Source organism: Capra hircus, chromosome 3, assembly GCF_001704415.2.
Source record: "Capra hircus breed San Clemente chromosome 3, ASM170441v1, whole genome shotgun sequence".
In the NCBI taxonomy this organism is placed as follows: Eukaryota; Metazoa; Chordata; class Mammalia; order Artiodactyla; family Bovidae; genus Capra; species Capra hircus.
In genome coordinates this window covers 103,086,995-103,157,646 of record NC_030810.1, presented here as the reverse complement: position 1 = coordinate 103,157,646, position 70,652 = coordinate 103,086,995, and the positions used below count along the sequence as shown (strand labels likewise).

General features: G+C 47.1%; 3 protein-coding genes across 5 annotated transcripts; 2 read left to right on the top strand and 1 right to left on the bottom strand.

The window, feature by feature from the left end:
• Positions 22,267-25,180, bottom strand: S100A7A (S100 calcium binding protein A7A). 2 transcript variants are annotated; one of them, XM_018046586.1, is made up of 3 exons: positions 25,125-25,180; positions 23,516-23,672; positions 22,267-22,483 (listed from the first exon to the last, which is right to left on the bottom strand). In XM_018046586.1, exons 2-3 carry the CDS (start codon positions 23,654-23,656, stop codon positions 22,319-22,321), a joined length of 306 nt encoding a protein of 101 aa, XP_017902075.1. In that variant the 5' UTR covers positions 23,657-23,672; positions 25,125-25,180; the 3' UTR covers positions 22,267-22,318. The 2 variants fall into 2 exon arrangements, with proteins under 2 accessions (XP_017902075.1, XP_017902076.1); XM_018046587.1 differs by having other exon boundaries at positions 22,268-22,483; positions 23,516-23,675; positions 25,125-25,176.
• Positions 52,046-56,845, top strand: LOC102168404 (protein S100-A15A). 2 transcript variants are annotated; one of them, XM_005677511.3, is made up of 3 exons: positions 52,046-52,199; positions 53,512-53,672; positions 55,869-56,845. In XM_005677511.3, exons 2-3 carry the CDS (start codon positions 53,523-53,525, stop codon positions 56,043-56,045), a joined length of 327 nt encoding a protein of 108 aa, XP_005677568.1. In that variant the 5' UTR covers positions 52,046-52,199; positions 53,512-53,522; the 3' UTR covers positions 56,046-56,845. The 2 variants fall into 2 exon arrangements, with proteins under 2 accessions (XP_005677568.1, XP_005677569.1); XM_005677512.3 differs by having other exon boundaries at positions 53,467-53,672.
• Positions 62,538-63,779, top strand: S100A8 (S100 calcium binding protein A8). Its single transcript, XM_005677513.3, has 3 exons — positions 62,538-62,833; positions 63,269-63,431; positions 63,582-63,779. The coding sequence occupies exons 2-3, from the start codon at positions 63,291-63,293 to the stop codon at positions 63,708-63,710; spliced, it is 270 nt and encodes an 89-aa protein (XP_005677570.1). The 5' UTR covers positions 62,538-62,833; positions 63,269-63,290; the 3' UTR covers positions 63,711-63,779.

Here is a 70,652-nt window from a genome sequence, read left to right as displayed (position 1 = left end):
TCAGAACATCCACAATTGGACCACCTGGGTTTTCATTTTGGCTTTTCCACTTAGAAGATCAAGTGCTAAAAAAAAAAAGAAGAAGAAGAAGAAGATCAAGTGCTGAGAACATAGATCCCTGCACCCTCTCAGTTGACTACAGGAACTAAACCTGGGGAAGAGCTATGTTGAATGCATAAGAGGGAATACACAGATTGCTCCAAAAAGGGCCCTGAGACTGAGCTGGGTCTTCTGGTCTGTGGGAGCTGGAGATTCACCCATGCTCTTTGCGTCTGGGACCAAGTATGGTAGCCATCTAGGTGACTGTGTGCAAGGACAGACCAGAACCTGCATTTGAGACCTTTCAGGGGCCAGGTGGGCACTTGCTCCCTAGTCTGCTTTCGTGAGGGCAAGGAGCAGACTTGTTACCTTTCTCTCAAGTTTGGTTTCCTAAAGCCACATACCCCACTGGGCAAAGTGGGGACAAAGGTAAATGAGTCAGTCCCTGGTGTAGTGTGAGGAGTCCTTTCAATACAAATGAAATTGCTAAGAAGTCCAGCTGGTTCCAGTCAATGTTTTGGATGGTCATTTTGGAACAATGCTAACCATGCACCAGATGCAAGTGTTGGTGGGGAGCAGAGAGTTCCCTATGTTCATTTCTGAGCCAGATACTGTGCTAAGAAATGGAGAGACAGAAATAAAAATGTTGTAATGGCTGCCCCCTGTCCCACAAAATGCCCATTTTCTATGTCCTTTTCACTGGGGTTGCTAATTCTTTCCAGTTGGAAGCCCTTCAAACCCTTCAGACCAAGAGTCAGAGTTAGCATTTGTGCCCATCTCCAGCGCCTTTTTCAGAGCACTTCTCCACTGTTCCTCACACTTTGACAACCTTCCGCACCACTGAGGCTTTCATCATGCTGCCATGAGATTTATCCTCCTTTCTTGTTCATTTTGCACACATTTCTGATGCATAGAGGGGTTAGACATGGGCCTTACATTCACCCTTTCTGTCTTACCAGGACAGTATATCTGGAGTAAGTCCACTGTCTTAGGCCAGATTTCCCAGAAGGAGAGATAAGAAGGGGATTCTTGTGTAAGTGGTTTACTGGGGGAGTACTCTCAGGGGAAGCATGACAGGAAATGAGGGAACTGCACAGAACAGGGGAATAGGCAAGACAAAGATGAGAGCTCAGCTTCTGCTTAGATTCAGTCTGATTCTATGAGGGACTCCAGAGGATGAATGAAATCAGAGACTGTCTGATTCTGAGGAAGCGAGGCCCACCTTTTGTTCCCCTTTTTCAGGTCATCCCTAACAGTCAGCAAACTGTCCCCAGAGGAGGCAATCCTGGCTTTCCTGGGCCTGGAAGATCCTTTGCAGCACATCGTTCAGTCTACTTTCTTGAATACAAACAGAATAGTAATAGCAAAGATATACAGCAGATACTTGGGCTTCCCAGGTGGTGCAGTGGTAAAGAATCCACCTGCCAGTGCAGGAAATGGGGGTTTGATCCCTGAGCCAGGAAGGTCCCCTGGAGAAGGAAATGGCAACCGGTTCCAGTATTCTTGCTTGGGAAATCCCACGGACAGAGAAGCCTAGTGAGGTACAGCCCATGTGGTCACAAAGAGTCGGACCCAACTGAGCATGCATGCACAGCAGATACCACCTGTCCCTCTCTCTCTAAAGTGCTTTATCTAAGTTAACTCCTTTGACCTTCAGAACAATCGAGGAGGCACATACGATTACTGCCACCCCCCTTTACTGGTGAGACACTGAGGCATAGAGAAGGTAAGTCCTGCCAACTTGGGGCCAGAATTTATGCTATTAGCCAGAATCCATTGGAAGTGCTTTGAAGGCAGCTGCTGGCCCCATTTCCAATCCTCCCCAAACACCTCTGCTTTTTTATAATTTTCTTTTTTTCTGGTTATTGTGCTTTTTATTTCTCCCTGATGTTCCAAGATTCATTATTTTATTATTCTCTATTTTAAGAACTTCTTTCAGCTGCTCTTTTTAGGTAGTTCTGCTGGGGAGGAATTCTTAGTTTTTTCCTCAACTGAGAATGTGTTGATTTCCTTCTCATTCTTTTTTTTTAACTTACTTATTTTTAATTGCAAGATATTTGCTTTACAATGCTGTGTTGGTTGCTGCCATACATCAACATGAATCAGTCATAGGTACACATATGTCTCCTCCCTCTTGAGCCTCTTTCCTACCCCCTAACCCATTCCACCCCTCTAGGTTGTCAAAGAGCTCCAGGTTGAGCTCCCTGAGTCATAGAGCAAATTCCCACTGGCTATCTATTTTACAAGTCTGGGTCAGTTTCTTGTGGGGTTATTGCTCCTTTCTCCTGGGTCCTGATGCACAGAAGGTTTTGTATGTGCCCTCCAAGAGTCTGTTTCCCCAGTCCCGTGTAAGTTCTGGTAGCTCTATGGTGGGGTTAATGGCGACCTCCTCCAAAAGGGCTTATGTCACACCCAGGTTGGCTGTACTGTTGAGGCCTGATAGAGGCCATGACTAAAATAGGCTGGAGCAAGCATCCTGGAAACAGCTGAGACACTGCCTAGGCAGGATCAAAATTACCCCCGCTGGTGACGGGAGGACTCAGCCTGTCAGCATGTTCCCCATAGCCTGGTCTGTGCCAATCGGGACAAGGATAGAAATCTCCTAAGAAAGCCCCTGTGCGTGAAAATCTAGCCAATTAGTAGATGCAAAGAAACCCTTGTAACCAATCCAACCTTGCCAATTCCCTGTCTTTGTCCTAAACCTATAAATACTACTGTAATCCAGGGCTCGGGGCTCTGGCTCTATTCCACTGTGTTGGATGTGGCCGGGGCCCTGGCTCGAGCTAGCAATAAATTCCCGTTTTGCGTTTGCATTGCCGTGGATGTCTTGTTCTCTCAGTTCTGGGGGATTTGGACCTTGGGCAAAACATTTGGGGGCTTGTCCAGGATCCCCTGACTGAGAAGAACAACACTTTCCAGGCATAAGAGAAGCCTCACTAGGAGGAAGTATATCTGGACGCTGGCATCAGGTCAGGGAGTGAAAGAGTCGCCCGGCCAGCGTAAGTCCGAGGCCCAGCATTAGAGCTGGAAGGCAGTTGGTTCTGTGAGCCGTTCTGTAAAGGAACGGGGAAAAACGTTTCTCCTGATCCTGAATCTGGTAGGCAGCGGACGCCCTTCAGTAAGGTAACTTTGGGAAACAGGACAACAGCAACCCAGGATAAACCTAGTTCAGTGTTTTCGGCCAGTATTTGTTCGTCTACTGTCTGTCGCTTATCTCTGTGTGCCAGCGCCGTGCTTGCTTTTTGTGTGCTTATTGTGGGTGTTGCCATCATGGGTCAGAGTTATTCTACACCACTATCTGTAATGACTGACCATTTTTCCAATTTTAAGTCCAAGGCTCAGAATCTATCAATGCTAGTAAAGAAGAACAAGCTAAGAACCCTATGCTCATCCGAGTGGCCGACATTTCAGGTTGGTTGGCCACCGGAGGGAACTTTCGGCCTGCCGGTCATCTGGGCTGTTAAAAAAAAAGTAATGTCTCCTGATCCTAGGGGCCATCCGGACCAAGCTCCTTACATCCTGGTCTGAGAAAATTTAGTAGAAGACCCTCCAGTTTGGCTGAAACCCTTTGTTCACAAGCCTCCCAGTGCTTCTGTTCCACAGGTCCTGGTCGTGGAGGCCCCCCAGGAAGAAGACCGTGAGGCAAGGGAGAGCCGGAAGAAACCGATACTCCAGGAGTCTTCTCTATACCCTAGTCTGATTGATTTAGACACTGAAATCTTGCCTCCCCCATATATCCCGCCACCGTTGCTCCCGCAGGTACCTCAGGTGTTGTCCAGAGAACAAAGGAGGAACCCAAAACCCTCGGCTCTGCAGCAGGAGGGGGGCCAGCCCAGGAAACTCGCGGAAGGACCTGAGGGGGCGGAGACTCATCTGACTACGGGAGCGGAGAGGCACCTTTGTCCACCATTCCGGCGCTTCCTGTCAGTGTTGGGCCGGCAAATCCTGACGGGGAATGGGCCTACCAATACTGGCCCTTCTCTACGAGCGACTTATAAAACTGAAAAGCTCAAAACCCCTCTTTTTCTGAAAAACCCCCAAGGCCTTATTGATCTTTTAGATTCTCTCCTGTTTACTCATAACCCTACTTGGGATGACTGTCAGCAGCTGTTGCAGGTGCTTTTTACTATGGAGGAGCGGGAACAAATTTTGTTGGAGGCACAGAAACATGTCTTAAGAGTGGATAAAAGGCCCACAATGCAGCCCCACCTGGTTGAAGAAGGGTTCCCCTTATTGCGACCGAACTGAGATTTTAAACCCGCTGAAGGTAAGGAGTGTCTCCTAGTGTACCGCCGGACTCTGATGGCTGGCCTCTGGGCAGCCGCCAGGAGACCAACTAATTTGGCTAAAGTAAATCAAGTAAGGCAAGAGCCAAATGAGAGCCTGGCAGCCTTTTTAGAGAGGTTAATGGAGGCTTTCAGGCAGTATACGCCCATGGACCCTCAGGCTGACGAGTCACACACAGCAGTTTTGCTAGCCTTTGTTAATCAGGCAGCTCCGGATATCAGGAGGAAGTTGCAGAGGATAGAGAGGCTGGGAGAACAGACAATACAGGATCTGGTAAGGGCAGCTGAAAAGGTGTTCAATAACAGAGAGACCCCTGAGGAAAGGGAGGAACAAATTAGACGGGAGGAAAGGGAATATGAAAAAAAGATCAGACGGGAAGAAAGGGAATATAGAGCTGAGGAAAACCAGAAAAAAAAAAAAAAAAAAAAAACTGGCTCAAATCCTTTTTGCGGGGACGAAAACGGGGCCCGATTCCCAGAGAACTAGAGACACCCAGTCAGGAGGAGGGGAAAAACTAGCTAGACAGGCCCTAAAGAGAGACCAATGCGCCTACTGCAAAGAGCAAGGACATTGGAAAAATGAGTGCCCCAAAAGAGACCTGAGGAGAAAGACTACCAGAAAAGAAGAATCTCCATCAGGGACTCGCGTCTTATATGCAGGAATAAATAGCGACTAGGGGGGTCAGGGCCCGGCACCTCTCCCCGAGTCCTGGGTAACTATTAATGTAGAAGAAAAACCGGTTGGCTTCATGGTGGATACGGGAGGCCAGTACTCAGTTCTCAATCAAAAATTTGGGCCGATGTCCAAAAAGACTAGCTTGGTCCAGGGAGCCACTGGGACAAAGAGATATTACTGGACTACTAAACGAAAAGTGGACTTGGGAGCCCAACGGGTGTCCCACTCATTTCTGGTGATCCCGGAATGTCCGGCCCCTTTATTAAGAATTATATTATTATTGGCCAAAGTCAATGCGCAAATTCACTTTGACTCTGGGGGGATATCAGTCACAGACGGGCTTAGACAATCAGTTCATGTTTTATCCCTGGCACTGAGAGATGAATACAGACTATATTCACCAAAGCCCCCTCTGCAGCTGTGGATCCTGCTATGCAACAGTGGATTCAGAAATACCCTCTGGCCTGGGCAGAGATAGCGGGAGTAGGACTGGCTAAACAAAGACCTCCCATTGTCGTTAAATTAAAAGCAAATGCTACTCCTGTGAGGGTGAAACAGTATCCCATGAGCCAGGAGGCCCGGCAAGAAATTATGCCGCACATACAGCACCTCCTAAAGGCAGAAATTCTCAAAAAGTGCCGGTCCCCATGAAATACTCCCCTATTACCTGTGAAAAAGCCCGGGGAAACAGACTTTAGACCAGTCCAAGATCTTTGTGAAGTCAACAAATGGGTGAGTGACATTCATCCCACTGTCCCTAACCCATATACCCTCCTGAGCAGCTTGTCACCAGACTATGTTTGGTATACAATCTTGGACTTGAAAGATGCCTTTTTCAGTTTGCCTCTGGCTCCCCAGAGTCAGGAGATCTTCGCATTTGAATGGGCTGATGAGGATGGCCAAACTGTGGGCAGCTGACCTGGACTCGCCTCCCACAGGGATTCAAAAACTCGCCGACATTGTTCAATGAGGCTCTGGGCGAAGATCTCTGTGAGTACCGAACCAGCCACCCCGATGTTGTTCTGTTACAGTATGTAGATGACCTAATGCTGGCTGCTACGACTAAGGAGGTATGCCTAAAAGCTACAGGCGATCTCCTCCAGACTCTGGGGACATTGGGGTACCGGGCAAGTGCGAAGAAGGCCCAAATTGCTAGACAGGAAGTCATTTATTTGGGATATAAAATAAAACAGGGGCAGAGATGGTTGATTCAGGCTATGAAAGAGACTATTCTACAGATCCCCGAGCCAACGACTCCCCGGCAGGTGAGGGAGTTTTTAGGGACGGTTGGGTACTGCAGGCTATGGATTATGGGGTTTGCTGAAAAGGCCCGGCCTCTATATGAAGGAAGCAGAGAAAATAGAGACTGGACTTGGACTGAGCCAATGAGGCGGGCATTTCAGGAACTTCGACAGACGTTACTGGAAGCCCCAGCCCTTGCTCTTCCGGACCCGGCTAAGCCGTTTCAACTGTTTGTGGATGAAAAGCAGGGAGTAGGGAAGGGAGCCCTGACGCAGCAATGGGGACCGTGGAGACGGCCTGTGGCTTATCTCTCTAAACGACTGGGCCCAGTGGCTGCGGGATGGCCGCCCTGTCTCCGTATCATTGAGGCCACTGCTCTCCTTGTCCATGATGCTGACAAGCTGACTTATGGACAGCGTCTCCTGGTCTACACTCCTCATGCCATAGAGGGGATCCTCAAACAGCCACCGGGTAAGTGGATTTCTAATGCTCGCTTAACCCATTACCAGGCCCTGCTGCTGGATGCTCCCCGGATACACTTTCAAACACCTTGTTTTCTGAACCCTGCCACTCTGCTGCCCATCCCGGAGGAGGACGGGCCCCTCCATGACTGTGTTGAAGTGTTAGCTGAGGTAACCGCCATACGAAAAGACCTCAGCGACTTGCCATTAAAAAACAGTGAGCTGATATGGTTCATGGACGGGAGCAGTTAAATAAAGGATGGACAGAGAAAAGCAGGGGCAGCCATAGTAGACGACACTGGGAGGGTCATCTGGGCTGAGGCCTTGCCCCCTGGAACATCCGCCCAAAAAGCAGAACTGATAGCTGTGATACAAGCGCTAGAGAGGGCAAAAAGAAGAAGAGTCACTATTTACACTGACAGCCGATATGCATTCGGCACTGTGCACATTCAAGGCCCTATATATAAAGAACGGGGGCTTCTGACGGCAGAGGGGAAAGAGATTAAAAATTTGCCTGAGATTCGCAGACTCCTGGCAGTGGTCCACTTGCCCCAGGCTGTATCCATAGTACATGTCCCAGGACACCAGAAAGGAGAAGATGCCCGGGCCCAAGGGAACCGTGCTGCCGATGCAGCAGCCCGTGAGGCAGCTGCTGGAGATTACAGGACCCCTGTACTGACTGTGGGATTGCCACCGCCAGGGATGGGAACACTTCCCCCAAGCCCCATATTTACGCTGGGTGCAAGATAATACCACCCGTTCTGTTGGCGAAAACGGATGGTATCGGGACCAAGATGACAACCTGTTGCTCCCTGCCGACCTGGGCAAACATCTCTGTACCCATTTACATCAAACCACCCATTTGGGAGAAAAAAAGACTTTGACACTCCTACAAACGGCACAGCTGCGGTTTCCCCAACAGAAAAAAACCATCCCAGGATATAGTCCACACCTGCATGGCCTGTCAGATGATGAGACCAGGAAAAGGACAGCACGCAGGTGTAAGATGTTGGGGGGAAAGGCCAGGACATCATTGGGAGATAGATTTCACTGAGGTAAGACCAGGCAAGTATGGGTATCGTTACCTGCTAGTTTTGGTTGATACGCTTTCCGGGTGGGTAGAAGCTTACCCCACTAAAAAGGAAACAGCGGTAATGGTGGCTAAGAAGCTCCTAGAAGAGATTATACCTAGGTTTGGGCTGCCGGCATCTATTGGCTCTGACAATGGACCTGTATTTGTGAGTAAAATTGTGCTGGGACTAGCCTTAGCCCTGGGGACCAAATGGAAGTTACATTGCGAGTACAGTCCCTAGAGCTCAGGACAAGTAGAAGGAATGAATCGGACCCTAAAAGAAACTTTAACAAAACTGGCAATTGAGACTGGCGGGGACTGGGTGACCCTCCTTCCCTTTGCGCTTTTTCGGGCGCGCAATACCCCCTATAAACTAGGTCTGACTCCCTTTGAAATTGTATATGAAAGTCCACCCCTCATTTGTCCAGCGTTTGAAAGAAAGAGTAAACAACCTCTTTCGTTACGTGCCTTCCAACAGGAGATGCTAGCTTTGAGTAAGGTGCATAAACATATCTGGTCACTGATATGGAAAATTTATGAGAGCCAGAATGAAGAGACGATCCCATCCCATGATATAGGACCAGGGGATTGGGTTTGGGTTAAGAGACATCAGTCAAAGACCTTGGAACCAAGATGGAAGGGCCCTTATGTTGTTCTCCTTACCACCCCTACTGCCCTCAAGGTGGATGAAATTAGACCCTGGATACACTGAAGCCACGCACGGCGGGCCACCCCCGAAGAACAAGAGAGGGCCCAAAGAGAATGGAAGCCGATACCACATCCCTCCAATCCCTTAAAATTGAAACTCGCCTGGCAGCAGGTCTCGGATGGATCAACCTGACTCTTCTGATAATAGCCACCTTCCTGGACCCCGGGACCGTCAGCACTAACCCTCATCAACCAATGAACCTGACTTGGATGTAATTAACTCCACCTCGGCCATTCATCCCCAAAACACCTGGTGGCCGGACTTGGAGTTCGACCTCTGTCTTTTGGGTGCGGGATCATGGGACATCGGCAAGTGGGAGGTAAAGACACCCGGCAAGCCTGAAGGTGGGGCTGGCATTAATAGGTGTAATACTCGACCCCCCACTAACTCAGGGCCTGGGTGCAGCCACTTCATCCAACGGGCAAGCTTGCGGAAAACACCCTTCTATGTGCGCCCCGGAGGAAGACGGGACCGGGCGACTGTCAATAACTGCGAGGGGGCTAATGAGTTTTATTGCGCCAATTGGGGATGCGAGTCAATGGGGACAGTCCATTGGGAGCCCCCTATTCATGGGGACTTGATTACCTTGGGTCGCATTCTGGGGCCCGCTGGGTTAACTGGGGGACATAGAAGGGGGTTCCTCATAACTGAGCCTTGTATGAATTTTCTTTGCAACCTGGTAAGGCTCAAATTCTCAAATGAAGGGAAAAGTTTTCCCGGTTGGGAAGCTGGACAATCCTGGGGCCTTTGGTTATATCAGTCAGGATATAACAGTGGGTTGCTGTTCACCGTCAGGTTAAAAGTAGGACCCATACAGATCGGTCCAACTCGGGGCATAGGGCCCAATTCAGTCCTAGTGCCACGAGAGCCTACCCGTGCTCCCATTCGGCCTGCACACACCCCCGCCCGAGCACCCACCCAAAAGCCTCCCAGGCCCTACATTACTAATACAAGCAACTCCCCTCCAGTTAGTTGTACGGGACCTAGCATTAAAGACGAGCAGGACCCATTATTTAATATGATAATCAACTCCTATCGGGTTCTAAATTCCACACGCCCAGATCTGACTAGCAGTTGCTGGTTATGTTATGACATCAAACCCCCTTATTACAAAGGTATAGCTGTCCCAGAAGTTACAGTCCAACCCAAAACCACGCAGCTTGCCGATGGCAGCAAAAAGGAAACGCCAGATTAACACTCCAAGAAGTAACCGGGCGGGGCCTTTGCATAGGAAATGTCCCCCAAACCTATCAACACCTCTGCAAGTCTATAAATTCTACAGTGACAAACAGGTACCTGGTGCCTCCCCAGGACAATTGGTGGGCCTGCTCCATAGGTTTAGCCCCTTGTGTTCACGGGCGGGTGTTAAATAATTCCAAAGATTTCTGTGTATTGGTACTATTAGTCCCCTGACTGTTCTATCACTCCAATAATGAAATCCTCCCGAAACTAGAGGCTTCACACCAGTCTAAGAGAGAGCCAGTCTCAGCCTTAACCCTCACAGTCCTACTGGGGTTAGGGGCAGCTGGGGCAGGAACTGGGATATCCTCTTTAATAATGCAGAATCAACACTATTCTAGCCTAAGAGCAGCCATTGATCTTGATATCGAAAGATTAGAAAGCTCAATCAGCCACCTTGAAAAGTCCCTTACTTCACTATCAGAAGTGGTTTTGCAGAACAGGAGGGGCCTAGATTTGATCTTCCTGCAACAAGGCGGATAACGTGCGGCCTTAGGAGAGGAATGTTGCTTCTATGCAGACCACACTGGGGTGGTAAGAGAGTCTATGGCAAAAGTGAGAGAAGGATTAGCACTGCGCAAGAGAGAGTGAGAAGCCCCACAGGGATGGTTCGAGTCCTGGTTCCATCAATCTCCTTGGCTGACAACACTAATTTCTACCTTGCTTGGACCGCTCATTATACTCTTACTCATTCTTACCTTCAGGTTATGTATTTTAAACAGATTAATAACCTTTGTAAGAGAACGTATCAGTACAGTTCACGTAATGGTATTAAGACAACAATACCAGGCAGTGAATGGAGAGGAGGATTCCTCTCCATGATCAAAGGACAAGGGGGGAATGTTGAGGCCTGATAGAGGCCATGACTAAAATAGGCCAGAGCAAGAATCCCGGAAACAGCTGAGGCACTGCCCAGGCGGGATCAAAATTACCCCTGCCGGTGACGGGAGGACTCAGCCTGTCAGCATGCTCCCTGTAGCCTGGTCTGTGCCAATCGGGACAACGATAGAAATCTCCTAAGAAAGCCCACGTGCACGAAAATCTAGCCAATTAGTAGATGCAAAGAAACCCTTGTAACCAATCCAACCTTGCCAGTTCCCTGTCTTTGTCCTAGACCTATGAACACTACTGTAATCCAGGGCTCGGGGCTCTGGCTCTACTCCACTGTGTTGGATGTGGCCAAGGCCCTAGTTCGAGCTAGCAATAAATTTCCTTTTTGCATTTGCATTGCCGTGGATGTCTTGTTCTCTCAGTTCTGGGGATTTGGACCTTGGGCAAAACAGTACCCAGAGCCCCTGCCTCTGCAGCAGGCCACTGCTGACCCGTACCTCCACAGGAGGCACTCAAACACTCAAAGGCAGGTCTGGCTCAGTCTCTGTGGGGTCTCCTGGTGTGCACAAGGTTTTGTTTGAGCCCTCTGAGCATATCTGGTGGGTATGGGGTTTGATTCTAAATGCGATTTTGCACTTCCTGCCATCTTGCTGGGGCTTCTCCTTTGCCCTTGGACGTGGGGTATCTTTTTCTGGTGGGATCAAACATTCTCCTGTCAATGGTTGTTCATCAGCAAGTTGTAATTTTGGAATTCTCCCAGGAGAAGATAAGTGCACATCCTTCTACTCCGCCATCTGAGACAGGGCAATCACTGCCTGAGATATAGTCAGATTGATTAAATTCTTTGCAGCCAAAGATGGAGAATCTCTATACAGTCAGCAAAAACAAGACCGGGAGCTGACTGTGGCTCAGATCATGAACTCCTTATTGCCAAATTCAGGCTTAAATTGAAGAAAGTAGGGAAAACCACTAGACCATTCAAGTATTACCTAAATCAAATCTCTTGAGATTATACAGTGGAAGTGAGAAATAGAATCAAGAGATTAGATCTGATAGATAGAGTGCCTGATGAACTATGGAATGAGGTTCGTGACATTGCACAGGAGACATGAATCAAGACCATCCCCATGGAAAAGAGATGCAAAAAGCCAAAATGGTTGTCTGAGGAGGCCTTACAAATAGATCAGAAAAGAAGAGAAGGAAAAGGCAAAGGAGAAAAGGAAAGCTACACCCATCTGAATGCAGAGTTCCAAAGAAGAGCAAGGAGAGATAAGAAAGCCTTCCTCAGTGATCAGTGCAAAGAAATAGAGGAAAGCAATAGAATGGGAAAGAATAGAGATCTCTTCAAGAAAATTAGAGATACCAAGGGAACATTTCATGCAAAGATGGGCACAATAAAGGACAGAAATGGTATGGACCTAAGAGAAGCAGAAGCTATTAAGAAGAGGTGGCAAGAATACACAGAAGAACTGTACAAAAAAGATCTTCACGACCTGGAAAATCACAATGGTGTGATCACTCATCTGGACCAGACATCTTGGAATGTGAAGTCAAATGGCCTTAGGAAGCATCACTATGAACAAAGCTAGTGGAGGTGATGGAATTCCAGTTGAGCTGTTTCAAATCCTGAAAGATGATGCTGTGAAAGTGCTGCACTCTATATGCCAGCAAATTTGGAAAACTCAGCAGTGGCCACAGGACTGGAAAAGTCAGTTTTCATTCCAATCCCAAAGGAAGGCAATGCCAAAGAATGTTCAGACTACCCCAGAATTGCAGTCATCTCACAAGATAGCAAAGTTATGCTCAAAATTCTCCAAGCCAGGCTTCAACAGTACGTGAATTGTGAACTTCCAGATACTCACACTGGATATAGAAAAGGCAGAGGAACAAGAGATCAAATTGCTAACATCTGTTGGATCATTGAAAAAGCAAAAGAATTTCAGAAAAACATCTACTTTTGCTTTATTGACTACAATAAAGCCTTTGACTGTGTGGATCACAACAAATTGTGGAAAATTCTTCAAGTGATGGGAATACCAGACCACCTTACCTGCCTCCTGAGAAATCTGGGGCAGGTCAAGAAGCAACAGTTAGAACTGGACATGGAACAACAGATTGGTTCCAAATCAGGAAAGGAGTGCATCAAGGCTGTAAATTGTCACCCTGCTTATTTAACTTACATGCAGAGTACATCATGTGAAATGCCAGGCTGGATGAAGCACAAGCTGGAATCAAGACTGCCAGACTGCCATATCAATAACCTCAGATATGCAGATGACACCACCCTTATGGCAGAAAGTGAAGAGGAACTTAATGAAAGTGACAGAAGAGAGTGAAAAAGCTGGGTTAAAACTCAACATTCAGAAACTAAGATCATGGTATCTGGTCCCATCACTTCATGGCAAATAGATGGGGAAACAATGGAAACAGTGACAGACTTTATGTTTTGGAGTTCCAAAATCACTGCAGACAGTGACTGCAGCCATGAAATTAAAAGATGCTCATTGGAAGAAAAGCTATGACCAACCTAGACAGCATGTTAAAAAACAGAGACATTACTTTGCCAACAAAGGTCTGTCTAGTCAAAGCTATGGTTTTTCCAGTAGTTGTGTATGGAAGTGAGAGTTGAACTATGAAGAAGGCTGTGCTTTATAAGCATCAGTTCAAAAGAATTGAAAAAATTGAAAGCATCAATTCTTCTGTGGTGTTGAAGAAGAGTCCCTTGAGAGTCCCTTGGACTGCAGAGAAATATAACCAGTCCCTCCTAAAGGAAATCAGTCCTGAATATTCACTGGAAAGACTGATGCTGAAGCTGAAACTCCAATACTTTGGCCAACTGATGGGAAGAACTGGCTCATTGGAAAAGACCCTGATGCTAAGAAAGATTGAAGGTAGGAGTAGAAGGGGACAATAGAGGATGAGATGGCTGGATGGCATCACTGACTTGATGGACATGAGTTTGAATAAACTCCAGGAGTTGGTGATGGACAGGGAGGCCTGGTGTGCTGCAGTCCCCGGGGTCGCAAAGAGTTGGACACGCCTGAGTGACAGAACTGACTGACTGATCTGTTTTACCTATGGTAATGTATATGTTTCAGTGCTACTCTCTCAATTCGTCCATCCTCTTGCTCCCCTGCTGTGTCCACAAGTCTGTTCTACCATTTTCTATCTCCGGTTACTGGAAGCAATTTGGTTTGCAGAAGGTATCTGGTGGTAAAATCATTTGAAAACCTGGTACAGGAGGGCCTGCCTGGAGGAGGCTGGCGGGCAGGCCATGTAGAGGATACAGAGATGCTTCCAAGGAGTGACGTGCAGGTTTAGTCAGTGGACACACATATATGGGCCCATGCTCTGTGTGCACGCACATGCGCGCGCGTGTGTTGAGGGAAAGCTGGGGGAAAAGCCGAACCAGAATGCCAGGCCTCTGGGGCAGAGGGGCTTCCCTGGTGCCTCAGTGGTAAAGAACCTGCCTGCCAATGCAAGGAGACTCAGGAGATGCAGGTTCAATCCCTGGGTCAGGAAGATCCCCTGGAAGAGGGCATGGCAACTCACTCCAATATTCTTGAAATGGGATTCCAGAATCCCACAGACAGAAGAGCCTGGTGGATTATAGTCCATGGGGTTGCAAAAAGTAGGACGTGACTTAGTGACTGAGCATGCATGTGTGCTGGTGCTCCTGGTGGACCCTGAGAGCTGGGAGGAGCAGCTTCAGGGGAATAGGGTGGACTTCAGGAATGGGCCTTACTACAGAGAGGTGTGAGAAGCAGCCCCAGGGAGCATGAGGGTGCCTGGGTGGGTGCTCACTGAATATTCCAGGCTCCCCTCACTCCACAGATTCGTAGTGCAGAGCAGGCAAAGTGAACCCAGTGAGTCAGCAGGCTGCTGTTCTGGCCCCACAGATCCCGTTGGTGACTGGAGGTAACAACATTCTCCCTGCAGGATTCAGACCCCCAGGGCTCTGAGCCTGAGCAGTAGGGATGTTCAGCAGGAGTTGGGACCACTGGGTATGACCCCGAGTCTGCCCCTTCCCAGCTCTGTGACTTTGGCCAAGCCTACCTGCCTCCTGGACCACGGTCCCTTCAGCTGTAAATACCCTAGTTGCCTTTCTGGGCCGTTGGCTAGGCAAAACGTTTCCAGTAAAAGTGGTTTTCCTCAGAAGGCACAAGTGCTTCCTCTCTAGCAGACCCTTTGGGAGTGGCCAGTGATCAGCAGGAGCAGGAGAACCAGGGCTCCGGAGATCACAGAAGCCCCCTCCCCACTGCCTGGGCCGTGCAATCGGCAGAGCAGCGGGATGGAGGTCCCCAGGGCCTTGATGAGTCAGGGCCCTGCTTGTGTAGCTGTCTCTCTCCTGGCCACCTGTCTGGGCACACAGTACCTGCCCTGGATGGTGGGCCCCGGTGGAGCAGAGCCAGGGCAGAGACCCTCCTCGCTCAGCCCAGAGACAGACAGAGACTCTGATTTCTGCTGTCCTAGGAGCTGGCCTTCAGAGTCAGCAAGTCTTGGGTTTCAACCCTGGCTTTGGCATTTACCAGGAAGCACTCCTGGGAGGTTTACTAAGCCCTCAGCCTCACATCTGTAAACTGGGGTACTGAGACCCTTGGCACAGGGTTTTTCTGAGGATTAAATGAGGCAATGCATTTAAAGCTCTTAGCACGCTGTCTGGCACGTAGTAAACTGTCACTGAGGGCAGCAGCTCTTACGTGATTGACAGTTAATGAACGTTGGTCTAGTGACTCACTGGATACATAATCAGACACTCTGGTTCCACCTGCAAATCCCCAAATGTCCTATTTCCTGAGGCACAGCATCCCTCTCATCTTCCTTTTGTCACCACCTGCCAGGCCAGCCCCACAGGGCTCTGAGCAGGGTCTGGGTTGGGCCGAGTTCTGAGTGTGTGTCCCCACCCAGAGCAGCGTCATCTGGGCAACTGATGGAACAAGCTCAAATCTGAGGACTGTGAAAGGATCACCCTTCACCTCGGAGCAGAGCTCTCACTCCCCCTGCTGCTTTGCTTCTTACAGGTTGAAGGCACGAGGTCCCAGCTTTGTTCCCTGCTCAGCCCAGGGGACTAGCTCTGGGCCAAGAGTCTTGGGGCAGTCAGAAAGAGTCATTCCTCTTCTCCCTCTAGGCCTCAGTGTGCTCTTCTGGGCACTGAGGGTCTGGACTAGATAGATAACCTCCTACGTCCTTTTGGTGGCTCTGTGACATCCAGACAGATTCACAAAACTTCTAGGGAGAATGTCTTTGTAGGTAATCAAGTGCTTAGTGCTGAGTCACTCAGTCGTGTCTGACTCTTTGTGACCCCATGGACTGTAGCCCCCCAGGCTCCTCCGTCCATGGGGATTCTCCAGGCAAAAATACTGGAGTGGGTTGCCATTCCCTCCTCCAGGGGATCTTCTCAACCCAGGTCTCCAGTACTGTAGGCAAATTCTTCGTCATCTGAGCCACCAGGGAAGCCCATGAATACTGGAGTGGGTAGCCTATCCCTGCTCTAAGGGATCTTCCTGACCTAGTAATCAAACCAGGGTCTCCTGCATTGCAGGCAGATTCTTTATCAGCTGAGCTACCAAGCAAGCCCAGGTAACAGGATAGACCCAAATCTAGGATTTCCAGAGCCTTCTCTACCCCCTGCTGCCTTTTTTTCTGCTTACTCTGCAGTTTGTGGCATCCCCTAGCTTTTTGGACTCAGATCTCTTCAAGGTGCTCAGAGAGGAACTGGAGGGCTCACAGCCCATACCTCCATGTTTGTAACATCCTCCTTGTCCCAGTCCTGGGACCGCTATTCACCATTATTTTGGCCTCAGCCTGTCTTCATCTGGAGTTAGGATGGACAAACAATACCCAGCTGTGGATGTGACTGGTGATAGAGGCAAGGTCCAATACTGTAAAGAGCAATATTGCGTAGGAACCTGGAATGTCAGGTCCATGAATCAAGGCAAATTGGAAGTGTTCAAACAAGAGATGGCAAGAGTGAACATCGACATTCTAGGAATCAGCGAACTAAAATGGACTGGAACAGGTGAATTTAACTCAGATAACCATTATATCTACTACTGTGGGCAGGAATCCCTCAGAAGAAATGGAGTAGCCATCATGGTCAACAAAAGAGTCCAAAACGCAGTACTTGGATGCAATCTCAAAAACAACAGAATGATCTCTGTTCATTTCCAAGGCAAACCATTCAATATCACAGTAATCCAAGTCTATGCCCCAACCAGTAACGCTGAAGAAGCTGAAGTTGAATGGTTCTATGAACACCTACAAGACCTTGTAGAACTAACACCCAAAAAAGATGTCCTTTTATTATGGGGGACTGGAATGCAAAAGTAGGAACTCAAGAAACACCTGGAGTAACAGGCAAATTTGGCCTTGGAATACGGAATGAAGCAGGGCAAAGACTAAATAGAGTTTTGCCAAGAAAATGCACTGGTCATAGGAAACACCCTCTTCCAACAACACAAGAGAAGACTCTACACATGGACGTCACCAGATGGTCGACACTGAAATCAGATTGATTATATTCTTTGCAGCCAAAGATGGAGAAGCTCTATACAGTCAACAAAAACAAGACCGGGAGCTGACTGTGGCTCAGATCATGAACTCCTTATTACCAAATTCAGACTGAAATTGAAGAAAGTAGGGAAAACCGCTAGACCATTCAGGTAAGACCTAAATCAAATCCTTTATGATTATATAGTGGAAGTGAGAAATAGAATCAAGAGATTAAGTCTGATAGATAGAGTGCCTGATGAACTATGGAATGAGGTTCCTGACATTGTACAGGAGTCACGAATCAAGACCATCCCCATGGAAAAGAAATGCAAAAAGCAAAATGGCTGTCTGGGGAGGCCTTACAAATAGCTGTGAAAAGAAGAGAGGCAAAAAGCAAAGGAGAAAAGGATGGATATATGCATCTGAATGCAGAGTTCCAGAGAATAGCAAGAAGAGATAAGAAAGCCTTCTTCAGCTATCAATGCAAAGAAATAAAGGAAAAGAACAGAATGGGAAAGACTAGAGATCTCTTTAAGAAAATTAGCGATACCAAGGGAACATTTCATGCAAAGATGGGCACAATAAAGGACAGAAATGGTATGGACCTAACAGAAGCACAAGATATGGCAAGAATACACAGAAGAACTGTACAAAAAAGATCTTCATGACCCAGATAATTACGATGGTGTCATCACTCACCTGGAGCCAGACATCCTGAAATGTGAAGTCAAGTGGGCCTTAGAAAGCATCACTATGAACAAAGCTAGTGGAGGTGATGGAATTCCAGTTGAGCTATTTCAAATCCTAAAAGATGATGCTGTGAAAGTGTTGCACTCAGTATGCCAGCAAATTTGGAAAACTCAGCAGTGGCCACAGGACTGGAAAAGTCAGTTTTCATTCTAATTCCAAAGAAAGGCAATGCCAAAGAATGCTCAAACTACCACACAATTGCACTCATCTCACATGCTAGTAAAGTAATGCTCAAACTTCTCCAAGCCAGGCTTCAGCAATACGTGAACTGTGAACTTCCTGATGTTCAAGTTGGTTTTAGAAGAGGCAGAAAACCAGAGATCAAATTGCCAACATCCGCTGGATCATGGGAAAAGCAAGAGAGTTCCAGAAAAACATCTATTTCTTTAATGACTCTGCCAAAGCCTTTGACTGTGTGGATCACAAGAAACTGTGGAAAATTCTGAGAGAGATGGGAATAGCAGACCACCTGACCTGCTTCTTGAGAAATCTGTATGCAGATCAAGAAGCAACAGTTAGAACTGGACATGGAACAACAGACTGGTTCCAAATAGGAAAAGGAGTACGTCAAGGCTGTATATTGTCACCCTGCTTATTTAACTTATATGCAGAGTACATCATGAGAAATGCTGGGCTGGAAGAAACACAAGCTGGAATCTAGATTGCCGGGAGAAATATCAATAACCTCAGATATGCAGACGGCACCAGCCTTATGGCAGAAAGTGAAGAGGAAGTAAAAAGCCTCTTGATGAAAGTGAAAGAGGAGAGTGAAAAGTTGACTTAAAGCTCAACATTCAGAAAATGAAGATCATGGCATCTGGTCCCATCACTCCATGGGAAATAGATAGGGAAACAGTGGAAACAGTGTCAGACTTTATCTTTTTGCCAAAATCACTGCGGATGGTGACTGCAGCCATGAAATTAAAAGACACTCCTTGGAAGGAAAGTTATCATCAACCTAGATAGTATATTCAAAAGCAGAGACATTACTTTGGCGGCTAAGGTCCATCTAGTCAAGGCTATGGTTTTTCCTGTGGTCATGTATGGATGTGAGAGTTGGACTGTGAAGAAGGCTGAGCACTGAAGAATTGATGCTTTTGAACCGCGGTGTTGGAGAAGACTCGTGAGAGTCCCTTGGACTGCAAGGAGATCCAACCAGTCCATTCTGAAGGCGATCAGCCCTGGGATTTCTTTGGAAGGAATGATGCTAAAGCTGAAACTCCAGTACTTTGGCCACCTCATGCGAAGAGTTGACTCATTGGAAAAGACTCTGATGCTGGGAGGGATTGGGGGCAGGAGGAGAAGGGGACAACAGAGGATGAGATGGCTGGATGGCATCACTGACTCAATGGACATGAGTCTGAGTGAACTCTGGGAGATGGTGATGGATAGGGAGGCCTGGCGTGCTGCAATTCATGGGGTCGCAGAGTCGGACACGACTGAGCGACTGAACTGAACTGATCTGAGCCTACAAATCCCAAGAGCAAATGCCCCAGTACCCTCTGGGCTCCACTTGCATCCCATGACCTTGGTGAAAATTAGCCTCAACTCCAGCAGGGCGCTGGGGGGCTCCTCTGGTTGGGCCATGGAACCTGGCTTTCCAGGTGGCAAGCGGCAAAGAATCTGCCAGTGCAGGAGATGCAAGAGATGTGGGTTCATTCCCTGGGTTGGGAAGAACCCCTGGAGGAGGAAACGTCAACCCACTCCAGTATTCTTGCCTGGAAAACGCCATGGACAGAGGAGCCTGGTGGGACCACAGTCCATAGGGTTGCAAAGGAGTTGGACACAACTGAGGACTGAGAATGCACCCACACACATGGGGGAATAATGGTGAGTGAGGGTAGTTGTGAGACTGCGATCCCAGGGGTGTCAGAGTAGGGAGAATGAGTGTTGAGCATCCCGGAGCACAGGCAGGCCCTACCTAGAACTTCCTGGTGTCCAGTGTGTGCTCTCATTACAGCCGAAGAGCCACCAGCTGGAAAGCCCAGGGCCAGGGCTCCCGCCCCATCCCTGCAGCCCACACTCACCCCGCTCATTCTCTGCCTCTGCCATCCTCCTTCCTCGCTCCAGGCCAGGGCTGTAATCGAGTTTTCCTTTGTTTGGTATCTTCTCCCCACAGTAAAGAAAGAGCCAGATTTCTTTCTTTCTTTTTTTTTTCCTTTTTGGTTTTTGTCTTAAAAATTTTGTTCATGGGTGTACATGAGTTCCCAATCCTGAAAAACATCTCTTTTTTAAATTAAACTTTTTATTTTGTATTGGGATATACCCTGTTAACAGGGTTTCCCAGGTGGCACTAGTGGTAAAGAACCCACCTATCAATGCAGGAGCTGTAAGAGACACAGGTTGGATCCTTGGGACGGGAAGATCCCCTGGAGGAGGGTATGGCAACCCGCTCCAGTACTCTTGCTGCAGAATCCCAAGGACAGAGGAGCCTAGTGGGCTACAGTCCATGGCCTCGCACAGAGTCGGACGTGACTAAAGCGACTTAGCATGCATGCGTAGCCTAATAACAATGTTGTCTAGTTTCAGATGCATAGAAGGGACTTAGCCACACATGTATATGGATCCATTCTCTGCCAAACTTCTCTCCTATCCAGGCTGCCCCTTAACATTGAGCGGTGTTCCCTCTGCTATATAGTAGGTGGTCCCTGTTCGTTATCCTTTCTAAATATGCAAGTGCGTCTCTATTCATCTCAAGCTCTCTAACTATCCCTTTGTTCCCTCCCTCTCAACTGGCAATCATAAGTTGGTTCTCTAAGTCTCTGAGTTGGTTAGAGCCAGATTTCTTAGAAGAGTTCTTTAAGAAAGAAGATGAGAAGATGAGAAGATCAGCTTTCCCGAGTTTCTCTCTACTGATGCTGCAGTTGCTGTAGATTTACACAGCCAGTCCCATGGGCTCCCTGTATTGAGGGTCAAAGATTAGCCAGGCCCAGCTCAGCCCAGAGGTCTCAATGAAGACCTCTCAGGAGTCAATAAACTGTTGCCTGCCTTGTTCTGATTACTAGTGTTATTTTTTAAAATCACTTTTATTAGTGCTATTTTCTTATTTTTTAAAAAATTTATTTATTTTAATCGGAGGCTAATTACAATATTGTAGTGGTTTTTGCCATATATTGACATGAATCAGCCTATTTTCTTATTTTTCATTGGTTATGAATGTTGGCAAAATAGTCTTGCCAACGATGTTCCTGAAGCAGAGAGGAGGTGATGGTGTGGAAACTGAAGTGCTTGAGGAATGGTGTCAAGGAAGCTGAGCAGCCACCCACCTGGACAATAACTTATCCTACATGTCGCCTGCTGGCAGGAGAGCAAAAGGGTGTGGAGACAGTTGCCCGATTCATCGAGGAAGAAGGTTTGCCTGATTAAGAGGTTGGTGGGAGGCTGAGTGGGCAGGGGGTGGGGAGTGATTGGGCCAGAAGAGGTGCCCTCAAGGAGGGGAGCTGGCTGAACCTGCAGGGACACGACCTGTAAGTGGCACTGGGGAGGGGATAAGTGCTGACTCTGCCTCGTGGCGCCCTGGAGATGCTCTGAGGAGTGCCAGTGACCTGTTGGGAAGTCCCTGTGTTGTGCTCGTTTCCAAATCCTCAGCCCCTAGCACCTCGCCTGGCTTCAAAGGGCCAATGGGTAATGACATGCCCCTACCGGCGGCAGATAGAGGAGACGGGAACGCACACACGCTCGGCACAGCGCTCCTTCTCCCTGAGCGGCTTCTCCACCGTGCTCCTTCTGCAGTCCTGTCTCCTCGCTTGACTCCGATAGGATGTCTGGTCCCCTGGACTAGCTAGACCTCCTCTGCCTGGAGCGTCCCTCACCATGGGCTATCCCCAAACACCCAGCTCCTGGCTTGTAGCGAACAGCTACTGAGAAGCAGCTCAGCAAACAGGGTGACTCTCGCTTCCACAGGGACACTCACACAGGCCAAAACACACCAGCGCATGCATGGGGACCGGGACACAGCCCAGGGACCCCAGGCCCCAGGACAGGAGATCCAGCCGTCGGGTACTGCTGAGCCTCCTGTTCACAGCGGCAAATGGCCGTGTTCTCAAACTCCCCCGCGCACCCGCCCAGCAAGAAAACCCTGTAAAGCGGCGCCAGTCTCCACAGCCCCTCGGGAAGACGGTGGGGCATGAGGCCCAGGGTGGAGACACTGGCTTTTGCTTACTGCAGTTTCTTGGTCACCGGATGCTGAGCCCTGCCTTCACAAGGAAAAGCATGTCTGGGGCCTGCTGGAATGCTTTGTCCCGGCCTCCATATCTGGGACCCCATCTGTACATTTATTATGGAGCGCGGAGAGGAGGACAAGAGGCCCTGCCGAGAAAAATGCGCATTGATGCTGGAGGCCAAGAGAGGGCGCACTGCTAGCGCCTTCTTGGCCCATCCACCTGGGTGGAAATTCAAGATAACGTTCACCAAGGGGTAGCAGTTTTGACAACATAGGCGTCCCCGTAAAGAAAGGAAATAAGCCAGAATCTGGGGAGACAACACTTTATTGTTTCTTGGGTTGTCTGGAGGCCTCTGGGCTCACTGATTTCCCCCAGAACAGAGCTCCGCTCCGTGGCTGTGGTTGTGATAGTCTGAGGCTATGTCCGCCAGCAAGGACAGGAACTCAGAAAAGTCAATCTTCTGGTCCTTATTCTTGTCCTTTTTCTCAAAGATATTGGACAAGTAATGTCGGCCCTTTTTCTCCTGTGGGAAAAAGACACCAAAACAGGCAAATTCAGTGCCACAAAAGGGATGAGCTGGGAGAAGAGGAAGAAGTAGAGACAGAGAAATGAGGACCCAGTGCAGCACAGAGGTGTCTGGTGTGGTATTGAGGAGGGGAGGTGTGGGATGAGGTGGGGACACTGATGTTGCCCAGCAGTTCAATGGAGAGTCCTTCCCCAAATGTGAACTTGGATGAAAGCCTCACATGGTGAGCAGGCTCTGCCCAGAGCTGTCCTGATCAGTGTGCTGGTGTGGGGAGTCTCCAGCCCCAGACTACCCCCCACCACCCAACTCCCTGCAGGTGACCACCTACCTAAGTTCTGCTCAGGGACTCAAAATAAGCCCTACCCTTGTCTGCCTCATGCCAACCCCTTCTTCTTTTGACCTATGAGACCTTACTTGCTCTGAGTTCCCTCTTCTTGCTTTCGCTAGTAACCTCTTCTTTTCGTAATCAGTTCATCGAATTGTCCGGTTAAATCAGGTAGGTGGATGAGCTCTTTGTTGTATAAAATGGTCTTAAGTTCTGTCAGTGATGGAATTTCTGTCACCTTCCCTCTGATCTCAAGAACCCTAAGGGGTGCTGCTAGAGCCTCTCAGGGTGTGAGCAGAAGAGTTTGAGTCTCATACAGAAGGTGGGACAGGTGAGAGGGGACCCATCCACTGCCCTCCAGTTGTAGTGCTTTTTGATAACTTATCATCAACTACTTGTATCCACACATTTTCCTACTTTGCCACATACGTCATCTCTTTACCCCCTGATAGAGGACGGGATAGGAAGTTCTATGAGGCCCTTTTGCAGATGAGAAAGCGAGGATCAGGGAATGAGAGTGACTTGTCCAAAGTCACCCAGGAAGGGCCCTCAGTCATGCCAGGACCGCCCATCGGACCCCGCCACCACAGGGGACTGGGACCCCGCCACCACGTGGGACCGGGACCCCGTCACCATGGGGGACCAGGACCCGTCACCAGGACTGGACCGCCACGGGGGGGGATCGCATGGGACCAGCCACTCACACAGGCACTGAGGAAGTTGGGGAAGTTCTCCTTCAGCAGCTGCAGCAGGGCCTCCTTCTCGATGGTGTCATCGGGTCCCGAGTGTTTGTGAAACAGGTCGATCAAGGCTGAAATGGCCTGCTCCAGCTGAGAGCCGCTCATCTTGGCTTCCAGAGAGCTGCTGGAAGAGGGGTCAGTGACCTTTTGTGTCCTTCCCCAGGGGAGGGTCCCCAAGATCAGACACCTGGATGGGGGCTGAGCAGCCAGCGCAGCGCGGCTCAGATGGGACAGAAGAAACTGCTTCTGCTGCTGCTGGGAGGAGAGGCTGAGGAGCAGGAGGGCGTGCCCAGGCGTGGGCCTGGGTCCCCACAGCTCAGGGCGTGAGGAGGTGAAGGAGACCGGCAGACTCCTCTGTGGGGAGGCCCACAGCGTGTGGAAGCAGAGACGGGGCCAGCCCCAGTGAGAAGACTGGGCCTGAGGCGGGACGCAGCAACCAGAGCCGTGGAGGAGCCCACCCCCCAAAACAGCAGCAAATCCATCTCCTCCAGGTTCAGCGTCAGGGTCAGAGTCGCGGGGGCAGGACAGTGTCCCCTCTGATCTGGTCTGAGCCTCCTGGGCTGCTTCTGGAAGACCCCCTAGAAGCCCACCTGGACCATGAAGCAAGCCTACAATAAGTGGGCAGAAATGCAGTCCTGTCCTGAGCCCTGGTGGGGGGCTTCCTGTCCCACCCCTGAGAGAGGAAGAGGGACTGGGGATCAGAATCAGCTGGGATTTTGAAGTGAAAGGACATACACAACTCAGTTCTAGGCTGTTGGGTGGAATGTGGGAGATGGGGGTCCGTCCGCTTTTCTGTTACTGGGCACTATCTGCACCTCCGAGGCCTGACCTCATTAAAATGAAGAGAACGTCTGACTTCCCTAAGCAGGTTCTTCCCCCAGCAGTCAGAGGTCTGGGCTGCCCTGGACCCCAGCAGAGAAACGGGACAGAGCAGCCCTCCCATGCCAGACTTCCCTCAGCAGCCAGGACATGACCCTGCGTCACGCGTGTCAATATCTAAGACAAACCCCACTGCCTTCTGATGGAGGAGAAAGAGCCCACTGTTCTGTCAGTAAGAGGACCCACCCAAGGCCTCTGTCAATGTGGCCAAGACCAGAGCCGAGCCCCGTGTGCAGACGGTCCCTGAGCATTTTCCTGCTGGGAGGAGGTGGGGAGCTCTGGTTGATCAGTCTTTTCTCCAGGTCAGGGCAGGATGTCTCACCAGAGTAATGGTGAGTGGGGGGGTCCCAGGCCTGGGGTTAAGGCTTTGGCTGGGGCTCCCACTCTCCTCAAGGGTGGGGTCAGTGGGTTTTTTGACCTGATAAACAGATGAATCCAGAGAAGGAAAAAAGCAAGAGGAGGGGGAGGGTCCTCAGCTCCCACTGGGCACGTGTCCACAAGAGCATCACCGAGGAGCCAGTGGAGGGGCAGGGAGCATTGGTCATCTTGCCACACAGATGGGACCTCAGCAGGGGTGAAGGCACACAGCCCAGTTGGCGGCAGAGTCGGGACTGGACCACAGGCTCCTGCATCCCCTTCCAGAGCTGCTTCCCGGCTCCTCCTAGAAAAGAGAGATAGGCCGGAGCAGACTTACCTGATCAGAGCAGACGTCACCAAGGAGAAGGATGAGTGAGATGCGCCCTGGATGGAGACTGGCCCCTTTATAAGGCTTAGCCGAGCGCTTCCCAGGGCTGGGAGCCCTGCGGCTCTGTTCGCTCTCTGCTTCCTGGAGCATTGCCCCACTCAGGTGGGTGGGCCACACCCAGGAGGGTGTGCTCAGCCTCTCCCAGCAGAACCCCAGGACACACTGCACCTCCCAAGATCTTCCCCTAGAGGCTTCTCTGTCCCCTGCTTGATCTGGGGCCCATGGAGTGTGTGGCAACAGGACAGGGATCAGAGTAGAGAAAACTGGGTTTCTGGACCTAAAGTGGATGGAATTTTGGACTCTGAAGGCTGCATTGTCTCCATTTTTATTTATTCAGTCCTTCTACAAACTCGGTCTCAGAACAATAACCCCCCGCCACTTACTGAGAACTGAAGGTGCTCCAGGGCTCAGTCAACATACCTACCTGCTCTTGCTCTCTCTTTAGTCCTTCACCAACTAGGCGCTAGATCTGTTGTCTCCATGTAAGAGTGGAAAATATGTGCATCAGGATTTCAAGTAAACTAAGACTGCACAGCTAGTGGACAGCAGTCAGCATCAGATCCCAGCACAGCTAGTGGACAGCAGTCAGCATCAGATCCCAGCACAGCTAGCTGACAGCAGTCAGCATCAGATCCCAGCACAGCTAGCTGACAGCAGTCAGCATCAGATCCCAGAGAAGTCTGGTTCGAATTCTTAGTCTTAATCCTTTAACTAGACTTCCTGCGTCACATCAGGCCCTGCCTTCTGGGACTCCCAGTCCAGGGGAGTGAAGCAAATCACCTCATTGCCATCTTCATGCCCGGTCCTCAGTGAATCCTGGGAGGAAAAGGTGTCAGGACCCACAGTGACAGACAGGGAACACAGAGAGGGCAGTGGGCTCAGCCTGGTCACCTGCTGTCGAGGGGACACTCAGGGCCAGAACCCTGAGTCCTGAGGTCACCTCCTCACTCTTGAGTTCCCCTTGCAGCTCCTGGGGCGCCTGGACCACTCAGACCTCCCTGCCTGGGTCCAGTGGTGGTGACAGCCGTGGAATGATCCCGGGGGCTACGACTCGGGCAAAGTTTCCTCCCAAAGTCTCTGATGCTGAATTCCTACACGTCTTCCATGACCTTTCACCTTCCTCCATGCAAAACAATATCTTCAGAGTTGGCAGGCAAGCCCTGGGCTCTGCTGTATCCAAACCTGCTGCTGAAATGCTAGGTGTGGGAACAAGATGGGGTAGTCAGCGGAGCCCCTCTAGGCTTGGTGAGGAAAGGGGGTGATGAATCACTGATACTGATCATTTTCTTGCTCCCTATTTTTGAATTTCCTCATATGACACGAGAGTATCCTGGTTCATCTGGTGAGTAGTCCTCAGGCTCCCTGGGCCTCTGCGGAGCTGGTTTGATGTCACGCTAGGATGGGGCCTATTTCTTTGGACCCATCTCATTCACCCAAGTAGCTTTCCACCAACTAGGATATGTCATAGCAGGGAATGGAGACCCCAAACTGGTGGTCAATGTCTGGAACCTCTTGAGGGTTTCTCCACGGAGGCAGCACAGTCCGGGCTTCCCAAAAGGTTCCACTTTGGTGGCAGAAGAAAACAAAAACAGCTTGTTATTTTTCTTGTGTGTCTATCTGTTTATTTATACTTATGGGTTACTTATATTTTGAGTGCAGACTCTGTTCTGGATGTGCGTGCAGGGGGAGCAGAGATAGAAAGATATTGCAGGTGTGGATGGTCCTCGAGGGTTGCTCCATCTCCTGGCGGCACGCGAGTAACGCGGTCTACCCTGTGTTGGGGATATACAGTGTGGTGGTGGTGGGAGCAGGGAGAGGAGGGCCCTGGCCCCAGACCTCAGAGACCCCACGCCTCCTGCAGTTCAGCGGTACTTCCCACGGGAGGCCTCCAGGCAGAGTCACGGTCCCCACGTCCTTGTGCACGTCGGGTGGTTTCTCACACTGTCCCCTGGCCGCACTCGCTGAGTTCTGGCCCACGTCTCACTCTCACTGGCCCCAGTGCCCAGAGCTAGGTGAGAACTCCACAGACACTGGTTGAACCAGCAAGTGAGATATCGTCAGAAAGGTTCAGGGGAAGACTGTTGGGATTCTGAGGTGGGAGAAATCACTTGCCAGGTGGGGGAGTCAGGGACAGCTTGGTTGGGGGCATCCTTTGAATAGCCTTGGAGCATTGCCAGCAGCCGACACACTGTGGGGAGGTGGCAGTGAGACGGTGATCACAGATAGGCACTTGCCCTGTCTGTGGTCATTAGGGCTGTGCTGAGCTTTGACCTGGGCTTCCGGGAGAAGTTAGGGGAGGGGCCAGAAGGGAGGGAGTGAGCGTGGGGCACTCACTGGAGGGTATCAGGACACAATGTCCTCAGTTGTCACCCTGGAGGGTGGTAACTCTAATGCAGCCCGGAGCCTGTGCTCGCCTCCTAAAAAGCTTTCCAGATCTTGACTGGAATGGGTGTGTAGGGGGGATTTACTGTTATTAATTCTGTGACCCTGAGAACCAAAGGAATTTGCTTTCTCTTAGGTCATCTATGCAGACAGTGTTGAGAGGTGACCCTAGGGTTACTTCTGCTCAAATTTCAGACATGGTGGAGAATCCACTCAAATTTGCAAAAAGCATTCCTGATCTCCCTCCCAGTCTCATAAAGGTAAGGCTGGCGCATCTAGGCTGAAGTGGTGGGGTCTATTCCCAGAAGGCTCCCTGAAATTCTCATCTACAGACAGCACTGTTCCTGTTCTGGTGGTGCCAATCATAGACCCAGTGGGAGATTCCTGTCCTGAGCGGGGATATTTGACTTTCTATTTCTTTAGCTTCTGCTTGGTGGTACTACTGAAGACTTGTCACACACAGTTGTCACATGAGGTTTCTCCAGGGTTGCTGAGATGTCTTTGCTGGTTTCCATGTGAGCACCAATCAGCAAATTTTAATTTTTGCAGCTGTGTCTTCTGGTAGTGAAAGCTTCTGAATTTATCTATACTCTAATTTATATTCTTCTATTTATTTCTACTCTAATCTCTTCATGGATTTAACAGAAGCAGAAGATATTAAGAAGAGGTGGCAAGAATACACAGAAGAACTGTACAAAAAAGATCTTCACCACCTAGATAATCACAATGGTGTGATCATTCACTTACAGCCAGACACCCCGGAATGTGAAGTCAAGTGGGCCTTAGGAAGTATCACTACGAACAAAGCTAGTGGATGTGATAGAATTCCAGTTGAGCTATTTCAAATCCTGAAAGATGATGCGTGAAAGGGCTGCACTCAATATGTCAGCAAATTTGGAAAACTCAGCAGTGGCCACAGGACTGGAAAAGGTCAGTTTTCATTCTAATCCCAAAGAAAGGCAATGCCAAAGTATGCTCAAACTACCACACAATTGCACTTATTTCACACACTAGTAAAGTAATGCTCAAAATTCTCCAAGCCAGGCTTCAACAATACGTGAACAGTGAACTTCCAGATGTTCAAGCTGGTTTTAGAGAAAGCAGAGGAACCAGAGATCAAATTGCCAACATCCGCTGGATCATGGAAAAAGCAAGAGAGTTCCAGAAAAATATCTATTTCTGCTTTATTGACTATGCCAAAGCCTTTGACTGTGTGGATCACAATAAAGTGTGGAAAATTCTTCAAGAGGTGGGAATACCAGACCACCTGACCTGCCTCTTGAGAAATCTGTATGCAGGTCAGGAAACAACAGTTAGAACTGGACATGGAACAACAGACTGGTTCCAAATAGGAAAAGGAGGGCATCAAGGCTGTATATTATCACTCTGCTTATTTAACTTATGCAGAGTACATCATGAGAAATGCTGGGCTGGATGAAGCACAAGCTGGAATCAAGATTGCCGAGAGAAATATCAATAACCTCAGATATACAGATGATACCACCCTTATGGCAGAAAGTGAAGAAGAACTAAAGAGCCTCTTGATGAAAGTGAAAGAGGAGAGTGAAAAAGTTGGCTTAAAGCTCAACATTCAGAAAACGAAGATCATGGCATCTGGTCCCATCACTTCATGGGAAATAGATGGGGAAACAGTGGAAGCAGTGTCAGACTTTATTTTGGGGGCTCCAAAATCACTGCAGATGGTGACTGCAGCCATGAAATTAAAAGATAGATGCTTACTCCTTGGAAGAAAAGTTATGACCAACCTAGACAGCATATTAAAAAGCAGAGACATTATTACTTTGCCAACAAAGTTTCATCTAGTCAAGGCTATGGTTTTTCCAGTAGTCATGTATGGATGTGAGACTTGGACTATAAAGAAAGCTGAGCGCAGAAGAATTGATGCTTTTGAAGTGTGGTGTTGAAGAAGACTCTTGAGAGTCCCTTGGACTGCAAGGAGATCCAACCAGTCCATCCTAAAGGAGACCAGTCCTGGGTGTTCATTGGAAGGACTGATGTTGAGGCTGAAACTCCAATACTTTGGCCACCTGATGCGAAGTGCTGACTCATTGGAAAAGACCCTGATGTTGGGAAAGATTGAGGGCAGGAGGAGTAGGGGATGACAGAGGATGGGATGGCTGGATGGCATCACTGACTCAATGGACATGGGTTTGTGTGGACTCTGGGAGTTGTTGATGGACAGGGAGGCCTGGCGTGCTGCGGTTCATGGGGTCACAAAGAGTTGGACACGACTGAGTGACTAAACTGAGCTGAATCTTTTCCCAATGCTTACCACCAAGCTTTGCATAAAATCATGTTTTGGGCATAGAAGCAGAACAGTGGAGCTTCCATGCCCTCTCTGACTGTGCCCCTCTCCTATACCTCCTGGAAGCCCTCTGAATCCTTTACTTTGGGGATTTTATGGAGTCTTCACCACTTGGGATGATGGATCATTAACTCCATTTTCAGTACTTCTCTCTTCTTGAGAGAATGAGGGAAGAACTGAAAATTTCAGGCTTCTAATTATGGCTTGGTCATTTCGGTGACCAACTCTCAATTAGCAGCCCACCCAGAGTCACTTCTTTAAAGTAATACCTATCACCCAGGAGAGTACCAGGATTTCAAGAGCCCTGTGTCAGGAGTCAGGGTCAAAGACCAAGTATTAGAACAAAAGATGTTTCTAATGTAAGGGTTTCAGGAGCTCTGTGCCAGAAACAGGGGGCAGAGACCAATGTATACTTTCTATTATCTCTCAGCTCTAAGGAACACAGACTTCTGAATCATTCACTCTGGGGGACAGGGCTGGGCTGGCATGGCATAGAGTAAAAGCTGATTGGCTCTGTCTAATTGGTTGCATTTCTTAACACCAATAATGAAATGTCAGAAAACAAATGTAAAAAAAAAATACCTTAAAAAATTGCAACACCCGAAATAAAATACTTAAGACTAAACCTCACCAAGGAAGTGAAAGACTTAAATGCTGAGAACTATAAAACATTAATAAAGGAAACTGAAATCAACTCAAAGAAATGGAATTATATCCCATGCTCATGGATTGGAAGAATTAATATTGTTAAAATGGCCTTAAAAGCTTTTGCACAGCAAGGGAAACCATAAGCAAATGAAAGACAACCCTCAGGATGGGAGAAAATATTTACAAATGAAGCAGCTGATGAGGGATTAATCTCCAAAATATACAAACAGCTCATGTATCTCAATATCAAAAAAACAAACAACCCAATGAAAAAAAATGGGTGGAAGATCTAAATAGACATTTCTCCGAAGAAGACATAAAGATAGCCAACAAACACGTGAAAAGATGCTCAACATTACTAATTCAGTTCAGTTCAGTCGCGCAGTTGTGTCCGACTCTTTGTGACACCATGAACTGCAGCACACCAGGCCTCCCTGTCCATCACCAACTCCCGGAGTTCACCCAAACCCATGTCCATTGAGTTGGTGATGCCATTCAACCATCTCATCCTCTGTCAACCCCTTCTCCTGCCCTCAATCTTTCCCAACGAGTCAGCTCTTCGCATCAGGTGGCCAAAGTATTGGAGTTTCAGCTTCAACATCAGTCCTACCAATGAACACCCAGGACTGGTCTCCTTTAGGATGGACTGGTTGGATCTCCTTGCAGTCCAAGGGACGCTCAAGAGTCTTCTCCAACACCACAGTTCAAAAGCATCAATTCTTCCGTGCTCAGCAACATTACTAATAGTGAGGTGCAAATCAAAACTACAAAGAGGTATTACCTTACACTGGTGAGAATGGCTTCTGTAAAAAAAATCTACAAACAACAAATCCTGGAGAGGATGTTGAGAAAAGGGAACCCTTCTGTACTATTGGTGGGAATGTAAATTTGTACAGCCACTATGGAGAACAGCATGGAGGTGCCTCAAAAAACTAAAACTAGAATTATCATATGACTCAGCAATTCCACTCCTGGGCATATACCTGGAGAAAGTAATTCAAAAGGATATATGCACCACAACGTTCATTGCAGCACAATTTACAACAGCTAGGACCGGAAGCAACCTACATGTCCATCAACAGAAGAGTGGGTAAAGATTTGGTATATATAATATAATATTACTCATCCATTTAAAGGAATGAAATAGTGCCATTTGCAGAGACATGGATAGACCTAGAGCCTGTTATACAGAGTGAAGTAAGTCAGAAACAGAAAAACAAATATCGTATAATAATATCACTTATATATGGAATCTAGAAAAATGGCACAGATGAACTATTCACAATGTAGAAATAGAGAGACAGATGTAAAGAAAACTTATGGAGGTGAAATATATTGGGAAGTTGAGATTGACATATATACACTACTATGTATAAAACATTGAGTTTCAAGCCAGCTTTTCACTCTTCTCTTTCACCCTCATCAAGAGGTTCTTTAGTTCCTCTTCACTTTCTGCCATTAGAGTAGTATCATCTACATTTCTTAGGTTGTTGGTACTTTTCTTGGTAATCTGGATTCCAGCCTGTGATTCATCCAGCTTGGCATTTTGCATAATGTACTCTGGTGCTATGCTTAGTCGTTCAGTCATGTCTGACTCTTTGTGACCCCATGGACTGTAGCCTGCCAGGCTCCTCTGTCCATGGGGATTCTCCAGGCAAGAATACTGGAGTCGTTTGCCATGCCTTCCTTCAGAGGATCTTCCAGCCCCGAGATCGAACCTAGGTTTCCCACATTGCAGGCATATTCTTTACCCTCTGAGCCACCAGGGAAGCCCAAGAATACTGGAGTGGGTAGCCTCTCTCTTCTCCAGGGGATCTTCCGGACCCAGGAATTGAATTGGGGTTTCCTGCATTGCAGGTGAATTCTTTACCAGCTGAGCTACCAGGGAAGCCCATGATGTATTCTGCATGGAAGTTAATTAACCAAGTGACAATAAACAGCTTTGACTTACTCCTTTGCCAATTTTGAACCTGTCAGTTGTTCCATGTCTGATTCTAACTGTTGCTTCTTTATCCACATACAGGTTTCTCAGGAGATAGGTAAGGTGGTCTGGTATTCCCATCTCTTGAAGAATTTTCCACAGTTTGTTGTGATCCACACAGTCATAGACTTCAGCATAGTCAGTGAAGCAGATGTTTTTCTGGAATTCCCTTGCTTTCATTATGATTCAATGAATGCTGGCCATTTGATGTTTGGTTCCTCTACCTTATCTAAACCCAGCTTGTACATCTGGAAGTTCTCAGTTTATGTACTACTGAAACCTAGCTTGAAGGATTTTCAGCATAACCTTGCTATCATGTGAAATAGGTGAAACTGTACAGTAATTTGACCATTTTTTGGCATTGCCTTTCTTTGGGCTGGAGTGAAAACTGATCTTTTCCAGTCCTGTGGCCACTGCTGAGTTTTCTAAATTTCCTGACAGATCGAGTGCAACAGTTTCACAGCATCATCTTTTAGGATTTGAAACAGCTCAGCTGGAATTGCATCACTTCCACTAACTTTGTTAGTAATAATGCTTCCTAAGACTCGCTTGACTTCACATTCCAGGATATCTGGCTCTAGGTGAGTGACCACACCACTGTGGTTATCAGGGTCATTAAGACCTTTTTTTTTTTGTATAGTTATTCTGTGTATTTTTGCTACCTCTTCTTAATCTCTTCTGCTTCTGTTAGGTCCTTACCATTTGTTCTTTATTATGCCCATCTTTGCATGAAATGTTCCCTTTATATTTTCCCTCCGATTTTCTAGAAGAGATCTCTAGTCTTTCTCATCCTTTTGTTTTCCTCTATTTCTTTGCATTGTTCGTTAAAGAAGACCTTTTTACCTCTCCTTGCTGTTCTCTAGAATTCTGCATTCAGTTGGGTACACCTTTCCCTTTTTCCTTTGCCTTTCACTTCTCTTCTTTCCTCAGCTATTTGTAAAGGCTCCTCAGACAGCCACTTTGCCTTCTTGCATTTCTTTTTCTTTAGGATGGTTTTGGTCACTGCCTCCTGTACAATGTTACTAACTTCTGTCCACAGTTCTTCAGGCACTCTGTCTACCTGATCTAATTCCTTGAATCTATTCGTTACCTTCACTGTGTAATCATAAAGGATTTGATTTAGGTCATACTTGAATGGTCTAGTGATTTTTCCTACTTTCTTCAATTTAAGCCTAAATTTTGCAATGAGGAGCTGATGATCTGAGACATGGTCAGCTCTAGATCTTGTTTTTTATGACTGTATAGAGCTTCTCCATCTTTGGCTGCAAAGAACATAATCAATATAATTTCGGTGTTGACTATCTGGTGATGTTCATGTGCAGTCATCTCTTGTGTTGTTGGAAGAGGGTGTTTGCTATGACCGGCATATTCTCATGACAAAACTTTGTTAGCCTTTGCCCCGCTTCATATTTTACTCCAAGGTCAAACCTACCTGTTATTCTGGGTATCTCTTAGCTTCCTGCTTTTGCATTCCAATTCCCTATGATGAAAAAGACATATCCTTTTTTTTGTGTGTGTGCTAGTTCTTGAAGGTGTTGTAGGTCTTCAAAGAACTGGTCAACTTCAGCTTCTTAGACATCAGTGGTTGGGGCATAGACTTGGATTACTGTGATGTTGAATGGTTTGCTTTGGAAATGAAACTGAGATCACTTTGTTGTTTTTGAGGTTCCACCCAATACTGCTTTTGAACTCTTGTTGACTATGAGGGCTACTCCATTTCTTCTAAGGGATTCTTGATATAATAGTCATCTGAATTAAATTTGTCCGTTTCCATCCATTTTAGTTCACTGATTCCTAAAATGTCAATGTTCAATCTTGCCATCTCCTGTTTGCCCACGTCCAATTTACCTTGATTCATGGACATAAACTTCCAAGTTCCTATGCAATATTGTTCGTTATAGCATTGGATTTCACTTTCACCACCAGACACATCCACAACTGAGTGTTTCTGCTCTGACCCAGCCCCTTCATTCTTTCTGGAGCTATTAGTAATTTCCCCTTGCTCTTCACCAGTAGCATACTGGACACCTTCTGACCCGAGGGGCTCATCTTCCAATATCATTTCTTTTTACCTTTTCGTACTGTTCATGGGGTTCTTGTAGCAAGAATACTGGAGTGAGTTGCCATTTCCTCCTCCAGTGGACCACCGGAGCTTATGTCAGAGCTCTTTACTATGATCTGTCCATCTTGGGTGGCCCTGCCTGGTATGGCTCATAGCTTCATTGAGTCATGCAAGCCCCCTTGCTATGACAAGGCTGTGAACCATGAAGAGGCAGAAAGTGAAGAGACATGAAAAAGCCTCTCGATGAGGGTGAAAGAGGAGAGTGATCTTAGAAAAACTAAAATCATGGCATCTGGTCCATCACTTCATGGCAAATAGAAGGGGAAAAAGTGGGAGCAGTGACAGATTTGATTTCCTTGGGCTACAAAATCACTGTGGATGGTGACTGCAGCCATGAAATTAAAAGATGCTTGGTCCTTGTAAGGAAAACTATGACAAACCAAACAGCATATTAAAAAGCAGAGACATCACTGTGGTGACAAAGGTCTGTATAGTCAAAGCTGTGGTTTTTCCAGTAGTCATGTATGGATGTGAGAGTTGAACCACAAAGAAAGCTGATTGCCAAAGAATTGATGTTTTTGAACTGTGGTGCTCTTGAGAGTCCTTTGGCCTGCAAGGAGACCAAACAAATCAGTCCTAAAGGAAATCAACCCTGCATATTCATTGAAAGGACTGTTGCTGAAGCTGAAGCTCCAATACTTTGGCTACCTGATGTGAAGATCTGATTCATTAGAAAAGATCTTGATGTTGGGAAAGATTGAAGACAAAAGGAGAAGTTGGCAGCAGAGGATGAGATGGTTAGATAGAATTACTGACTCAGTGGAAGTAATTTGAACAAAATCTGGAGGATAGTGGAGGTCAGAGGAGTCTGGCATGCTGCAGTCCATGGGGTCACAAAGAATCAGGTGTGACTTAGTGACTGAACAACAACAACAACAAGTGTAGACAATAGGGAATCAATGGGAACCTGCAGCATAGCACAGGGAACTCTACTCAGTACTCTGTGGTGACCCAAATGGGAAGGAAATCTAAAAAAGAGGGCATGTATACATACATGCAACCGATTCCCTTCCTTATGCAGCAAAAATTAAGACAACATTGTAAAGCACTTATACGCCAATACAAATTTAAAAATGCCATAGTACCCAAAGAAATGGAGTAGGGAATGGCAACCCACTCCAGTATTCTTCCCTGGAGAATCCCATGGATGGGGGAGCCTCGTGGGCTACAGTCCATGGAATCACAAAGAGTTAGTCACGACTGAGGGACTTAGCAAGCACACATGCACTAAGAGCAATCTACAGTTTTAGTGTGATCCCTATCAAATTACCCCTGATATTTTCCACAAAACTAGAAAAAATAATCCTGAAATTCATATGGACCTATAAAAGACCAAGAATTGCCAAACCAAACCTGAAGAAAAAGAATAAAGCAGGAGGTATAATCATCTCAGACTTTAGACAATACTGCAAAGCTACAGTAATCAAAATAGCATGGTACTGGCACAAAAACAGACATATGGATCAATGGAACAGAATGGGGAACCTAGAAATACAATGAGAAAAGGAAAACACAGTCTCTTCAGCAAATCATGTTGGGAAAGTTGGATAGACGCATGTAAATCAATGAAGTTAGAACACACCCTCACACCATACACAAAAATAAAATAGATTCAAAATGGCATAAAGACTTAAACATAACATAACATAAACGTGACAACAGAAAACTCCTAGAAGAGAGTATACGAAACATATCCTCTGACATAAGTCATACCAATATTTTCTCATATCAACCTCCCAAAAGAATAAAAATAGCAAAAACAAACAAGTGGGATCTAACCAAACTTACAAGCATTTTCACAGCAAAGGAAATCATAAACAAAATGAAAAGACAACCTGCAGAATGGGAGAAAATATTAGTAAATGATGTGACCAACCAAGGGCTTGATTTTTAAAAAATATACAAATGGCTCATGCAACTTGACAACAACATCAACAATAACAACAAAGCCAGTTGAAAAATGGACAGCAGACCTAGAGAGACATTTCTCCAAAGAAGAAATACAGATGGCCGATAGGCACATGAAAAGGTGCTCAACATTGCTAGTCATTAGAGAAATGCAGATCAAAACTACAAGATCCCACCTTGCGCTGATCAGGATGGTCATTATCAAACAGTTTACAAATGCCAAATGCTGGACATTGTCTGGAGTCAAGGGAGCCCTCTTACAGTTTAGTGGGAATGTAAGTTGGTGCAGCCACTGTGGAAAACAGTATAGAAGTTCCTTAGAAAAGTAAAAATGGAATTACCACGGGATCTAGCAGTTCCACTCCTGTGCATATGTCCAGATAAAACTATAATTCAAAAATAGAATTCAGCAGTGCTGCTATGAACATAAGAACATGCGTTTCTATAGTCATAGAAATAGCCAAGACATGGAAACAGCCTAAATGTCCATCGATAGATGAACGGGTAAAGAAGATGTGGTACATATATACAATGGAATACTACTCAGCCATGAAAAAGAGCGAACTAACGCCATTTGAAGCAGCATGGATGCAACTAGAGATTATCATACTGACGTGTCAGAAAGAGAACAACAAATACCATATGATAGTACTTCTTTGTGGAATCTAAAATATTCTATAAATAAACCTATCTATGAAAGAGAAACAGATTCACAGACACAGAAAATAGGCTTATGGTTGCCAAGGGGGAGGGATGCTCCTGTGGGGGAAGGATAACTTCCGAGTTTGGGATTAGCAGATATAAACTGGTATATATAAAATGGATAAGCAACAAGGTCCTACTGTATAGCAAAGGGAATTACATTTAATATCCTGTGATAAACTATAGTGGAAAAGAATGTGAAAAAGAATGTTCATATATATATAACTGAGTCACTTTGCTGTATAGCATTAATTAACACAACATTGCAATTCAACTATACGTCTATAAAAAATAAATTAAAATAACCGCATCTGCCTTTTGATTTAATCCTCCACCCAAAGGCCAGCTGTCTTGTCCTTTAAGTGCTTGTCCTTATGCTGGTTGAAAAATTCTGTGCCAAGATCTTTTTCTTTTTAGCTCTTCTACCGACAGAAGCTAGCTGCAAACACTTCTGCAGAAACGGGAGACTTTGCTCTCTAATGAATCATTCCTTCTCTCTCTCTCTTCTATCTTGAGCCTTGTGTACAAGGGTGGGAATGTAAGGAAGGTGTCTCTGCCTCCACTTGCCTTCTGTTAAAACCAGTGCCCTACAGTGACTTTGTTATATGGGTGGGTCGGCTCGCTAGTATGCCCCTTGAGCCGGTCCCTCTCAATCTTCATGTGACCCTTCCCATGATATAAGCCTCCAAGCAGGGTGGTGCACTTCCTCAGAATTCTGGTTCTGTTCTGACCGTAGCTTGGGTCATCCCTTGAGCACCCCAGACTCAAGTGCCCTGGGTTAGTAGGTGATAGGATGACAAGTTAGGGTGGCAGCAGGGGAAGCTGGGTACTGATTTGCAGGTTCTAGCTCTAAGGGGTGTTGTTCTTATCCCCATGGCCCCTCCTCAGCCCTGTGTACCCTGCACCCACAACCTACAATTCCCAACCCCACAGCTCAGCCTGGCTCCCCTACTCCAGCTCTTCCATGGCGGGCACCGTCTTCTCCTGGGCTCAGAGTTCCAGGCCTCCAGCCTTCATCCCTCATCCCTCCTATTTATGGAGCTTCCAGCAAATCATCTGGATCAAAGGAAAAGCAAGTCTGTGGTCTTTCTTTTTAGCTCTGCTTCTACCCCCTCCACACCCCTTGCCTCTCATTCTTCTTTCTGGCAGGTTCTCAGTTTGGTATACACACCCGTGCCGCTGCTTTGTCAGCCTTAGCCTGTAGACGGCAAAGGCGAGTCGCACTGTATCGAAGGGACCTGGTCACCCTTTTTCACAAATGCATGGAAAAGAAGCCCAAATCAGTCAGAGAGGAAAAGTCTGAAGTAAGGCCATTTTCTTGACTATCTAGTTATCTCTATGAGTGGGGTATGGTTGGGTCTGGGGGGTCTGTCTCTCAGAAACCCCTGGAGAGGGAGGTGGGCTAGAGGCATTGGTGTGGCCCTCAGATAATCTGGGTTCACCGAGCAACTCTCAGGTTGAGCACCTGCCTGGCTGCTCCTGAGCCCCACTTGCCATCCCAGCACCTCTGTGGGAATAGTGTTCCTTTTGTCTTGTTTAAGGAATCTTTGCCTACCTACTCCAAGGTCTTCATATTTTCCTATGTTGCTGCTGCTGCTAAGTTGCGTCAGTCATGTCCGACTCTGTGCAACCCCGTAGATGGCAGCCCACCAGGCTCCCCCATCCCTGGGATTCTCCAGGCAAGAACACTGGAGTGGGTTGCCATTTCCTTCTCCAATGCATGAAAGTGAAAAGTGAAAGTGAAGTCGCTCAGTCATGTCTGATTCTTAGCGACCCCATGGACTGCAGCCTACCAGGCTCCTCCGTCCATGAGAGTTTCCAGGCAAGAGTACTGGAGTGGGATGCCTTTTCACCTTTAGACCTGCAGTCCACTTGGAATTTTTGTTGACTTATGAGGTCAAGTTTCTTTCTTTTTTTTTTTTACAGTCCAATGTGTTGAAAAGCTTTCCTTTTCCTATGGCTCAGCAGTGCTGTTTTTGTCATAGAACAAGTATATTGTATTACATATGCCTTTTTCTCGGGTCTCCATTTAGTTCTGTTGATCTGAAACAACCAGATATTTCTCCAGCAAAGCTGTATTTCTTTGGGATCAGCAGCAAATTGCAGTTCAGTCTGCAGCCATAGAGAGTCATGGGCAAGTTCCTGACATCAAGTGAAGAAGGGGAAGAGAAAGAAGTTGGGAAACTGTAGCAAAATAAAAGAGAATAGGCCTTTTCCATAGTTAAGTCCTTGACAGGAAAGAAGTCTTAATATTGCTGCTGCTGCTGCTACTGCTAACTTGCTTCAGTCGTGTCCGACTCTGTGCGACCCCATAGATGGCAGTCCACCAGGCTCTCCCGTCCCTGGGATTCTCCAGGCAGGAACACTGGAGTGGGCTGCCATTTCCTTCCCCAATGCATGAAAGTGAAAAGCGAAAGTGAAGTCGCTCAGTCATGTCCGACTCTTCGCAACCCCATGGACTGCAGCCTAACAGGCTCCTCTGTCCATGGCATTTTCCAGGCAAGAGTACTGGAGTGGGTTAGGCTCTGCCATTGTCACAGTCTGAGGGCTCCCCCTGCTGGTGTCCCAAATCTACTTAATCGAGGTTTCTGTTTCTAGGCTTTTTTTTTTTTTAATATTCTGTCGGTCTATTTGGCTATCCCTGAACCAGATTCACAGTGTCTTAGTTATGGCAGCTATTATAATAAACCTTAACTAACATCTAACGCTCCTTTTCATCATTGCTTTGGCCATTCTTGGGGCTTCCTTGGTGGCTCAGACAGTAAAGAATCTGCCTGCAATGCAGGAGACCCAGGTTTGATGCTTGGGTTGGGAAGATCCCCTGGAGAAGGAAATGGCAACCCTCTCCAGTATTCTTGCCTGGAGAATCCCCATGGACAGAGCAGCCTGGCGGGCTACAGTACATGGGTTTGCATAGAGGTGGACGCAACTGAGCAGCTAACACTTTGGCTATTCTAAACTTTTTTCAATTCCATCAGTTCAGTTCAGTCACTCAGTCATGTCCAACTCTGTGCAACCCCACGGACTGCAGCACGCCAGGCCTCCCTGTTCATCACCAACTCCTGGAGTTTACTCAAACTCATGTCCATTGAGTTGGTGATGCCATCAAACCATCTCATCCTCTGTCATCCCCTTCTCCTCTCTCCTTCAATCTTTCCCAGCATCAGGGTCTTTTCAAATGAGTCACCTCTTCGAATCAGGTGGCCAAAGGATTGGAGTTTCAGCTTAAACATCAGTCCTTCCAGTGAAAATTCAGGACTGATCTCCTTTAGGACGGACTGGTTGGATCTCCTTGCAATCCAAGGGACTCTCAAGAGTCTTCTCCATTATTACAGTTGAAAAGCATCAATTCTTCGGCACTCAATTTTCTTTATAGTCCAACTCTCACATCCATGCATGACCACTGGAAAAACCATAGCCTCAACTGGATGCACTTTTGTTGGCAAAGTAATGTCTGCTTTTTAATATGCTGTCTAGGTTGGTCATAACTTTCCTTCCAAGGAGTAAGCGTCTTTTTATTTCATGGCTGCAGTCAACATCTGCAGTGATTTTGGAGCCCCTCAAAATAAAGTCAGCTACTCTTTCCACTGTTTCTCCATCTATTTCCCATGAAGTGATGGGACCACATACCATGATCTTGGTTTTCTGAATGTTGAGCTTTAAGCCAACGTTTTCACTCTTCTCTTTCACTTTCATCAAGAGGCTCTTTAGTTCTTCTTCACTTTCTGCCATAAGGATGGTGTCATCTGCATATCTGAGGTTATTGATATTTCTCCCAGCGATCTTGATTCCAGCTTGTGCTTCCTCCAGCCCACCGTTTCTCATGATGTACTCTGCATCTAAGTTAAATAAGCAGGGTGACAATATACAGCCTTGAAGTACTCCTTTTCCTATTTGGAACCAGTCTGTTGTTCCATGTCCAGTTCTAACTGTTGTTTCCTGACCTGCATATAGGTTTCTCAAGAGGTTGGTCAGGCCGTCTGGTATTCCCTTATCTTGAGGAATTTTCCACAGTTTCTTGTGATCCACACAGTCAAAGGCTTTGGCATAGTCAATAAAGCAGAAATAGATGTTTTTCTGGAACTCTCTTGCTTTTTTTGATGATCCATTGGATGTTGGCAATTTGATCTCTGGTTCCTCTGCCTTTTCTAAAACTAGCTTGAACATCTGGAAGTTCATGGTTCACACATTGTTGAAGCCTGGCTTGGAGAATTTTGAGCATTACTTTGCTAGCATATGAGATGAGTGCAATTGTGCAGTAGTTTGAGTATTCTTTGTCATTGATTTTCTTTGGGATTGGAATGAAAATTGACCTTTTCCTGTCCTGTGGCCACTGCTGAGTTTTCCAAATTTGCTGGCATATTGAGTGCAGCACTTTCACCGCATCATGTTTTAGGATTTGAAACAGCTCAATTGGTATTCCACTAGCTTTGTTCATAGTGATGCTTCCTAAGGCCCACTTGACTTCACATTCCAGGATGTCTGGCTCTAGGTGAGCGATCACACTATTGTGATTCTTTTTTGTACAGTTCTTCTGTGTATTCTTGCCACCTCTTCTTAATAGGTTCTGCTTCTGTTAGGTCCATACCATTTCTGTCCATTATTAAGCCCATCTTTGTATGAAATGTTCCCTTGGTATCTCTAATTTTCTTGAAGAGCTCTCTAGTCTTTCCCATTCTATTTTTTCCCTCTATTCCTTTGCACTGATCACTGAGGAAGGCTTTCTTCTTTCTTCTTGCTATTCTTTGGAAGTCTGCATTCAAATGGGTATATCTTTCCTTTTCTCCTTTGCTTTTCACTTCTCTTTTTTTCACAGCTATTTGTAAGGCCTCCTCAGACAGCCATTTTGCTTTTTTTTGCATTTTTTTTCTTGGGGATGGTCTTGCTCCCTGTCTCCTGTACAATGTCACGAACCTCCGTCCATAGTTCATCAGGCACTCTGTCTATCAGATCTAGTCCCTTAAATCTATTTCTCACTTCCACTGTATAATCATAAGGGATTTGATTTAGGTCATACCTGAATGGTCTAGTGGTTTTCCCTACTTACTTCAATTTCAGTCTGCATTTGGCAATAAGAAGTTCACAATCTGAGCCACAATCAGCTCCTGGTCTTATTTTTGATGACTGTATAGAGCTTCTCCATCTTTGGCTGCAAAGAATATAATCAATCTGATTTCGGTTTTGACCATCTGGTGATATCCATGTGTAGAGTCTTCCCTTGTGTTGTTGGAAGAGGGTGTTTGCTATGACCAGTGCGTTCTGTTGGCAGAACTCTGTTAGTCTTTGCCCTGCTTCATTCTGTAGTCTAAGGCCAAATTTGCCTGTTACTCCAGGTGTTTCTTGACTTCCTACTTTTGCATTCCAGTCCCCTATAATGAAAAGGACATCTTTTATGGGTGTTAGTTCTAGAAGGTCTTGTAGGTCTTCATAGTACTTTTCAACTTCAGCTTCTTCAGCGTTACTGGTCGGGGCATAGACTTGGATTACCGTGAGATTGAATGGTTTGCCTTGGAAATGAACAGAGATCATTCCGTCATTTTTGAGATTGCATCCAAGTATTGCATTTCAGACTCTATTGTTTACTATGATGGCTACTCCATTTCTTCTAAGGGATTCCTGCCTACGGTAGTAGATATAATGGTCCCATGCATTCTTAAAAAAAGTAACTTGTCAATGTCTATAAAAATTCTGGCTAGAATTTTGAATGGATTGTCCTGAGTCTATAGATCACTTTTGGGGAAACTGAGCGCATAGTCTTCTAGTTCATGAGCACAGCATATCTTTCTGTGGTTTCCCATGCTACTTAGCATAAACTCCAAATTTTCAAAGTCCCCCCTTCTCTGACCTTTTCTCATCTCTGACTTTCTGTTAAAACCAGAGCCTATCTCTCATCTCTCTCTCTCTGCTTTTCTTTTACATCATTCCAGCTCTTCTTTCTGTCCCTTGAACACGTCAGACTGGCTCCCATCCGAGTGTGCTTTTGTATTACATTTACACTCTAATGGCAGGACTCTTCCCCGGCTGGATCTCTCGTTATTTAGAAGCAAGGTAATGTAGTTAATGTACCACATGGTGGTAATAGTTAACAGTACTGTACTGTATACTTGTAGTCACAGGTATACTACAAGAGGATAAATCTTAAGTCTTAACACATATAAGCAATAGCAACTATGTGAGGTGATGGATGTGCGAATTAGCTTGATTCTGGTGATCATTTTGCAAAGTGTATGTGTATCAAAACATCAAGTTGTATACTTTACATACATACAACTTTTATATGTCAATGATATCTCAATGAAGCTTTTTTTGTTGTTGTTAAAGTATGGGCTCCATGGAGCTGTACCTGGAGCTGTGTTTGAATCACGCTTCTGCATTTACCAGCCGAGTCACCTGGAGCACATTCCTTTACCCTGTTTTTCCTTAGATTCCTGATCAGCAACTGTTATAAAGATGAGACAAATGGAAAGTCCATGGGGACTGTACTCAGCACAGAGGAGGCATTTGTAAAGTTATTTTGTACTTTTAGTTATTTTTCCAGTCTCTACCCACTCCAGCATTCTTGCCTGGAGAATCCCAGAGACGGCGGAGCCTGGCGGGCTGCCGTCTATGGGGTTGCAGAGTTGGGCATGGCTGAAGCGACGCAGCAGCAGCAGCAGCAGCAGCAGCAGCAGCAGCAGAAACCTCTTAATCCTACAGAAGGCACTCCCCTTACTCTGATACTATTCTTACTTTCTATATAGCAAAGAAACTAAGTTGCCTTTCACTATCACACTTCTGTTCTCTTTCATCCTAAGCATTCCCCCTGATTCCAAACCATCTTGTAATCTCCCTTCAAGCACAGCCCATCCCACGTTTCAGGTACCAGTGAAGTCATTGACTATGATATCAGTTTGCTTTAATTATAAACATAAAATTGGCCTGTAAAATAGAAAGTTTGGCTTTCCTGGTGGCTCAGACAGTAAAGAATCTGCCTGTAATGCAGGAGACCCTGGTTTGATCCCTGGGTTGGGAAGAGCCCCTGAAGAAGGGAATGGCAACCAACTCCAGTATTCTTGCCTGGAGAATTCCAAGGACAGAGGAGACTGGTGGGCTACAGTCCATGAGGTTGCAAAGAGCTGGACACGACTGAGAGATTAACATTCGTTCACTCATTCATTTATAATGAGAACTGGCACAAATCCCAAACGGAGCCTCATGCTTAACCAGTGTAATCAGATTCATCATCTTGGGTATTAAAGTGGCCATATTTATTTACTTTTAAAAGTAGTTTGAATTCCTCTTCCCACCAAACCAGAAATCTAGTATTATTCTCTTGGGGTCTTTACCTATCCTTGAATTGTCTAAAACCCTGAGTCCTTCAATGCCAATGGGGGTGAATCTTTTTCAACCCAAGTCCTTTGATGCAGTGACTGCTGGCTGCCACAAGGTGTCGTTTTCAATGACTGGGCTCCACAATCGGAAAGATGTTGAAAGCCGGGATGTTTGTGAAGGCTGGGATTGTGTCCTGGTGGTGATAGGCATACATGTTTGGTACCAAGTTTGCGGTTCTTTTCTAAGTACACTACCTTGAAGATTTGTGTAGGGATCTGTCTCTACCTCCAGACTATGAGCTTCTAGAAGGCAGAATGTTAAACAATGTATTACTGAGGAATATTTGACAAAAATGATATATATTTAAGGTGTGCAATTTGTTGACTTGATATACATAATGCATTTTGAAATAACCACCATAATCAAGATAATTAACATATTAATCATATATATTATATATATTTGCTTTGCCAGTGGCTTAGCAGCAAAGAATCTGCCTGCAATGCAGGAGACACAAGAGGTGTGTGTTCGTTCTCTGGGTAGAGAAGATCCCCTGGAGGAGGAAATGGCAATGCACCCCAGTATTCTTGCCTGGAAAATCCCATGGACAGGAATCTGGAGGGCTACAGTGCAAAGACTCGCAAAGAATTGGACACGACTGAGCACACACATATATAATATTAATAAATATATATACAAATATTTCTTTATTTTTCCTGCATGAGAACACTTATCATCTACCTTCTAGGCAAACTTCAAGTGTACAGTAAAGAACTGTTAACTGTAGCCACATTTTTTTGCATTAGCTCTTTAGAATTTACTCATTTTGCATGGGTGAAACTTTGTATCCCTTGACCAACTTCTTCCCATTTCCCTCTCCCTTAATTTCTTGGTAACCACCTTTCTACTCCTTTTCTTTGAGTTCAGCCCTTTTCAGTTCAGTTCAGTTCAGTTCAGTCGCTCAGTTGTGTCTGACTCTTTGCGACTCCATGACCTTCCTGTCATCACCAACTTCCGGAGTCCACCCAAACGCATGTCCACTAATTGAGTCGGTGATGCCATTCAACTGTCTCATCCCTGTTGTCCCCTTCTCCTCCTGTCCTCAATATTTCCCAGCATCAGGATCTTTTCAAATGAGTCAGCTCTTCGCATCAAGTGGCCAAAGATTTGGAGTTTCAACTTCAGCATCAGTCCACCCAATGAACATTCAGGACTGATCTCCTTTAGGATGGACTGGTTGGATCTCCTTGCAGTCCAAGGGACTCTCAAGAGTCTTCTCTAACACCACAGTTCAAAAGCATCAATTCTTCGGTGCTCAGCTTTCTTTATAGTCCAACTCTCACATCCATACATGACCACAGGAAAAACCATAGCCTTGAGTAGACGAACCTTTGTTGACAAAGTAATGTCTCTGCTTTTCAATATGCTGTCTAGATTGGTCATAACTTTCCTTCCAATGAGTAAGCATCTTTTAATTTCATGGATGTAATCACCATCTGCAGTGATTTTGGAGCCCCCCAAAATAAAGTCTGACACTGTTTCCACTGTTTCCCCATCTATGTCCCATGAAATGATGGGACCAGATGCCATAATCTTAGTTTTCTGAATGTTAAGCTTTAAGCCAACTTTTTCACTCTCCTCTTTCACTTTCATCAAGAGGCTGTTTAGTTCCTCTTCACTTTCTGCCATAAGGTTGGTATCATCTGCTTATCTGAGGTTATTGATATTTCTCCCGGCAATCTTGATTCCACCTGTGCTTCATCCAGCCCAGCGTTTCTCATGATGTACTCTGCATATAAGTTAAATAAGCAGGGTGACAATATACAGCCTTGATGTCCTCCTTTTCCTATTTGGAACCAGTCTGTTGTTCCATGTCCAGTTCTAACTATTGCTTCCTGACCTGCATACAGGTTTCTGAAGAAACATACAGGTTTCTGAACATCAGGTGGTCTGGTATTCCCATCTCTTGAAGAATTTATTGTGATCCACACAGTCAAAGGCTTTGGCATAGTCAATAAAGCAGAAATAGATGTTTTTCTGGAACTCTCTTGCTTTTTTGATGATCCAGTGGATGTTGGCAATTTGATCTCTGGTTCCTCTGCCTTTTGTAAAACCAGCTTGAACATCTGGAAGTTCACTGTTCATGTACTGCTGAAGCCTGGCTTGGAGAATTTTAAGCATTACTTTACTAGTGTGAGAGAAGCAATTGTGTGGTAGTTTGAGCATTCTTTGGCATTGCCTTTCTTTGGGATTGGAATGAAAACTGACCTTTTCCAGTCCTGTAGCCACTGCTGAGTTTTCCAAATTTGCTGACACACTGAGTGGAGCACTTTCACAGCATCATCTTTTAGGATTTGAAATAGCTCAACTGGAATTCCATCACCTCCACTAGCTTTGTTTGTAGTGATGCTTCCTAAGGGCCATTTGACTTCACATTCCAGCCCTTTAAGATTACACATATAGTGCGTTCACGCAGTATCTGTCCCTCTGTGTCGGGTTTGTTTCATTTAGCGTAACCTTCTCTAGGCTCATTCATGTCACTGAAAATGGCAGGCTCTCTTTCTTGTTTAGTGGCTGGACACTGTTCCTTTGCATATGCATATCATGTTTTCTTTGTCCATGGGCATTTTTTAAGTCATTTATTTGTTTGTGGTTGTGCTGGGTTGCTGCGTGCGGACTTTCTCTGGTTTGGCGCACGAGGGCTGCTCTTAACTACGGTGCCCTGGCTTCTCTGTGGTGGCCCCTCTGCTGGGGAGCACAGGCATTAGGTGCGTGGGCTGCAGTAGTTGTAGGGTGTGGGTGGGCTCTACTGCACACAGGCTTCAGCTGGTGACGCTGGGGCTTAGTTGCTGATTGGCATGTAGAATCTTCCCAGACCAGGGATCGAACCTGTGTCCCCAGCATTGGCAGGTGGATTCTTATCCATTGTACCACCAGGAATCCATGTCTATGGACATTTAGGTTTTAGCATATTTTGGCTACATGAATAATGCTGAAATAAACACAGGAATGCAGATATCTCTTTGAGATCCTGGTTTCATTTCCTTTGAATATATATCCAGAAGTAGGATTGCTGGGTTGTAGGTAATCTTATTTTTGAGTTTTGAGGAAACCTTCATTATTTTCCATGAAGTCTGTTCCAATATACATTCCCCAAAACAGTATATAAGGATTTGCTTTTCCCCACATCTTCACCAGCACTTGTTACCTTTTGTCTTTCTGATAGTAACCACTCTGACAGTATGAGGTTTCATGTCATTGTGGTTTTGAGGTGCATTTCCTATTCAACTATTGAAGTTGAACGCTTCTTCATATACCTTCTGGCTATTTGTATGTATTCTTTGGAGAAGTATCTATTCAGATTCTTTGCCCGTGGGACGTTAGTTTTTTGGCTGTTGAGTTGTATGAGTTTCTTATTTATTTTCAATATTAACCCTTTATCAAATATATGGCTTGCAAATATTTTCTCCTATTCTGGTTTCCTTTTCACTCTGTTGGTTGTTTCCTTTGCTGTGCAGAGCTTTTTAATTTAATGCAATCCCATTTGTCTATTTTAGCTTTTGTTGCCTGTGATTTGGGGGTTCATATTAAAAAATTATTACCCAGACCAACATCAAGAAGCTTTCCCTCTATGTTTTTTTCTAGTAGTTTTTACAGTTTCAGGACTTATATTTAAGTCTTTAACCCTTTCAGTTGATTTTTGTATATGGTGAGATCATGGTTCCTTTTTCTGCATGTTGATATTCAATTTTCCCAACCCCATTTATTGAAGAGACTGATTTTTCCTCATTTTGTGCTCTTGGCACTTGTTGAAGATCAGTTGACTTTAAGGTGGCTTTATTCTGAACTCTGTATTCTGTTCCATTCATCTCTATGTCTGTTCTTATGCCAGCATCATACTGTTTTGATTACTGTAGTGTTGTAATGAATTTTGAAATCATCAAATGTCTTTAGCTTTGTTCTTGTTGCTCAAGGTTGCTTTGGTTACTCAGGGTCTTTTACAGTTCCATACAACTAGGATTTTGATAGGGATTGCATTGAATCCATAGATCACTCTGGTTAGAATGGACATTTTAACGATATTAATTCTGGCAATCCATGAGCAAAGGATGTCTTTCCTTTTGTCTGTGTTTTAAAACATTTCTTAATAAATATTTTTGCGAGTTTTCAGAGTGCAAGTTTTTCGCTTCTTGTTGTTTCCTAAGTACTTTATTCTTTTTATTGCTGTTGTGAGTGAGATTATTTTCTTCATTTCCCTTTTGGATAGTTTACTGTTTGTGTATAGAGGTACAGTGAACTTCATGTTTATTTCATATCCTGAAGCTTTACTGAATTAGTTTATTATTTATAACAGGATTTTTGTACTTGTTTAGTCTTTAGTGTTTTCTATGTCTATCATCTTGCTATCTGCAAACAGATACTTTTATTTCTTCTTTTCCTATTTGGATGCCTTTTATTTCCTCTTCTGGTCTAATTTCTCTAATTAGAAATTCCATTAATATGTTGATAAGAAGGGACAAGAGTAAGCCTCCTTGCCTTATCTTAGAGGGATCTTAGAGGGAAAGCTTTCAGTTTCCCCCATTAACTATGAAGTTGCCTGTGGGCTTCTCATATATGCCATTTATTGTGTTGAGATAAGATGCTTCTATACCTACATTGTTGAGAGTTTTAATTGTAAATGAAAATTAAACTTTGTCAAGCGCCTTTTCTGCATTTATTGAAATAATCATGTTTTCTTTTCCTTTCATTTTATTAATGTATTGTACTGCCTTGATTGACTTATACATGTCAAACCTTCCTTGCATCCCTGGGATAAACCTCATTTAGTTATGGTACATGATCCTTTTAATGTATTTTTAAATTCAGTTAGCTAGCATTTACTCAGGATTTTTGCATCTACATTCATCAGGGGTATTGGCCTGTAGTTTCGTTTTCTTGTAGACTCTTTACCTGATTTTGGTATTGGGGTGATGCTCAGGAACTGAGTTTGGAAGTGTTCCCCCTTCTTCTATTTTCTGAAAGAGTTTAAGAAGCACTGGTGGTATCCTTTTCTGAACGCTTGGTAGAATTCACCCATGAAATCATTAGACTGTAGGCTTTTCTTTCTTTTCTTTTCCCAGACAAACAAAACGAAGGGACTTTGTTGTCAGTAGAACTGCCTCACAAGAAACGCTTAAGAAAGTTCTTCAGTTGAAATGAAAACTCACTAAACAGCAATGTGAAGACATAGGGCAGCATAAATCTCACAGGTAAAGGTAAATATCTAGATACATGCAGTCCGATGCAACACTGTAAAGGAGTCTACTGATTTTTATATTAGGATGGGGAAGGCTGCTGGGGTGGGCCTTTTCTCTCACAGAAGGAAATCATGGCCGAGGGGAGCCCTCTTGGGTCTAGCACATGGGAGCTCTCGCTATAGCAGCGATGCCTATGTTCAGGTGTGTGTATGTGTGGGCTGGTGTTTAGGGATTTGCTTGTCGTCATGAGATGTGGGTGGTGGCTCTGGTGGTGGGCTTTGGGTGGATACAGAGTGTTGGCTCTGGCAGGGGAAGGGAATATCCATTCAGTTCTGTTCCCCTTCTCCCCAGAACATGCCAAAATTCTGAAGAAATATCAGCATTAAGGAAGAGTTGATTAAAGTGGAGTATTTTAAATGTCTGCCAATAAAATAAATTTTGATACATGAAACCAATGATCACTCCACAGTTATTAAAAACCAGGCTCACATTGATTAGTAGTGTGAGAAGATGCCCTCAGCATAATAATAAGAGACAAATTAGTTGCAGCAGAGCTGGGGAAGGTCATCATTGTGTAGTGTGATGGTGTAGAGAGTTGTTTTTTCCCAGGTTGAACAAAGGCAGGGTGAAGAGGGGTGCAAATGACCTTCTACCCACTTCATGCCATGGGCCAAAAATGGAGTTCCTTTTGAGTAACAAATTATCATGTGGAGATTGTCCAAGGATGTATCTCCATCTGAAGTTTGATAAGTAGTTGTTTTCAAGGTTTTCACTTCTATATTGTCCCTTGGCTATAGATATCGGAGTTGTGAACATTTTCTTATTTATTGCTTTTAAACATCTCTCTGATTACTTTTGTAAAATAAATTCCCAGGAGAATGGGAATCAATTCCCAGGGAATGGCTGAATCAAACATATCTCTGTGACTTCAGCTTGACATTGTCAAATTGTTTTACCGTTTAGAAGTTTGAGCCCTGCTTTTATTTTCAAAATATAAAAGTGTATTGATGAACCACTTGTTTACCGAGGAAATCATTAAGTTGGGCAGATGAAGGCTTACCCTGTAAACTGAAAAACATTTTGCTTTAACTATGTGTCTATTTTTCTCTCAAATCTTCAGGCATGTCAAAACACAATCTCTGGTTAATTAACTGTCCTTTGGCGCTCCCTTCTGGGAGATTTACTCATCAGCCTGTGTGCCTCCTCCCATGGAAGATGCATGGGTGAGACAGAAGTGGAAGGGGGTGGCTGAGAGAAGGCTTGGGGGTGGGAATGGGGGAGTGTGGTGGTGAGGCAGTTCACCTGTCACTCAAGAACCTGTCAGCTGGATGGCACCTGAATGGAGGCCACGCTTACACGTCAGGACCCCTTCAGAGTAGATCACTGCCTCTTTGCAGTGGGTTACTTCCTTATAAAAAAGGTGGCCCTACTACTCCTGTCATCTCTCATCCATCACCCAACCCATTTAAGAATCCCTCGTCAGCTACTTTCTCTGCGCAGGATAAAGCTGCAGCTCTAGCCTGGCACGCAAGGCCTTTCACATTTGGTCTCCATCCTGCCTTGTCCAGTCCTTTTTCTTCTAACTGCTCATCGGATGCCCTGTGGACTTCACCCCCCAAGCAAGCCACTCTCTCTCATGCACCTGAGTCTTTGCCCCTGGGCAAAGCCTTTTCCTCTGTCTGGAGAGCCTGGTTCTCCAAGCATCTCCTTGCAACCATATTTTCAAGTGGCCATGGCAAATAGCATCTCCCAAGGAAACCTTCCTCAGCTTTCCAGGCAGGCAAAAGTGCTCCTTGGCTGCCCAGGGTACCCTGTTTATGCCGCTAAATTAGTAATGTTCCCAGTGCTCTCTGACTCTGTCCCCTCCAAGCGTCCCCACCCTGTGACTTGGCCTCATGTCTTACTCTTTATTGCCTAGAGAGGGCCTACTGCTTGAGAAATATTTGTTGGATGAATGACTGTGCTTCTAGACTCTGGAGTTTGGGGTTCTGCTAATTGTGGGAGGACATCCCCAAAGATGTATTTAAGTTGTGTGTCTGACCCCGAATGAGCCCTGGAGCTGTGATGATGAGCTCTGAGGTGGGGAGATGGATAACATGATCTTCTGTGGTTCTGAGACACTTTAGATCAGGCTCTGAGGGCAGGTGGGTCCCTGAAACTGACTGAGTTAATCACAGAAAGCAGTGTCCTGTGATGTCATCTCAGGAATGCAATTAAGGGTCAGTTGTGCTGCTGAGGAACCAGTTAAGAGTCACAGCATTGGCTGCCATAATTGGAGGCACTGAGGCTGGGCAGGATGTGGGACTTGGCAGAGGAGCCCCTGCTCTCACAACTGCCTCCAGCCTGAGCACCGAGGAGTCTCTAGGATAAAACACAGATCAAGACTGTGGATCAGCAGCAGCGACAGGTCAGCGTCTGGTCTGAGAGAGCTGCGGGGGTGGCTGGGTTGTGTGGGTCCAGGATATCCTGCACAGGTCCAGGATATCCTGCGCAGGTCCAGGATAGCTGAAAGGAGTTGCTTACCCATTTTGGAGGATGTGTGCCTTGTAGATGGATGTCCCAATAGCATACTGTGGCCTCAAAAGGGTTAAGGACTTCCAAATCAAAAACATGTCTTATAACGCCAAAGACACTGACTGATTCCAGCTCCAAATGGTCAGTTGTGTGATTTGGGGAAATTTACTTAGGCCTTTTGGATTTTGTTTACTCCTCTGGAAAATGGGGCAGGGTTGTGATGCCTACTTTATAAGGTCATTGAGAGGACTGCATGGGATCCTGTGGATAAACTGCTTTGCCTAGGGCCTGACTGGCTCTGTAAGAGCTGGAACCAGTTGTCCTGAATCTTATCTGCCCAGAATCCAGGGAGGACAGCTGATGCTCTAGGATAGCTCTGCCTCCTGAAAACAGGGATCTCATCTCTAAAAGAAGTGGGGAGCAGGGGGTTGGGGGCACCTGCCTTCACCCATGTAGAGCACCTGGATGGGGCTTTGGGGTGACTGGAAGAGGCCGTGGCACCCCTGCCTGCTCCTGACACTGGGGACTGAATAGCCCCACAGACAGAGACTCTGGGGGCCCCGGGGGCGTGCAGATGGCACACAGACTCCTTCAGAGAGGGCCAGTCAGGGCAGGAGTGGGAGCAAGATGGGGGGCCCTGTGCTGTCTGTACTCAGCCCCAAAAGGAAAACAATATTTGAGCACGGCTGGGGTTCTGGGTGGGGTAATTATCTCAATATTTTGTTTGTGTTACAAAATAGTTTATGGTAGTGGGTATCTTGGCTTCTCAAGGGGTTTAAAAATATTTCCATTGGGATATGTCATCTTGCTTCCAAGAGTCTAATTTCTTCTCATTCTTGATTTCGAGGGCTCCTTGATTTCTCGATTTTGAGGGCTCCTAAGCTGAGGGCATGGTTGGGGGTGGGACAGGACACAGATCCTGTCTCCTGGGAGGCTGCTGGCTCAGGGAAGGGACAGAGCCCTGTCCTGAGTTTGTGGCAGTTTCCTGCAGGGCACGGAGGCTGAGCCAAATTTGCAAGGGATCAGGTGGGGAGGGCAGAGAGGGGCCCTTACACAAGTGGGCAGAAGATTCCTGGAGGAAGCAGCCACCTGCTGTGGCCTGGCCTCTGCCTGGCCTGCTCTGCTGTGCTCCCTGCCCCCAGATTCTCCATTGTCCCCAGTTGCTTCCCCCTGCATCTCCTGAGTTGCCCCCATTCTGGGCCCAGGCCCAGCCACCATGACGGACACACCAGTGGAGGAATCCCTCTTCCAAATCATCCACTGCTACCACGAGTATGCTGCCCGGGAAGGGGATGTGGAGACACTGTCGCTGGAGGAGCTGAAAGCTCTGCTCACGGACAACGTGCCCCGCTTCATGGAGACCTTGGTGCGTGGGGTTGGGTGGGGATACGTAAAGTGTGGGGTTGCTTGTGGGGCTGGAAGCGAGTGGTGCGGGTGGAGGTACAGGAAGCCATCTCTTAGGAGAACTTCCAGCTAGGGGAGGGGGTGTGCAGGAGGGCGGAGGGCAGGAGGTTTGGTGGGGGAAGTGTGGCCCAGCCTAGCTTTATTTTCTGTCCTTCCCTCTCCTGAAACTCTCTGCCTGGCCCCACTCCAGACCAAGCACAGCTAGCTAATCCCTGAAACTCAGTCCTAACCCCAAACCTGTTTGTTCTTCTGCTTGACCTGCTTCTGGAAAGAAAAGGACCTAAATCCTTCCTCTGCCCAAGCGACCTTGCCCCACACCTGACCTTTGAACCCTAGGCCCTTCTCCTGGGGTCTGTATAAGCCTCATCCACCTCCCAGTCCCAGTGAAGGACAGTTTGGGCTGTGGTGGCTGCTGCTAACCTGCGGGGCTGGGAATGTCATTTCCTCTCCCATCCGAGAGGCCCACAGAGTCCCTCCGAGCAGTCTGGGGGCCCAGGCCCGGAACTCAGGCTGGGCTCAGCCACCTCCTCAGGCTTGCGCCTCACCTCCGTCATCAGGCCCAGCCCTGTGACTACCCAGCTCCTTGGGGACTGCAAGGCTGGCGGAAGTGTCTGTCTCTTGGCCCTTGGCATCCAGCTCCGGGGTCTCTGGACTGTCACGTCTGGAGTACTTCAGGTGGTGCCCAACTCAAGGCCCTCCATTCCAGGAGAGGCGCCTCCCCTGGTCGCATCTCATGTCGTGTCCCCTGCCTGCCTCTGGGACACGTCAGAGGAGAGAGCCTCACCCTCTGTTTATTGGAGTGCAGCCTCGAGAGTCACAGGGCAATGGGACCAGGGTGACTGGCTAGTCCCTGTTTCTGGGAAAACTTTTTCTTTCCAAGGCCAGTTGCCAATGTCAGGGGGCGGTGCAAGGACCCCCAGAACCTGCTCTGGAGGACTCACTGGGCAAACATAGCCTGGGCAGTGGTCTGAGAGGAGGGAAGCCAGGACGTGCCTGTCCCAGGCCGGAGGCCTCCAGTTTCTAAGGCCAACCAAATTTGCAGAGGATATAAGGTCATAAGTAGATGGTGGGGCCATGGGGGAGATGGAAGGGGAGAATTTCCACAGGGATGAGGACTGCTCCCAGGCCCACGGCTGCTTACAATTGCAGCGGCCTCCTTCCTGGAGGTTTTCTGAGAGCTTCACCCCAGCTTTCCCGTGCCCACCAACGAAATCCTGCTGACACCTGCCTCTCCCACGCTGCTCAGTGAGCCACCTGCCTGCACCTACCCTCTGAGCTGGACTCCTCCCTGCTGTCCCCTCCACCTCAAACGCCCCTTTCCTCCCTCTGCCAGCCCCGAGGGCTGCCTACTCAGGACATCCCAGCGACGCCAGGGCCCCTAGCTCTGGCCTTTCCCGTCTTTGTGCTTTCTGGAGGTGACCTGGGCAGAGTTCTAAACAGTCCCGAGGCAGATGGCACTGCATGGAGATCCCTGACCCCACCCGGTGTTGGCCCTGCAGCAGCCCTGGAGATGCAGACACGAGGGGCAGGGGGCTCTGCCCTGGAGGCTCCCACTGTGAAGGAGGGAGGCATAGCCTTCCACCCTGACGCCCCTGGGCTGGGCTGTCCCTGCAGGGGAGCTGGCACTTTAGCTAGTGGAGAGATAGGCAAGTGGAGCTAGTGGTAAAGAGCCGGCTGGCTGATGCAAGAGACCCGGGTTCCATCCCTGGGTCGGGAAGATCCCCTGGAGGAGGGCATGTCAACCCACTCCAGTATTCTTGCCTGGAGAATCCCCATGGACAGAGGAGCCTGGCAGGTTACAGTCCATGGGGTTGCACAGAGTCAGATAGGACTGAACTGACTTAGCCCACAGCCCCTGAGGATGGGCAAAGGTGAATTGTGTTGGGGGTGCCCAGCCAACCAGCACATGGAGCCCTGCCTGCACTCTCTGTCTCCCATGCGGCCCCAGGTCCAGTTAGCTGAGGTGCCCCCAACACTGCTGCCTGAACATTCTGCAGCGCAGAGGGTCCTGGCCACTGTCTGAATGAGGAGCTGTCTCCTGCAAACCCCCTCCAGACAGGGCCAGGCCACACTCTCCCCACCAGCAGGCCGAGGAGCGCCTGGCATTCACTGCAGGGTGGTGCTGGGGTGCGGGGTTGACCCTCTGCTCACTCCTCAGGGCCGGAAGGAGCCGTGCTACATCACACAGCTGTTCCGGGCTGCAGACAAGAACCAGGACAACCAGATCTGCTTTGAGGAGTTCCTCTACATCTTGGGCAAGCTGGTGAAGGACTACCACTGGCAGTACCACCGGCAGCTGTGTGCCCACCACTGCAGCCAGCACAGCCTCTACTAGGGGGGCGCAGGGGCCTCCTAGGGAGCAGGTGCGACCCAGCTGCGGGCCGCTGAAGACACAGCGTGTGTGTGTGTCTGCGCACGCGCGGAGTGGACCCCACCACTGCAGCCAGCACAGCCTCTACTAGCGGGGTGCAGGGGCCTCCTAGGGAGCAGGTGTGACCCAGCTGCGGGCCGCTGAAGACACAGCGTGTGTGTGTGTCTGCGCGCGCGCGCGGAGTGGACGCTGTGAGGGAAGAGAATAAAGCAACTTTGTAAAGACTTCTGGGTGCTGCTCAGTTCCTGGTTCCATGCATCGGCTCTGGGCCCAGAAAGAAAGGTCTGGTCCTACGTGGAGGATCAGTCATTTTGGGTAGTCTGTGCCCCAGGAGCCCCTGTCTGAGCGGGGAGACAGCCCTTACCCTCAGCTTTTGGTCTGAGAGGGTGGAGTCTCTTCTCTTGGGGAGTCAGCTCTTGACAAGGAAGCCAGGCCTCACCAGTGATGTTCTGGTCACTCATTCACTACTCATACCTGATTGGACAGGAGCCATGAGGGCAGAAGTTCTCCCAGCTTCAACAGAGAGCCCCGACAAAGGTGGAGCAGCCGGGACTGGGAAGGGGCCAGGACAGGGTGGGGAAGATGATGCTGGTAATTGACATGGGTGGCAGGTCCACGGGCAGTCGGTGAGGGAAGATTGTGAGGTGGGTTTTTGAGTCAGAGATGGGTCAAACTTAAAGTTGGCAGTGCAGCCTGTCAATGAGAAGAGTGATGAGTGGAACGTGGGTGACTATCGGTCAGGGAAGGCTTCCTGGGGAGAGGAGGGTTTGGTTTTGTTTTTGTTAATAAATGAATGATGATGGATGTGGGTGTTGTTCTGACTCTGGGCTATTTGTGACTCCCTCATCCCTCCCAGCTCAGACCTGCCCCTGCCCTCTCTCTGTGTTGTTTGTTTTCGTCTCTCCCTGGAAGCCCAGGAAGCTGATGCACAATCTCTTGGGGGAAGGTCTCGTCTGCCCTTAGGTCCTGCTGGGTCCATCTTGGTGGGTTTCTTCTCTGAGGATGGTCTGAGAACCCGTGTCCTGAGTGCACTGTGATAGAAACAATGAGTTATTTGAAAGAGTGATGGGTAATTGTCTGCACCCCTATGCAGGTGATTGGGGGTATCATTTAAAGAACTTGGTTTGGTACCCTCTGCCAAGTGGATCTGTGAACCAAACATGGGAAGCAGCGCCCTGCAGGCTGAACTGGAGACCCTTGTTCCTGATCAGCGGAGCTCAGAAGCAGGCCCTCCGTGGACGCCACGTTCACATACAGGCTGACCTTCAATTCTCATCATTTAGGGGTCAGTCTCACTGGCCCCACTTTCCCTCTGGACCTCCCCTGTGGAGGTGCTTGTCCTGCTGCACTGAGGTTATATGTGGCTGTCTGTATCCTCTACCAAGACAGGGACCCCGTCCTGTCATCTCCATGACACGGCCCAACGTCAGCACACAGAGTGGAGCGGGGTGTGTGCAGGAGTGGGGCCTGTGGACTGGAATCCCACGACTGGGGTCTGCGTTGCCTCGTGCAGACCCTTAGTCACACCCAGAGACTGGGAGACAGTTGGCAGGGTGACTCAGGCCATCCTTGCCCCAGGCCCAGGTGGATCCTCCCTGCCTGTCTCACCTGAAATGTACTGGGTTGCACAGGGTTTTGATTACAAAGCGGCGGCTCAGCCCAGCCCTCCTGTCCCTTCCTGGGGGTTTCTCCACCGGCCCTGCATGCTCTGTCCTCATTTCCTCAGCCACGGGCTCGGGCCTAGTGTTGAGACACACAGCCAGGGCTGAGCTCTTTCCTGTAAACAGGACTAAGTTTCGTTCCCCCTGGATTGCCCCATGTCCGTCAGTCTGATTACAGACGCTACTTTTTCCCCTTGTGCTTGCCCAATTCCTGACACTATCTCCTTCCGGGTCAGCTCAGCCTGGCTCCTGCTCTCCTGGAAGCCCCCAAGGCTGCCTGTCCAGGGAAAGCTTCTCTGGGGCGGCGTTTCATGGCCTTGGCTGACCAGCAGGCTCCACTGAGAATCACACGATGCTGGAGGGGATCATGGTTTATGATTCCCTTCCTGGACCTGGGGCCTGTTTTCCGTCCTTTCTGGATGAAGAAAGCTGTTTCCCCCAGACGTTCTCAGGAGTGGCTTCAAGGCAGGCATCTCCTGAGGGGTTGGGGCCTGGAAAAACATCATCTCCGTTAATCTCGCCATCACCCTCCTTGAGAGAGGTCAGCGTGAATGCCATCCTGGGCTGGTGAACAAACCCTAAGAAGAATCTCGGAAAAAGCCAGCTTGTTCTAAAGTGTGCTTTTGGCACGTAAGCACCAAAACAAAGCAGGACCTCAGGCCTCAGTTTCCTCACCTGTCACATAGGGAGAGTTCCATCTGTGATGTCCACTTCACAGCGCTATCAGATGAGTGAGTGGATGCAAAAATACTCTGAAAATACGATGTGCTACTTCGGGTAAGATGTGATTGTGCAGGTCATTGAGAAGTGGGCCTGGACAACCATAGGTAGGTGCCGAGTGCTTGATCATTGGTTGAAAACTTGTCATATTTGATGTCATAAACAGCCCTATTTTCCTATCAGGAGATTGACTATCAAGGAAGGCAGCCTGTATTTGGTGGGTGGGTCTGTATCCTCCTTTGTTCCCAAAACACTATCATTTAAAGTGGCTGGGTATGCGTTAAAAAGAATACATTTGAATCAGTTCTGATGAGATGGATGAAACTGGAGCCGATTATACAGAGTGAAGTATGCCAGAAAGAAAAACACCAATACAGTATACTAACACATATATATGGAATTTAGAAAGATGGCAATGACGACCCTGTATGCAAGACAGCAAAAAAGACACAGATGTGTATAACAGACTTTTGGACTCAGAGGGAGAGGGAGAGGGTGGGATGATTTGGGAGAATGGCATTGTAACATGTATACTATCATGTAAGAATCGAATCGCCAGTCTATGTCCGACGCAGGATACAGCATGCTTGGGGCTGGTGCACGGTGATGACCCAGAGAGATGTTATGGGGAGGGAGGTGGGAGGGGGGTTCATGTTTGGGAACACATGTACACCCGTGGTGGATTCATGTCAATGTATGGCAAAACCAATACAGTATTGTAAAGTAAAATAAAGTGAAAAAAAAAAGTGGCTGGGTATGATAAAGGGAATTTCTGCATGGGATAAGGGCTCAATCAAGTGTTCAATTCTTCATTCATTTATTCCCTCAGTAAGTATTAACTGAGTACCTAGTATGTACCAGACCCCAGGATGTGATGTGGTTTCTGCTCTAAAGGGGCCCTTAGTCCCAAAGAAAAGACAGGCAATAAACAGATGAACTCCAATATAGCAGAGCAAATGCGTGATGCAGAAGAGCTTGGTAGCATGGAGGTGAGAATTCACTCAGTGTTGACAGAGGTGGGGGACAGACAGTCAGCAATGGGCCAGAGCAGATGGTGCCTGGACTGGGTCAGGAAGGATGAGAAGCACTTTATTGGCAAAGAAGTATTCCAGTCAAGTGCAGGAAATGGATGATGTCACAGTAGGTCATGTCACCCGGGTCATTTTGAGGCTCCGAATGTTGTGTCTCTATGGGCCTCAGTTTCCTCATCTGTAAAGTGGAAATTATGATAGAACATACCTCATTGGATTATTGTGAGGGTTAAATGGATTGATGCAAATAAAGCTCTTAAACAATGACAATGGTTCCTGGCACATAAGAGCCCAATAAATACCAACCATTATTTTGCTATTGTTTGTTCTTATTGATTGTCATTGCTGTTATAGTGTATAGCTGACACTGAGCTGGGTCCCAGGGAGGCAGAGACAGGTGACCCAGTCTGGGTCCTCAAGGGTTCACAGCCCAGCTGGGGAATCAGACTTATTGACAAGGCAGTGATCACAGTGTACGCTCATACAGTGCTTGCTCACTATGTGCTGCTTTAAAAGCCTCACGTGTTTTTTTGTGTGTAAACTTTTAATTAAAACATAATATCTATTAATAAAAGCCCACAAGTCATAAATATTTTGCATCTATTTTTAATGCTCACAACGACACTATCAGGCAGATTTTATTTTGGGGGAGTGAAAGCATTTAGCATTTTAAAATATTTAAATTGTGGTTATATATATATATATATATGTGTGTGTGTTTATATATATATATATAAAACCTTGGAGTAGGAAAAGGCAGCCCACTCCAGTATTCTTGCCTGGAAAATCCCATGGACTGAGGAGCCTGGTGGGCTACAATCCATGGGGTCACAAAGAGTCAGACACGACTGAGCTATATATATATGAAAGTGAAAGTGAAATCTGTCAGTCGTGTCTGACTCTTTGTGATCCCATGGACTGTAGCCTTCCAGGCTCCTCTGTCCATAGGATTTTCCAGGCAATAGTACTGGAGTGGGGTGCCATTTCCTTCTCCAGGGGATCTTCCCGACCCAGGGATCAAACCTGGGTCTCCCACATTGTAGACAGACACTTAACCGTCTGAGCCACCAGGGAAGTCATATATAAAATGTACCTAACCAGTTTTTAAGTGTCCAGTTCAGCCGTATTAAATGTATTCCCATTGCTGTGCATCCAGTCTCCAAAACTCTCATCCTCTTGGAACTGAAACTCTGTACCCAATAAACAATTACCCGCACAGCCCCCTCCTCCCCTTGGCAACCACCGCTCTACTTTCTGTTTCTATGAGTTCAGCTACTCCAGTACCTCATATAAATGGAGATATTGGTCTTTTTGAATGTCTGACTTACTTCACTGTCTGTCCTCAAGGTTCACCCATGTTGTATCATGTGTCAAGACTTTTCTTCCTTTTTAAAGGCTGAATAATATTCCATTGTATGTACATACCACATTTATTTATCCATTCATCTGAGGATGGACACTTGGGTTGCGTCCACATTTTGGCTGCTGGGAATAACGCTTCTGTGAACATGAGGGCGCAAACATCTTTTTGAGACTCTGCTTTCAACTATTTTGGGTACATACCCAGAAGTGGAATTGCTGCATCAAATGGTAATTTGGTTTTTAACTTTTTGCGGGACCGCTCTATTATTTTCCCTCAGGGGCTTCACTAGTTTACATTCCCACCAGCAGTGCCCACGTCCTTTTCAAGACTTGTTATTTTCTGGTTTTGTTGGCAGTAGACGTATACATATATACATATATCCCCTCCATCCTGAACCTCCCTCCAACCTCAGTTTTCACTGGGTTATTTGTTTTCTTTTGGAGTTGAGTTGTAGGAGTTCTTTCTGTATTCTGGATATTAACCCTTTCTCATATATACGATTTGCAAATATTCTCTCCTGTAGGTTGGAGGTAGACTTTATTGTAATCTCTATTTAATAACTGAGCTAACTAAAACACAGAGAGGGTAAGTAATTAGCCCAAGGTCACACAGCTACAAAGTTAATGACAGAATAAAGCCCAAAGGGCTGCAGGAACATGAAGTAGAGAGAGGCTAATCCCATCTGCTTCCTCTAGGAGGCGATGATGGCTTAGTTCTTGGAGAAGCATAAGGAAAATATTGGTTCAATGTATGAAGGATGGAGAGATGGGAGGGGCTTTCTCAGCAGAGTCCTGTTCTTGTCAGATCATGCCCTGGAGCCTGGTGCTCTGGGATCCTGTCTGCGCTCTGACACGTCTGCACTGGGAAACTGTGTGAACCGCTTCACCTTTCTAGGTCTCGGCTTCCGTGTGTATAGACTGAGGGGGCTCTGTGCCCCGACTTTCTGACAGACATGTTCTGTGGGTCTGAATAGGTTACACCAATGTCAAGTGCTCTGTACAAGGAAATGATCACAAATCTTTAGCACTGGGACCCAGGTTGAGGGGAAGAACTCGCTCCTCCTGAAATCCGGGGGGAATTGCCCACCTCCTCTTCTCCTTCTAGGGTTGAAGCATTTCTGCCTTCTCCAAAAGTGCCCTCCTTCCCCACCCCCACAGAGTTGTTTTCCTCTATAACCCAGACTCACAGGCACATAATCATCCCAGAGAGGATGGAAGGGTCGCTGCTGTTTATGCAGCGCCTCAGTGCCTCATGCTCGTAGGGGGACTCCAAGCCAGCGTCCATCTCCTGGGACACAGTGCCGCCCCACCCGAGCCTCACAGAACAGAGGCGTTGTGAAGGTGTGGGGACAGCAGCAGAGAAACCGACTTAACCCTTAGCAGCCCACATCCCTACTGAGTCCAGCCACGCACATAACAACAATGATGGAAATACTCCACCTTCCGTTCCTAAAAATCCAGCAACTAGGACAAGTGTTCTTAACCTTTTAGAGGCCTTTGGACCCTTTTGACAATGTGATGAATGCTATGGAGGAATGAGCTTATTTGAATGCCTTCAAAATGAGGCATTCAACTTCAGTTCTGTTTCTGAGATGCATAGAGAAGCCATGCAAATAACCACAGCAACAGTGAGAAGGACTTGGGAGGGAGCTTCCATGGCTGGCCATGCCAGGGGAAGCTAGCAGCCCACAGGCAGAATCTTTACCATGCCCTCTTCCTGGTTTCTCCTCCCGGGCATCACTGCCTGCACTTGCCTTCCTCCTCTACCTTTCCTGTGCTGCCCCTCGGGACTCCTCATTCTGCACCGCGATTGCCCCATTCTCCTTGTTGGGAAACTGGAGGCTGTAGCAACACTGGAAGGGAGTAGCTGCCTCTGAGTGGCCCCAGGCCCTGGGCAGCTGGCCAAGCTGGTTGCTATAAAAGGGAGCTGACACTGAGCCCGGCATGTCCTTTGGCAACTCTGTTTTGGGGAGACCTGGTAAGTGGAACTGTGGTCTGTCCCACACTGCAGGCTTCCCCTGGGGTGGGCTGAGGAGTGCAGCAGTCTTCTCCGAGGAGGGGAGAGAAAGCTCGCTGGCATCTGGACAGGGTCCTGAGGAACATGAGCCTGGGGTTGAAGAAGGGGCCGAGGGCTCTGGGACTTTTGCGTGAGGGCACGTTTGGGACCTTTCTGGGCAGAGGATGAGGACACGGGGAGAGCTGGCAGGCGCCGTGTGTGCTCGGGTGCCCTGCCCCCTCCCACACCCTCGTCTACATCGTCCCACCCCTTCCCCTTGCAGCCATAGCCTTCTGCTGCCTTTAGTTACTTGGATGGTGTCATCCAGGACAAAGCCGTCCCCTGGGGTAGGAGCTTCCTGAGTGTCCCCATAGGCACCTTCCCCACTTTGGGCTTGCCCGGGCATCTGTCTTCCAGGTGGGGCAAATCCTTGGACACCATGCTGACGGATCTGGAGAGTGCCATTAACTCCCTGATTGAAGTGTACCACAACTACTCCCTGCTGAAAGGGAATTACCACGCCGTCTACAGGGATGACTTGAAGAGACTGTTAGAGACAGAGTGTCCTAAGTTTTTGAAGGTGAGAAGGGCCTGGGTGTGGTTGGGGTTCTCGGCCTGGCTCTGATGAAGCCCTGGGTCGCTGATCTCCTGCGTTGCTCCGTACGGACAGCCATGCCTCAGCTCCCCTGAGATCTTTACCCTCTGACTTCTCTCTCTCCAATCTTCACAGAAAAAGGATGCAGACACTTGGTTCAAAGAGTTGGACATCAATCAGGATGGTGGAATTAACTTCGAGGAGTTCCTCGTGCTGGTGATAAAGGTGGGCCTGGCAGCCCATGAAGACATTCACAAAGAATAGCAGAGCTATCAGGCCTGGGGCTAGGTCCCTGGACTCCTCCCGCAGAGTAATAAACTAGTTCATACCTCAGGTCTCTCCTGATTGCTTGCTTTCCGTTTGTGGAATGAGGCTCCTGTGGGGGTGGAGGGAGGGTTGGAAAACCCAAAGGAAGAGAAACAAACCTATGTTGCCCCCACTACCCATCCATCAGCAGCCCTCTGTGCTTACCACCGCTCTGCTCTCCTCCCTGTGTTCTTCCCAAGCGATTCCTGAGCGTTTCAGCCCCACAGTCCCGAGTCCTGAGTTCCGGGATTGAAGGATTCTAGAAAGTCCAAGATGCTATAGATGTAGTATAAGTGATATGGGTAATATATGATATGGGTGATTTGAGAACAGGGTGACATAAAGAAAACTCAGAGTATTCTCTAAATTTTAATATCCAGCAAAATGTCTTAGATGTAACTTTCAGGAAGTTAGGGAGATAACTATGTAGAAGTGTGTGTGTGTATGAGAGAGAGAGAGAGTGATTCTATCTGTGGTGTGACTTTAGGTGGATGCTACATTAAGTAACAGTAATAAGCCCCCTGGCCTCCGCGCTTGTGATTTCTTCTAAAGAGGTTTAGGAAGCTTTCCTTCTCTCTCCATTTCCAACCTCTTAACTTTATTCAGTAATAAAGGGAGGACTTCCCTGGTGGCCCAGTGGTTCAGAATTTGCCTTCCAATGCAGGAGACACGGATTTGATCCCTGGTCCAGGAAGATAACACACGCTGCAGGGCAGCTAAGCCCACGCACCACAACTACTGAGCCCATGCTCTCTAGGGCCCCCAAGCCCCAGCTAGCGAGAAGCCCTGGCACTCCAACTGAGGCTCAACACAGTGAAATAAATAAATAGATACTAAACAACAAAGGAAAGGGAAGATAGGCTAATACATTAATAAAACTCAATGTGAAGAATAGGGTATTCAATTGTTTCCCTGTGGGGTGAATGCTTCGATAATCAGTGACTTATCTAAAATACTCTCCCCGTCATTACTCCGGGTTTCCAAGGGTCTGGTGAAACAGGGGGGGCAGAAAATGAACGGGCATCTCTCACCAGAACCCACCTAGCAAGCTGAGTTTCCGCGCTGCGTCTTTGGGACATTTACTTACCGCTGTCCTCACTTAGCAGGAGGGGCGGTGATGTTAGTTATGGAGAAGGGGGTTAGGAGCTGTCACTAGAGTCTCTACACCAGGGATTTTGACTTGGTCTATCTTGCCTGGAAAATCCCATGGACAGAGGAGCCTGGTAGGCTACAGTCCATGGGATTGCAAAGAGTCGGACACGACTGAGCTACTTTACTTTACTATGGTACATCCTGGGGCTTCCTAGGTGGCGCTATGGGTAAAGAACCTGCCTGTTAACGCAGGGCACGTAAGAAACGTGGTCGGGAAGATCCCCTGGAGGAGAGCATGGCAACCCACTTCAGAATTCTTGCCTGGAGGATCCCCATGGACAGAAGAGCCTGGCGGGCTACAGTCCATAGCGTCACAAAGAATCAGATACAACTGGAATGACTGAGCAAGCTCGCATGCATGGTGCATCTCTGGAACAGAACTGAAGTTGAGTACACCATTCTGACTGTATGTGTATATGCTCATTCCTGAGTCTTTCATCACTAAAAAAGGATGCAGACACCCCTCAAGTATTAAGAACATTTGTTCTGGCTTCTGGAGTTTTAGTAATGAAAGATAGAGTGTTTATTTCCATTATTGTTGCTTCGTTTGTGGCTAGACTTGGTGGGGTGGATAGGGGGTGGGGAACATGTGCTGCTAAGGGCTAAATTAGTTTCTTTGCGGCTGCCCCACCCCTTCACAACTCTTCTGCTCTGTGAAGCTGGGCTGGGGGCACTGTGTCCCAGGAGATGGATGCTGGCTTGGGGTCCCTCTGTGTGCATCAGGCACTGAACCACTGCATAAACAGCAGGGAGCCTTCTGGAATGATTGCGTGCCTCTCACCCTCTCTGGGATGATTGCGTGCCTCTAACTCCAGGAGCCTGGGCTGTAGAGGCACCCAACTCTGTGAGGGTGGAGGTGGGGGAAGGAGGGGACCCTTGGTGAAGGCGGAAGTGCTTCAACCCCAGGAGGAGAAAAGGAGTTGGCCAATTCCCCCCCCCGCAACCTGCCCCCCCCCGATTCCAGGAGGAGCAAGTTTCTCCCTCACCCAACAAAATGCCACTCAGATGAACTGGGTCCCAGTGCTGAAGATTACTCACCCCAGATCACTGGGCTTTTCCTTTGCAGTAGTGTTTACTCATACAGAAATGCAAATGAACAGGGAAAGATTACAGCTTAAACCCTTATTCACAGAGCAAGGCTTTCATTACCAGCTAGTTTTATTATCAGCTAATGTATTAGTGAAAATGGTTGGCAGCCAGCAGAGAACTGAGGCTGGGACATAGAATGGGATGGGGGATCTAGTCACTAAATATGGAGGTGGGCTCCCTCTGGGCAGAAGTGGGAAGGCTGGGGACAAAAGTTCTTCCTTCTCAGTTTTCCTGGAGGATCTCTTTATTCCCCAAAGCCAAGTGGGTGCGTGCTCAGTCGGTCAGCCGTGTCTGACTCTCACCTAACTCAGGTGTGTGAACACACTCTCTACATTGAGGAGGCTCTCATTGCAGATTTGAGAGGCACCTTTAAACGTGAGCAGCTAAATGTGGCCCAGGCCAAAAAGAGATGGGAAAGGTCGTCATGGTTCACCAAGAAGCATTTCAGGCCTCACTCAATATTTAGGGAACATAATGGGTGAATGGATAAGAGGAGAGGGCAGCCCCATTCTGCCTCAGTTATCCACATTGGTGGTGGTGGTGTGTAAATGCGTGTATGTGTGTGTGTATGTGTGTATTTGTGTGGATATTTGTATGTGTCTGAGTGGGGGTGACGGGCGACATATCCCAGTGTCTTTCACTCTCCTTGAAAATGCATGTCAGACTTGTTGCTAATGGATTCTTTTGGGTGGGGTGATGGTGGGGGCTTTGCCATTGTTAACTGTGTTCTGCTGGTCGAAAGTCCAATGAGTCCACTTTCTCTGAGTCCTCTCAGAGGACCCTGGGGAAGGCAGCCCAGAATGCCCTCTGGAGTTTCACCATAAGTGATGGGCCAGTGATTGTGAAGAACTGCATTGACCCTGAGATGTCAAACGGTTGATACCCAAGCTCATGGTTGAATGTGGGAGGTAGACCAGCTGGCCACCTGAAGAATGAGCTGGAGATGAGTGAAGCCATCGTTGGAAGGTCTGTGGAGGAGGCAGGCTTGCAGATTGTAATGTACAAACAAGGCTGTGCCCATTACAGGACCTACTGGGCAGAGTCAGGCAGGGCTTGTAGCTCAGAGCAAGGTGTTTCGGGCTCCTGTTGCCGCAGCAACAAAAGAAGAACAAGGTGGTGGAAAGTTGAGAAATAGGTGGTTTAGTAGGAAGCCTCATGTCATTTTGAACCCACAAAGGAGAACTTGGCTCACCGATTGAGGCAGATCCGGCCTTAAAGGATGACCTGTCTGAAATCCCACTTCTCCACCCAGGTTCCCCACCCAAGACCCAAGACTCCTGACTTCAGCCAAGTGCCTTGCAGTTGTGACAGAATTATTAAAGAGCACGGGGAGTATCTGGAATTGGGCAATTGGCATCTAGGAGCTGAGCACACAGCTTATTCCAGCGGAGAAGACTTCCTTGTACATCCTTCTACTGGGGAGCCGCAGTGATTCTGGTTGGGTCCAGATATCAGCCTAGATTCTGGCCTCCTGACCTAGGGAATTCAGCCTAAATTCAGATGGGCCGAGAAGGGGAAAAAGTGTTATTTGCTCAGTTGCGTCGCCTCTCTGTGACCCCATGGACTGTAGCCCACCAGGCTTCTCTGTCCATGGAATTCTCCAGGCAAGAATACTGGAGTGGGTAGCCATTCCCTTCTCCAGGGAATCTTCCCAACCCAGGGACAGAACCCTCGTCTCCTGCATTGGCAGGTGGATTCTTTACCATTGAGCCACAAGGGAACTCCAGAAGGGGAGGGAAGGGGCTATCCTACTGGAAGGCATGTGAAAGGGGAAAAAAATTCATCTCAAACCTGGAGAAAGACAAAATGGTGATTGCTTAAATCTTTGATCTCAGGCTAGAGTTTGCCTGAGTAGAAGCAGGTCTCTGCTGCTCGTTAACCTTCCATCATCTGGCACTTTGGGAAGTGTAACATGGTCAGCACAGTATGTTTGGTTAACAGATCACAATGGATAAAGAAGTAGGTGGTTTACATCTGCCTGGTGGGGTAATAGGATTCTATAGGTTGGCAGAGTTGTTAAACCTCTGCGTATTTCCACATGAGACACAATCCCTAGCCAACTTTGAGGCCATGCACAGTTGAACTGAAAAAGGCAGCATATAGGCTCTCTGTGTGTGTGTGCTTAGTCGCTCAGTCATGTCCGAGTCTTCGCGACTCCATGACTGTAGCCCACCAGGCCCGTCTCTTCATGGGATTCTCCAGGCAAGAATACTGGAGTGGGTTGCCATTCCCTCCTGCAGGGGATCTTCCTGACCCAGGGATCGAACCTGTGTCTCTTACATCTCCTGCATTGGCAGGCGGGTTCTTTACCACTCACACCACCTGGGAAGCCCCATATAAACTATCTACATTTGTTCAGATAATATTATGCAGAAGAGAAAAACTCAAATATATATATGACACTGAAACAAAATAGTCATTAGAAGCAATTACTTATCTTAAATTGAGTGACAATTCAGTATTATTCCAGTGTTTAGCTTTGGAAACAGAACTGTTATAGATACAGTCATCATAAAAATAAAATCAAGACATTCACATTTGAGGTTGCTGCTTTAATTTTTATTTCCCTATTAAAAGTTGAGTCATATTTAAGAATCTTAGTTAGTCACTCCTTTCCCGAATGTCTTTATATATTCTCAAATATTCTTCAAACCAGCTTTTAAAAATCTTCTTTGCTGATTCTCTCATTAATGAATTAAAGCAAGAATTTTGACACAGGCTCACTATATTTGTTGATTAATTTTGCTTTTAAGCACTAGACTTTGTGATAGCTTATTTCTTTTGTTTCTTATAACACCCCTATAAGACTGATAATTGCTATTTCCATTTTGCACATAAGGAGGTTCAGAGAAGTTAAGAAACTCAACAAAATTTACTAATCTGGCAAGTGGCAAAGCCAGGATTAGATCTGCGGTTGTCTCCAGGCAGGAAACATGGTTCTGGCATGGTTCTGGTTCTGACATGAAAGTGCTTTTCTTCTAGCTGATTTCCAACCTGTGTCTACAGAGGGCCTGCCATTCCTCCTCTGGCCTTCTTGGTCTCTTGGTCCTTGTCCCCTGCAGCTACCAGAATGAACTTTCTTGGACTTCTTTCTCTGTCTCCAGGTCCTCACCCTCACTTGGGCCTGAATTACTATGGTTATTTTTTTTCCTGGTATGAGCAATCCTCCAGACAATGACTGTAGAAGTGGGGATTAGCATTTTGAGTTCCATAAGCTCTTAGGGACTGTCCCTCTTTCTGGGTTGGGGAGTCTTCCTTCCAGTTTTAGGAGTGGTGGAAATTTCCATGTGAATAATTCGCTTGTTTGCAAAATCATGGTCTGAACTGGCTGCTTAGGTCAGGGCATAGACCTTCAGCAACTCTCTCAAATGATTTGTAACCATTGCTCTGTCACCGGGCAGACGTTTCTTCTTCCTCCTGAAGGGACCTCATTAGCAGCAGAAAGCATAGAACTATATCCTGCATCCAGAGTCATAGAGTCTTCCTCAGCCTAGCCCAGCAAGGGCTCCAATCAGTTCAGCTTGCTCAGCATCTTGTTTTGTTACGGCACATTTCCCTTCTCTGCTTTCTGGAGCAAAATACCAAACACAAATAAAATGCTCTGAATTTCTTTCCTGCTTTGGTCCCAGAACTCTCTGCTATAATGTAATTCATTAAGACCCCATCATAAATGTCATACTTAATGGAAAAACATTAGACATTTATCTTTTTTTTGAAGTATAGTTAATTTACAATGGTGTGTTAGTTTCAGGCGTATAGCACAGTGATTCAGTTATACATACATATATATTATTTTTCAGATTCCTTTCCCCCCTTGGATATGACAAAATATTGAGTATAGTTTCTGTGTGCCACACAGTAAGTCCTCATCGGTCATCTGCTCCATATATAGTTGTGTGTATATGTTAATCCCAAACTTCCAGTTTATCCCTCCCCTCTACTTCCCCTTTGGTAGCTGTGAGTTTGTCTTCTGTGTCTGTGGGTCTATTTCTGTTTCATAAATAAATTTATTAGTATCAGTTTTTAAAGAGTCCACAGATAAGTAATATCATATAATATTTGTCTTCCTCTGTCTGATAGATTTCAGTTAGTACGATTATCTCTAGATCCCTCCATGTTGATGCAAATGGCACCATTTCATTCTTTTTCATGGCCAAGTAATATTCCATCATATATATGTGCCATGCCTTCCTTATCCATTCACCTTTTGATGGACATTTAAGTTGTTTCCACCGACATTACTCTTTAATAACAGGAAAAACGCAAGGATGCCTCCATTACCACTTCTATCTAATATTAGTATTGTGGGGCCCTAGCCAATGCTATAAGACAAGAAAAACTAAATGAGAGGTAATGGGGGATCTGGAGACACTGAGCTTGTGAAGCAAACCTGTACCCCACAGGGCACGCTTGTCTCTGCATTTCATTACCTCCTCTGTTTCTCCTTCTGAATACCTGCTACTCTTGTATATTTTTTCAGGAATGTGTCCAGCCAAGCTGGACTTAGTTCTTCTCTTGAGGCTATTAATGTCATTTCTGGAAAACACACTGATTAGCTGGTGTTTCTTAGTTTTCTCTGCAGGCTGAAGGGCTTTTTCTGCAGCCTGCATCTGGAACACTCAGGCTTGGAGCAGAATAGAGGGTGCTATACTCTGGGAC

Bases quoted from the DNA above. Each gene is read 5' to 3' on its own strand.
- S100A7A (XM_018046586.1), bottom strand. From the start codon at position 23,656: ATGAGCGGCTCTCAGCTGGAGCAGGCCATTTCAGCCTTGATCGACCTG. The intron at 22,484-23,515 runs GTGAGTGGCTGG...TTTTTCCCACAG, and splicing joins CCAACTTCCTCAGTGCCTGT to GAGAAAAAGGGCCGACATTA.
- LOC102168404 (XM_005677511.3), top strand. From the start codon at position 53,523: ATGACGGACACACCAGTGGAGGAATCCCTCTTCCAAATCATCCACTGC. The intron at 53,673-55,868 runs GTGCGTGGGGTT...CTCACTCCTCAG, and splicing joins CCCGCTTCATGGAGACCTTG to GGCCGGAAGGAGCCGTGCTA.
- S100A8 (XM_005677513.3), top strand. From the start codon at position 63,291: ATGCTGACGGATCTGGAGAGTGCCATTAACTCCCTGATTGAAGTGTAC. The intron at 63,432-63,581 runs GTGAGAAGGGCC...CAATCTTCACAG, and splicing joins AGTGTCCTAAGTTTTTGAAG to AAAAAGGATGCAGACACTTG.